Source organism: Pseudopipra pipra, chromosome 1 (assembly GCF_036250125.1).
Source record: "Pseudopipra pipra isolate bDixPip1 chromosome 1, bDixPip1.hap1, whole genome shotgun sequence".
Taxonomy (NCBI): domain Eukaryota; kingdom Metazoa; phylum Chordata; class Aves; order Passeriformes; family Pipridae; genus Pseudopipra; species Pseudopipra pipra.
In genome coordinates, this window is record NC_087549.1 from 27273128 (window position 1) to 27345216 (window position 72089).

Genomic DNA, 72089 nt, shown 5'->3' on the forward strand with positions numbered 1-72089 from the left:
TGACGTAACTTTATCCCATTTTCTTATTAAGATGGTTTATTCAAATCCGGTTTTAATTTTGTTCTGGTGGGGTTCAAGCGCAGAGGCCTAAATTCTGTTTTCAGTGAGGTCATTGTAAAGCTAGAACAACAACACCAGAATGACTCCATCATTTACATTGAGCATTGTAAAATGTGTGTCATTTGTTTGTATTTGTTAAGAGGAGAGAGAAAAGTCTATTTGTACAATGTGGGTACTGTTGCTAATAGCAAAAGGAACCAGCTGGGAAATTGCTTACAAAAATTAAAGGCATTTCTCAGACCCCTTCAAGTGTACGCAGAAAATATTTAAAGCTTATTACTGATTAACACAGTGTGTGTCCTTATGTTTGCGTGCTTCTACTCAAGATGGTTTAGCAACCACAAAATGGAAAGGTGGTGGCAAAACTGAATACACAGAAATTATTTAAAGGGGGCTGTGGTGTATGTGATGTAGAAGAGCAAATGGAAATGCACATTATACATTTATTAGGAATTCCTTGTTTGCTCATTATAGATACTTTCCATCAATCACTTCTAAATCTGGCAGTTGCGCTGTTCAGTATGTCAACAGCCTCATAAGTGCACACATATACAAATCCATATAGTTAAGAATCCTTGAAGAGCAAAGCAGAAAGCATCCCTTTATGTTATAGAAAGGAATAAGATTTCAGTACATTTCAGAGGGCTTTCTTCCATTCAATTTTACTATTAAAAAAATCCATTCAGCCTGATTCCTCTGCAATCTCACATGTCAAGTTTCCACTGACGTCAAAGGGAGCACCACATACAGGAAAAGTACAGGATTAAACACAACACAGTGTTTGGCATGGTAGAGTTCCTAAAAGATCTACGTAGGGTTCTTAGGGAAATGAAGTCAGTTACCAGCAGCACTGAGGGACTGGGATTTTAATCATATGAATCTTCTTTTTATTACGTTATTTTTGTCAGTAGGTATGTGGGACATGCTAAGCACATACAGACGTACATCCACATTAGAAGGTCCATTGTTCTTAAAATCAAATACCTGTTTTTCTTGATTATTCAGCAGTGCTTGCAGGCTTGAGCCCATGCCAAGGGACTGCTGTCGAGAGCCTGGCGTTGACTTGAGCTTGTTGATTCCAGCCTCCTTCTTTTCTGTTTCCTGCTTACAGCAGACTCATAATCTGAGACTGTGGTTTTATGGCAGAATGGAATGCCTCAAAACCATAAGCTAGCCCTGAGAGGAAGATGGATACTAGAAACAGTACAGTCAATAATATGGCACACTGGTGAAGCTGCAAGGCGTGTTAGCAACAGCAAAAGATACAATACACAAGAGCTTGGTACCTGCAGTAGCTCAGGCATCTCACCTAAATCCAAACTATGATCCGTGAACCAGTTCCTCTCTGCCATGGTTCTGCTGAAGTTGGTGGAATGATGAATACCAGTAAGGCCTACTTGCACATACAGAACATGTAGGAGCAGTTCCTCAAGCAAATGTTCACAAATCCTGTGGCGACAGAAGCATTATAAATACATTTCAAGCAATACAAACACAGGGAACAGATTAGATAATTACTGTAGCCATTTGATTACTCATGACTCTGACATTAATATTTTGGGTAGAAAAGATGCCAGTGTAATCTTGTCTCCCTTTCCTGTCACTACTAGTACCACATACTGTGAAGGTTTTTAGAAACTAATAAAACCAGATACCATTCTTCATCTGTCCTCAATTTCTTAACATCATGTCACATCTGAATGTAGTAAACAAATTGGTATTTCTAGATTTGATGGTTCTTTTGAGTCATATTAGTAAATACAAATAGAAGCAATAATAGTAGCCTTCATTAAGTGCAAACTGTTTACTCACTCAGATACTTTCATGCTGTTTATGGTTTGTTCCTGGGCAAAGGATAGTGCAAAGCATATATATCACTTAGGCCTCATTTAAATCCTGCTTTGAAACTTTAGGTGTCACAGCACATTTGTTCACCCTGTGCACAGGAAGGGCACATCCTGCTTGTGTATGTTTTATGAAGTTTCCTGAAATACATTTTTATGATCATTATTATTAGTTGTAAAGGACAGAAAATGTCAGTACAGATGGAAAAATGGCACAGATTGTTCCATATCGGTCTTTTTCCCCTTAGTAAATTACCAGCTTCGGGTAGTATTTTGGATGCAGGAGTGATGACACATCAAACATACTTTAACCTGCTAGACAGTTTCAGCAGAAGTGCATACAATGGTCACGTTATAAATCCACCTTCTCATGATAGGTTTTCAACTCTGAAAATCTGTTTGCAGTCATTTTTTGACATCTTTGTCCGTGTTACTGTTCAGTGCTGAGCAAGATCCAGAAGAACCCTGCATTATTCTGATTCATTCTAGCTATTCTGTGAAAGTTAAACGCAATTCTGAAAATAAAAATAATTGTTGGCCCTTCAGTGATGTCAGGTTATAGCCCTTCCTTCTATTACAAAAATGATGTCTTATTACTAATTTCTAAGGAGAGACTAATACAAGTACCAGCAAGGCAAGCTTTGTGACATGTCAATGCAGTGGAAAAAGCCTGCGTGCTTCTCTGCTGACTTCTGGCCATTGCTGATACCAGCTCTATGACATTCACATTTTGATACACTTTGAAATATACCATATTTAAGTAATCTCTATTCTAAAACTGAACAAGCTTGACTACACAGATAAACCTAGCTTCCAGAGAAAAGCTATTTGTCACGAATCAATGGAATTACATCCACGTGATAAAGCCCTGTGCAGTGTAAAACTAACATCAACGAGGGTGTTTTAGTTTAGTCCCGTAATTTAAGGGGAATCTTTGCATGCATGCCTAATGTATACATTCACATATACAGGCTAATGTATTCATTCACCACCTGTATTCCATGATGTTTTGAACTGTTTCACAACCTGGCCTTTACTTGTCTGGTCTTTACAGCTCCTGATGCCATTTTTCTGTTTATGTGCTGGTGCGCCTTCCTCTTCACACATGTCCGTGGTCATCATCCTGACTTCTCTCACCTGTGTACCTTTTTGCAAGTACCCTCTATTAGTCTTGAAAACTACCTTCCTGTGACTTCTGCAATTGGCATTGCACCATGTGGTAAATTTGCAGTCTATTACCAGACTTACAGTCACACTGGAAATCTATTACCACCATGCACATAAGAGTATGTGCTGGTCATGAGGTACATAACTTACTATTCCTCTGACAAGAACAAGCACCATTTGGAAGACAGAGGAGACAACCCAAATGGTAACTCCAGAATTCCTGCCCACCAAGGTCAGCAAGTTAGAGATTCCTCCTTTAAAATTTTACCAGCAGCCAAAAGGTTCTTGCTTCCGAGATCCTCAGTTCTGGAACAAAAAGTTACATTTGGTTAGAACATAAAACATTTTTATTGTACTGGTACACTGAGTAAGTGTCAGTCCTGATGAAAATGAAAGACTTTCCTGTAGTCAAAAATAGTTGATGTAGCACATACTCATAGATGGACTTAACAAATATTCCACGTTTAGGAATACTATAGTGAATGCCGCGTGAATGTGAAGGGAATTCTCAAAAGACAGAACAGAAAGTTCCCAAGCAAACTTTTGTTTCTTCCCAAAACAAAAGAAAAGGTGGTAAATCAGTTTTTGAAACTGAACTGCAGATGAGACAAATGGAAACAAAAAAAAAGGAGTATGTAAGAATAAATGCTAAGAGATAGCTATGGAAAAAGGATCTCACCTCTAAGTACAGCTGAAAGAAATAATGGAAAGTAGATTTTGTGAGAAAGTGTAGTATTTACTTTGGTGTCAACTATTACCATACAAATGTTCATATATATGAGTAGTTGTATATATGTGAGTAATTCCATTGGGTTCTCTGATGAGTTTATAATGCCATCTGCCCCACTAAATCTAGATTAGTTAAATCACCTGCATTTAAAAACCCCACCAAAACCAAACAACAGCCATATTGCTTTCATTTTCATTGCAGGTAAAAATGTAAAATTTAGGAAGAGATGAAATTTGAACTTCTGTGACTTCTTACTTTTATTTCATATTAAAAACAAACAAAAATCCACAGCACACCGTGAAGTATTCTATCTTGGTTGTGAGACACCATGGCATACTCTGCTTTTGTTTGCTAAATGTGTAAAAGTGAAGGCACTGAAAATAGTATTCAACTAGATACCTCTGTAATGGGCATTCTAAGATTTACCTTACATGAGATCCTATACAAAGCTCTTACTTAAAACACAGGAATGTTGTTTCTCAGGGTGAGAAAGAATGGTGAGAAGCTCCTCTTTTATCCTTTGAAAGAGCTTTCTACTCCACTTATAAAGTGTCATAAAAATGCTCACAGGTTGGGAAAAACAATGATGGGTACTCTGAGGGACTTTGACAGCTGTGTGCAGAGCAGTGACCAAGGAGAATTTCCACAGGAGTACTCTAAGTTGCCTGCAGGAAGAGGGTTAAGATGGAAAGTCCTAGCTTTCAGAAATGGCTTGTGCTTGCATGGAGATAGATGGTGGCTGAACACCAGTGGCTGCACCATGCAAAGCCGCCAACTGTCATGTCACAAATACTGATTTTGTTAGTTTCTCTTGCTAAAGTTTCACATCCAAATGAGCAGGAAATTGCAGATCAAACCATATTAATAGCAACAGACTTTCACCTAGATTTGTCCAAAAGCCCTTCAAGTGAATATGTGATTTTTGCCATCAATGAGTGTAAAGAAGAAAGATTGATATCAACCCTCACATTTGATCCAAAGCCTACACCCAAGGCCTCTGGTTCTAATGAAAAATTGCAAATTGAATTGGGCAATCTTAGCAGCTGTGTGAATCTGTCACTCATTCTTTTCTACCTGGGTAAAAAATTAACATTATTATCCTACTCTTGTCAGCATTAGATGCCTTACTCAGTGATAAGGAAACAACCTCGTGACTTCAGAAAGAATGCTTTGGAACTTTTCCCATTCTTATATGTATGTACCACTTTTGACTTTAAAAGCTACAGAAACCAACAGGAAGTGCACGCACTATTGTAGGCTGGTTTTCTTTACATTTCCTCTCATCCACTTCATCTTCCTTTCTTTTATTCCAGAGACATATGAGACATACACACACATACACAAAGATATAATTTTTCAGACTGTTACATGATTCCAATGTTGGGCTTTTTTAAACTTTGTTTTAGGGAGGAGAGAGCTGCACTGCATCACGGCATGATAAACAATGCCTTACTCATGAAAAATGTAAATAAACTCACCTGCTTTATTTTTAGTTCTTTTTTTGGTAAGATACTTCAGTATCTGGCAATGAAAAATTTGGTATTGAAAAATCTGGCAGTAAAGTATTGTTGATTTAAAAATAAATTCTATCCACTGAAATTGAAAAAGGAAAGCTCATTATGGCTACTATGTATGGTTAAGGCTTTGTATTTACTCAGCCAAGGTTTAAGCCCAAATTGTTGGGTTTAAATAGCTTAGTACAACAGCTGCTATCCATCTCACAAAGTTTAAATCAGTTTCAACCTTTTCACTGGCATGTGCAATCAAAGCAAACTGTGAAACCAGGCTTGTGGGACTAGCTAAACTAGCACAGATCAAACAAGTAAACAAAAGGTGCTTCCACATCAGTTTTCTGAATGTTGACCCATGGGGCTGCTGATGGCTTCCTCACCCCTTGACACAAAGTACCAGGATAACTGTTTCAGATATGGTATCTCAAACAATTTAAACTGGGGATAATACTTCATCTCCTACTCATCCCAGAGCTTGACCCCAGAACGTCCTTTGCAGATTAAGGCCTGAGATGGTGTGAAAAGGAAAAGCAGTTCAGAGCTGGCTGAACCAGTTTTCAGTCATTTCTCTAACAGCGGGCAGGATGTCATTGAAAAATTCAGTGAGTGGATAACATCACTGGTTAAATCAGCCACGTTTAAGGCTTTGTGTTGGAATAGATATTGTCTGCACTCCACTCTATTCCTTTCTGGGAAAATCTTCTACATGCTTTTCCACGCTAGAGACCAGTGATGTGCATTTCATGGGATCTCTCTTCTACTTGCTTAGGATGAAAATCACTGTGGAGCTACCTTGCAAACAGCCAGGCTAACTGAAGGTATTAGTGTCACCCTACAATACTCCCTACAAACTATTAAAACACACCAGTGACAGAAGCTAGCTTTGCTGTAGCTTTTATTTGGAAAAGATGGTTGTAGGTAAAACAAAGTTGGCTGCCTGCTGCTATTAGAGGAAAATGGTAATTATCTCCAGAAACAAGCAGTGGAGTTGAAATATTTTCAAACAGCACAGGAAAACATAGAAAAAATAATTGTTCATGGCTTTTTAAGTTTTTAGCATTTTAAGATGTTTACTTCGAGTATATGAGTTAGTACCCATTAAAAATGATGAAAATATTCTTGTTAGAAGCTCATCAGAGTTTCAGACACTCTACAAGGTCAGGGATTGTAAAATGCTCTACCAAGTTCCCTTTGTTTTTCATATCTGTCCAAGCCGTACATTTTCTGCTTCTTTTTCAGAAGCAGCAGAAAAATTTATCCCTTGTTTAGAGCCAGAGGAAGGCTCTACTTTGTAGGTGGAATGCAAGGGATGTGATGATCCTTGTGGGCCTCTTCCAGCTCAGAATATTCTGTGATTCTGATTCTGACTTTATCTTCTACAAGAATGAATACAGAGTAGATGTTCTGAATTTGGATTGATCTAAACTAATCAAAACTGAAAATTCTAATGTTACCTGAATATTTCTAACTTATCATATTCTGATTTATGACATATCTCACAAAGTCAACTGTTCAATTCAGAAAGCAAAGATCAGTAATGTAACTAGTATTTTCATATTTTATCATTTTTCATGGTGTTTCTTGCATGCAGTTCTGAAAATTTCTATTCAGTAAGCACTAGCATTAGCCAGCCTTCTTAAGGATTCTGGTTGGAGTAGTATTCTCCCAGGATTGATATACTACACAAAACTGGTTTGATTATGCAGCTCATTGTAAAAACTCTTTCAAAATGTACAAATAACTGTACATTGTGTACCAAATTGTCTGCTATTACAGATAACAACTGCAAATAATGATCAGCAGCTACCACCTATTTTATATCAAAATATTACAGAAATTATGTTTGCATTTAAATTCTAAGTGTCTTTCTATATCGGATTGGCAGCAGGATATAAACTCTTTGCCACCACTTGTTTTGACATGAATATCCTTCAAAGAATGGAACTCAGACTGAATTTAGACTCATTGGAGAGTTCAGAAGAGAAACAGTTGCTTACAAAACCCAATTTCTACATTTCATTCCATTACCAAGAACATGACTTTGGTAGTCATGATTTTGTCTGTCAGCAATTCCCTGGAAAACAGACTTGGCTGACCAGTTAAACTATGTATGTGGCTTTGTCAGAATGTGCAGCTGACATTTTTTGAATGTTTAATTTTACCATGCAAATTGTTGGTTACAAAAATGTTGAAAACCCCTATATAATAAGTTCACAGCAGTGGAGACACTTAGCACAGTGATGTACTGACCCAGAAAAAGATCCATGATGGTGCTGTATAAGTCTTTCAGTGGCAGTGATGTGTTGCAGTTGCCAGTGCTGGGAAGAAATCCTGTGGAAAGGGATGCAGGCAGAAGAGTAGTAAAACAAGCATAAAGCTGTGTACAGCTAGCCTAGAATACAGGGTGGTGTAAAAAAAAAATTAATAAAAAGACAAGAGCACTGCTCTGTGCTTTCACATAGAACTTTGAATTGGGAATTAGGACTACTGGCCAAACTTCTGCAATGGGAAAGAATTAAAAACAGTATGTTTTCTGAAAAGACATCACATGCTGTGTGTGCTGAATCCTTTTTAGCTGTGGTCAAAACCAAACATTATGGCAGTCGGTTACAGCTACCATCTGAAATTTCTATGCACAGACGAGAAAATTATGAAACCTCCTTCCAGAATGCAAAGTAACACTGAAGGGCAACTGGCATAGCTGCTGTACTGAATAAAAATAGCTAGTGAGGCTGACTTGCAAAGTCACATAGGCTATGCTTTATTTGAAGAAATAGCTCAGATGAGGCTTGTCATTTGGCGCAGGGATGGTTTGACAGTATGAAGTGGAAACATCCAAGCCGGTTTGCCAGCAGTAATACGGCCAGTCAGCTTCTGTTTAAAAAGGAAATAGGCACCACTTCGACTGTGTTATCTTGGTCAGACATACCTGCTGGCAGACTGGATTAAAGGCCATTTGTCACTGAATCCAGATCAAGCTGTATCGTATGAAAGACCTTTGTGGTAGAGCACCAGTTTACTGTATTTATATGCTGCCAATTCTTACTTTAAGAAAGCAAAAAGCAGTTTTCAGGCAAACAATGGAACAATTTCCATAGCATTTATCACCATATAAAGACAGGAAAAGGAAGAAGTAAAACTTACAACATTTACATCACTTCCATGAGCTTATTAAAACCTATGATGTAATCAGAAACCCAGACTCTGAAGATTCCTGGAAAGTCTCTCCTGTCCAAGAGCAGCTATTAATTTTGAAATAACTCCATGATGAGATGCAAGGTAGAATAAAGGTCAGTCAAGCCTTCTCAAGCACTTTGTTGTTATAAGAAACATTAAAAAAGGATGCATCTTGAAGCACATCCAACTTGTCCTGCTTAGGGCATGATGCATGACGATCTGTAATCTCCAAAATAAGTTCTCATACTCAATTCAGTCTGCAAAAGTTTGAGGTTTTTTTTTATACACCTTTGTAGAGGGATTAATAGGAACTGTTGATGCTAATGATTTACTTTCTGAACACCTTTGAAAAAATCAGCAAGACTGTTTACCAGAAAGTTCTGGAAAAGAGTGTAACTCTTGATTTTACAAGCAATTTGAATGATAATGTCATTGGGGACACAGAGGTGATTTCCTGAAAATGAACAATCATTTCTGCCAAACTTTCACAGTGACTATATGGTTAACATAGGATCAAGCTCTCTGCTAGACTAAAGCTGTACAAAGCTATTGTGCCTACCTCTCTGCCAGACAAGTACAAAACCTGGCTATTTAAGAGAAGGTAACTTCTCACAAGCAACATGGGCTAATTTGTAAGGTGATATAACAAGCTGCATATTGACTGCATTGTCATAAAGACATCACTGACAGGCACCATGCCACCATGACAGGCAGAACACATAACACAGTTTGAGGCTTGAAGGACTAAGCAGCTCTTGAAAAAGGAAAGTAAGAATGTGAAAAGAAGATCTGCAGCTGATAAGAACGAGCTCCAGGAATTGGTGAGCCACAACTCAAAGCTTCATTTGTCTGGTCATGAGACATGTACCAGACCTTTGAAAAGCTGAGGGAAGAAAGAACTCTGGGGGATAGTTCACATATGACAAGCAGGTTTTCACTGTGATCAGGGTCAGGCTGTGCTTGCTGCCTGAACACCAAGTGCTGATGTGACTAGTGGGATTCATCAGCTTGTACCAGCTCACTTCTTCCCACAGGTGGGGGCTACTCATGAGATCTGTGATAGCACAGACTCACTGTCAGGCAAATGGCAGAATCCTCTGGGAGCTGTGCTTGAATTACTTGCAAGTTACAAAAAACTTACATGTCACGTTACAGCCATCTCTATGCTGAAAGACACACTAGACTAGGTGCAGTTAACATCAATTCATATCAATTATTTGCTGTGCAGAATAATGGAGAATAGGATGAAGCAAAGTCCCTCAGAGCAGGAACAGCTTGCTGGACTGGAGAGCAAACAAGACAAAGGACTGATCAATAGCACTGGCAGAAAAAACAGGTGCAAATGGAAGAGCTTTGAACACCACTGCAAGTTGTGCAATACAGGGCATGTATTGCATATAAACCAGCACACTCATTTGTACACTCCCTGACCTTGTTAACTCACCCTCTTTGCCTCATGATTATTCTTTACAAGTCTGACATTTCCCCACAATAAGGGTTCTGGGGAAAAGGTTATTCATGATCCACCATGGAGCAAAACTCTTCCAGACTCAAGAAGCTACAAATAAACTGAAAGACACTCTGGATAGTAACTATATGGTGCTTCACTAGCAAATTACTATTTTTTACAATTCTGTGGTTAAATATGTCTGGTTACAATAATATTCCAGTGGCAGCCTGAGGTACACACTAAAAGTAAACTGTCTTTATCATTACTTGTAGAAGAATCTGCAGCTGTTCTTACCAAAGGATTGATATAGTGCTAAGTTCAAACTCCATGGATTTTTTTAATATGTCTATTACATGATGAAAACTCACTCTATACTGTATTAAGGGCAAAAATATACAGTGACATTTCGAAGTTTAAACAGTTTTATATACAAGATGTTTTAAAACTACCTCTGAACTTTCTGCTTGAATATATTTTTATGCATTATCTGTATATTTTTTGCCAATAAACTTCTCTAACTGATAACCAAACTGAACCTACTCTGAAAAAAATCACCCATCTCCTTTCCAGGTGAACAACCACCAGTGTCACCCTTAAATCCCTCCCACTTCCCTTATCTGACTTGACCTTACACAAGAATAAGGTAATGCGTGTGGATAGCTCATAATTACGTATATGGGATAAGCATATCTTGATCTTTGTTAAAATTCTAGGCACCGAATGATGACAGACTTGAAAAGCAGACATTATTCAATGGCTTGAGTGTAGGCATTTCATAACAATTTGTGTCCTCTTGCTTGGCAGATGTAGGAAAAGTGACCCTAACTTACCTGCCGGTCTTATGTTTGGTCAGAACTGAGACAGAACTCAGTAAAGGAATTTGTATTATCAAAGTCTATCGGCTCTACCTGTTCTATAGCTTGCATATTAATATATCCATGCCAGCATCAAACCTACTTAATTGCTATGTTGTATTTATTCATCATTACACACCAAGAAGGGTCTATATAATGGCAGCAGCACATGACAGCAATGGCTTAATTAAAGGAATTATTTTTCCTTGAGAAGACAGATAAGAGACAACAGGGTATCTTTTAGTGTTAATAAAACACTAAATAAAATCGACTGCATGGGATTTGACTCTGAAACAAACTAAATGATTTGTTTGATTACAAGGGCATAGAAAAGCTTGTGGATGTGGTATTGATCTGTAACATCTATTTTATGTTAATATTTATACAGGAGGTGAGCAGGGTTTTTAGCTTAAGTATTTTTAACATGGAAGTCAGGATGATTAAGGTAATAACATAGACACACATTATAATATTATTTACCTTTTCTCTTAACTGGCTGCTACTTTAGTTTCCAGGATTCATGAACTAAATGCTGGTATGTCATGTTTTCTATGAGTATTGTTCTTCAATCCAAGTTTCTTCTATTTATAAATTATGGTTACTCCAGTAAACACTATATTTCCCCCAAAATATTCACATTTCTTCTAAGCATCTCAGTCTCTGTCTTGGCCCACTCTTGATTCAATCTTTTTGAGCTCCTGATGTTTCTTATCTTCATTCTACCATCTAGAAGGGGCATTTTTGGACATTTTCCTTTCTCCAAATTCTCCACTACACTGTTATCTATCTCCCTTAAGAATGCCTCTCTTTCCCACTTTGACTCTACTTCTGTGGCTAATTCATGGAAACCATTCAGGCCTTTTCTCTCTCTTTTTTTCTGCAAATATTTAGCAATACATCTTGCTCTGTTTTCACTGTGATTTGATGAATTTCTGATAAAATCAGTTCATGCCTTATTTTTCAAGCATCTTAGCTTGGCTTTTCCTGGCTTGGTCTTGCTGGCTGTTTCTTAAAGAGCTCTGTTCAGACTAAATGTGCCATTTCCACCTCATTTCTCCCTTACATTTTCCATGGTGCACATGCAGCTTTTGAATCTTCTGGGGGGACATCTAAACTCTTCCAATAAAAGACTTGTCTACACTGCAAGCACTTTTCCTGTTAATTACATCTATATTCCAATCCCACAGCTAAGATTTCAAAGCCCTTATATGTCTGCAGTGATAGCATCATGAGTTAGCGGACATACCTTATGGGATAATAAAATCCCAATCAGCAAAGTAATCTTATGAGAATATAACTGAGTTAGAAAACTAAAGCCTGCTTCCCCCCCCCCCCCCCAATTTCTCAGGTTAAGGGTAGCAGACAGAAAAGTAACCAGGATCAGGCAGACTGTTGATATTTCTGTGTCTTCCAGGCTTTGTACAAACTGGCTTTTCATTTCCCCTGGCACTCCTCTGTTTTCTGAAAAGTGTATAGACATACCATACTGCTGGTTAATCTTCATTTTTTCCTCAAAGATTTTCATCATTAATATTAATTCTTGTCCTCTCAAATCAAGGAAGACTCGCAACCTAAAACTCATTGACGGTGGACACATACTAGATTTCTCATAGGCAGATGGAAGGAATGGCCCTGGAAGAATGACATTAGCAGAAGCTCCAAGCATCACTATGTCATGGTCTTGCAACAGCAGGTGCAGTTGAGGCTCTTCAGGTTGCTCTATCAATGACATTAGCAGATCAACATGCATCAGTGTGAGGCTAAGGACGTCACTGAAATGTTTGTCTCTTACACACACTGTGTGCCCTTCTACAACTTTTTGGTAAGGTCTTATCCAAAGTATGGAAGATAAAGCTCTATCACTATCATTCTCTGGAAAGTCTGATTTCAAGAAGATGATGTTTCTGAACAGCAGCCTACAATCATGTGAGATCATTATGCATCTAATCAGGAACAATATGCTTAATGAGTTTTTTCCAACATTCTGCTTCAAAATGGACATCTTAAAATTTTCAGAGGGGAGGAGTGAAATTAGAGATGATGTGGGAGAGGAAGAACCACAAGACTATGAAAGCTCCATAAGCTGTAGCGTTAATTAAGTTTTCTGCTTTCACAAAAGTTGTCTGTATTTCTGTACAAAAAGTTTTATGCCAAAGGGATGACAGTATATTTAATGGCTATTCTCATGAGGGCTATTGTTTCCCATATGGAACACTTAGTTTTAACTATGAGGCAAATACCTTACCATACCACTTTTCCTTTCCTAATCTTGCTGATTCCCCCCCCATCCTATATGCTGTCCTACCAGAAGGTGAAAAAAATTTCAGCAGCCATGCCCCTCCTGCATTATACTACCACTGCTTTATAAAAGCAATGTTGCAATTTTACATGAATAAGCCCTATTCGGTGAATGCAATAATTTTCTAAAACTGGTGTGAGACGGTGCAGAAAAACTTCAGACCATGACATGTAGGTCTGTTAAATGTGTCAATTTTCAGTCAATTTTCACAGTTCACAGTCTCGGGTTGCACGGGAAATGTCCACGAAAACAGGATGAGTAGAAGCAAGAGTCAATAAAGTGGTTCCAAACTAATAAATCACTATGGCTGAAATGCTCTCTGTGACCCACTCTTATGAAATGTGGGTACTGCAGTCTGCAGGTTTCACTCCTTGCTCTTTTTTGCAAGTTGAAGCACCATGACTTTTCAGCCCTAAAACCACTCCAGACCATACAGACATTACTGCATATTGCAAAGTGCAGATTTGGACGGCCCTGAGGTTGCTGGGGAACCAGAAATCCCAGGCATTTGGGGAAGGGAGGTACAAACAGTGAAACAATGAGCTCATGTGCTTAAGCCCCTGCTGCGCTGTACAAGGTGTGCTAAACATTTTATTGGGGGTAAAAAAAAAAGAAGGGCTCTACAGAAAGGCAACAAATTATTGCTATTATATAACTGCTACTAGGCAGGCTGCCTGCAAGCCTTTGTTCAACCTCAGTTTCATGAACTTAGGGTTAATTATTTCACTATGTCCTGCTGTATTTGTATTATTTTACTGGCTACTCTTGCTCTATTTATTTGCTTAATAGCTTTTGTTTTCTTGTATAGTTTTAAGTTTACAAGGAAATAAATACTGATAGTTAAGAGTTTCATGAAAATTCAAGGAAACATCAGTGCCTTGGAATATGAACCTATATATCCTTCTGCATCTTTACTGCAAAGTGCGTAAGAGAATTCAAGACATACCTAGTCACACTTACATCAGCTCCATTGTCTATACTTCCTACATAACTTGGAAACTAAGCAACACGGAGATAAAATAATGCAGCAGATGACCGCTGTCAATAAAAATGTACATGCCTTTGCATTCAGTCACTCACAGACTTCACCTTGTGGTGACTTTAAGAAGTATTAATTAGTACAGGCTATCTTGGGTGCACTCTCAGAAGAACAGATCAAATCAGGTAATCCAAAAATAACTAGCATACTTTCTATATTGATAAACAAAGAAAGGAGAAACAGTAATAATAAGCTCACTGAGGCACAAAATCACAGATTTAGGGGAGGTAGGGAAGGCATTGGATAGGGTAAAAAGTCATACAGAAGAAATCATGCCATATAAAAATTGGAATTAAATGCAAATTAAAGTTCTAGAAAGAGCTCCAACTCTTTAAGTTTTACGGCATGGTAATGTTTGCTCCTGATGATAGCTGAAAGCAGCAACTTGGCCAGCCCTAGGTGCAGCCTGTCTCTCTGTTTTTGTTCCTGCCCACCCTTGAGAGACCTGGCAATTGAAGGCAGCATGGAACACTTCTCCTGTGCCTTTGCCAACATCCCAACTTCTGTAATCACCTGCCACCACTGCTGGGATCTGCCAGGGAGCAACTGGAGGAAAATGCTTCCTACAGCTTTACTGGGGACACTACTCAGTTTAGATAAATTTTACATCAATCTATATTGTGCAAAGGAGATGTTGACTCAGAATTATTCCTGAAATTATAGAAAATATGACTTATCTAATAGAAATAGTTCCTCCATTATTTGAGGATTCATCTTGATTCCTTTTTCCTTTCTCAAATGAAATTATTTAAATAAGTGTGACAGATAAAACTGTCTCTTGTTTACTCCCTGAAACACAGCAGAATATGCTATACCTGATCTGGAAGCCTGACCCTGCTGAACCTACAGTGTGAGTTTTGGAACCACTACAAGTCTGTGACTTTTTGGCCCTTCAACCTGTAGCAGAAAAGAGCTCTTCATCTGATTCAGGCTTTACATTTTAAACCCTACCATCTAACACCGAGTCTTTCTTCTGCCTCTGACAGGATTTATAAGGTTTGTTTCTAGTTCATCATGGAAATTTAACTACTTGGACACAGTGTGCTTAGCACACAGCATACCAATGAGGAGAGAGCATCTGAAGGGCTACAAGGAAATGCACAATAGGGCTGACCCAAGAAGACTGCACAATCTAAGCCTCATTTGCCTGTGCCTGCCTGCGTTTCTACTGTTGTTCAGATGTGCATATAAACATGGTTTATGTCCATCTCTACTGCAGTGGGTCTTGTAACTGCATGGAGCTGTAACAGTGACGACACCTCTATAGTGATAAGAAATTCTTCTCAAAGGTGAAGGCAAAGGTCTACATTTGTGCTATTAAATCTGATGTGTATAAGCCAGGGAGGAAAGGTTATACCAAACATAAACACATTGCCAAAGCCTGTACACCGCCCCTCCAATTCCCTCTGTAGCCAGTTCAAATCCCCATTAATCTGCTCCCTGCTTTCAGCTCACAACCTGATTATATCTCCCCAAGCCCCACATCTCAACCCATACTCTCGGCTGGGCCATGGGGGATGCTCAGCCCAGTATGACCAGGGCTTCCCAGGCTGCTCCCCATATCCCAGGCTGCTCCCCGCATCTCAGGCTGGGCCGGAGGGAGCGGGCAGAGCCTGCGCTTCATCAGAGGCCAGGCTTACCCTCGTTCAGTGCCGCAGCTGAGGTGGCGCAGCTCGCACCGGGTAACCCGTGACCCGTAACGGGGGCTGACAGAGCGGGACACCGACCTGCCACTGCCCATTCTCGCATTCGCTTCTCCCTGTGGATAAACCACGCTGTCACAGCAGGCGGCCGGTGCTGTTCGCAGACAGCCGGGAGCGCAGCCCGGCGGGCTGGTATCGGGGTTCCCTGGAACTCCTAAGTTAAGGCTGCCCGTCCGCGGGGAGGAAGGTGGCGCCGGCCGCAAGAGCCGCCGCAGCAGGCGGCGAGGAGAGCGCAGCGCAGCCCAGAGCAGCCCAGCCGAGCCCGGTCCAGCCCAGCCGAGCCCGGTCCAGCCCAGCCGAGCCCGGTCCAGCCCAGTCGAGCCCAGTCCAGTCCAGTGAAGTCTAGTCCAGTCCAGCCGAGGCGAAGGGCGAAGCCGCCGAGGCCGCTGGGCCGCTGCTGCCGCTCGGCGGGCGGAGCGCGGCGCTGCCCGGCGGGACGCGGCGGGGCCGTGGCGGCTGTGACGGCCCGGGCTCGTCTTGGCTGGGCTCCGGTTCAGGCACTGGAACTGAGCATTGCAGCGCCAGCACAGAAATGGGACGCGGCAGGAAACGTCCCCCGATTTCATCTCGTTCTCCCATGCGTGAGTGACTCTGCTGTGGGCTCAGTCTGTAGCAAATTCTGCTTCTCGCCGATGCCCACATTAGTAATAGCGGAGCCTGTTCTTCAGAAACTAAATCGTCAGCACATGAAACAAGTAGAGAATTGTCATGAACAATTTCACGACTCAGAGGACAGCTCAAAGCTGTCCTATCTGCCTGTGTGGGACAAGCCGCCGTTCCAGAGAGAGGTGACACTTCACTGAAGAAAGACCAGGGTCTTCCACCCAATCCATGTACCCACACTCACCAGAATAATGCCCCTTCAAATTCACTCCATTGGTTAGGTCCAAGAGACTCCACCCTATCTTCTTTATCCTGAGAGTGGCAGAGCACTGGAACAGGCTCCCAAGTTTTGGAGTCTCCCTCTCTGGACACATTCAAAACCTACTTGGACAGGAGGGTAAGACTAGATGATCTCCAGAGGTCCCTTCCAACCCTAACAATTTCTGTGATTTTGTGATCTTGTTCAGAAAGAGATTGCAGATTGAATCATAGAACCACTAAGGTTGGAAAAGACCAAGATCACCAGGTCCAGCTGTCAACCTGGCAGCACTGTGTTCCCCACTAAACCATGTCCTCAAGTGCCATATCCACATGTTTTTTGAACACTTCCAGGGATAGTGACTCTAGCACTTCCCTGGGCAGCCTGCTCCAATGCTTGACAACCCTTGTAGGTGAAGAAATTTTTCCTACTATCTAATCTGAACTGCCCCTAACACAATATAAGTCTATTTCCTGTCATCCTGTCACTTGTTACCCAGAAGAATATCAAGGTGAGAAGAGGAATTTTGGGTATAAATCCAGCCCTTTGACACTGCAATGTGGTAGATACTCCTGGCAGTGCTGGAGGTTCACAGACGATGCAGGCAAATGTGCTCTTAACGAGCAGTTAGGTTAGTACAAGGCTCAGAGCAACACACACAATTTCACCACAAGAAACAGCCGCACGATGCAAATGCAGATTTCAGTATCTAATGGTAGAGGTTACACTCCGGTGAAGAATTCCTACCAAAGCCATGTATGAAAACACACTCAGGACAGTGTGGTTTAGGTCTTCCATGATGCTTATTTATAAACAGATGCCAATTTATGAGACTAAATTACCATGAATCATTTACCTAAGTCAAACCAACAACATAGACTTGAAAACAAAGAGCAGTTATTTTCAAGTTCTTTCAGGCCCTTTATTAATCCTTGACCAAGAATAATGGCATTTTCAAAATCGATGAAATTTTGTGATTAAAAGTAGCCCAGAGATCCTGGAGACACTCATTCTGCGTAGAGTGCAGGAGCTGCCATGAGCCATATGACACTCTTCTCCATGGCAGTTCATAGGGAGGATTTCTTCTTTTACTGCCCTGTGGAAGGCAAAGACTGTGCTCCTTAGCTGGACATTAAACTCAGAAAAATGCATACTCTTTGACACACTTCATAAGTATTTTCTTCTGAAAATTAGAGAGCAAAGTTTTCTTAAAATGTGACATTTCACACTAAGAGTGTGATATCAGTGAGCTGGAAATTCACTGACCATAGCCAAAAATGTTTCTCCACAATTGTTTGTATGTTGAATGCTGCTGCAGACATTCATGTTTTTTAGTTTAACCACCTCTAGTACACCCCTACTTTTATCTACCCTCTTCAGTTTCATCAGCTACAAGCAACTCTTCTACACATCCCTAAAACAGGGAGGGAATTGTTTTATTCTCTAAGGCAAAGTCCTGAGCACTTAAAACCTTGCCAGAATGTCTGCTGTTAAAAATCAGTCAGGGCCAGGTAGTAAGTCCTTTGAAGGCAAGGACCATATATTTATTTCACATGTTTGCAGTACCTACACACCAACTACAGCTGAGTAATGCCTCATGATTGAAGGTGTTGCCACCATACACACAGCTAAATGTATGAATGACAGATAACTATCTCTGAAACACCAAATCCCAATATATGGGGGAGGTAGTGTCAGCTCATCCATATTACATGGTAAAATACTAGAATAAAAGAAAAACTGCCAAAATGCAATGAACGATTGCTTATTTATATTTTTTCTGACAAGAATCAAATGAACAGTTTTTAATTCCATTTGGCTTAATACTGTTCTTGATGTTCCACATACCTATATGCTCTTTTTTTGCAGAAGACAGGGGGAGGGGAGATCAAACTTGGAAGATTATTTGTAACATGGGTTTTACACTTAATCAAATAGCATATACATTGGTTTTGAGTAAAAGAATAGTTCTGAAGAAGAAAATTATTCTTCTGAGTGGGTCAGAACTGGAACCTGAACTTGGCTTGCCCTCCTCTCAGTAAAGAAGCCTCATTAGCAGTTTAGACAATCAGGAGACAGGTTTCTCTTATTTTCTTCTTCTGAAACTCTTCCCCATGGATACACTCAGTTAAAAAATAATTATCCCCAGTGGAAAAAAAAAAAGGGAGACTGTGACTTCTACTGTGTGGAAATGGGAAAGTGTCTGCCCCAATGAGTACAGCAGCAACTACAGTATTGCTTGGTCTCTGTTAACCATGTGTAATAACCTCAAAGAGTAAATTTGCAGAGATTTTCAGGGCCCCTTTGATGTGCAGTAGGGCTCAACAGAGAGCCCCTTTGTTGCTACAGTGTAGTCCTTTCCAAAACCTGAGCAGCATAATCCCTCACTGTCTCTTGCTACCAATCCAGGTTTACAGGCCACAAACACTTTCTTAGGCAGAGCCATTGAGCTGGCCAAGACTATGATGTTTCCAGGATTTAGGTCCCTCTGTCTGCAAAACACCACAGACACTGAGCTGTCTGGTTTGATCAGTTTGCACTGAGCCATCCTGGACTGCCTTGCTCTCCAGCAGACAGAAAAAAAGACAAAAGGCACCAGACAAGATACGCATGGAGAGCAGTGGAGAGAAACTACTTGATGAGGAGGAGATTGGCTGAAGGCAACTTGTTGCCACCCTTATTGCCACCACAATGGAACATAATGTTAATAAAGTAGAAGTTGCTTACACAGGTCACCCATGACTGCCATGGGCACCTGGAAGCCAGTGGCTGTGCTGCATAGCTTTCCAGGTGCTCTCAGCCAGCTTTCAATACTACTCAGCATGTCACAGCAGTGACTACTGGTTTCTGTGGGCTGGGACTCTTAAGTCTAGGAGTGAGGCCTTCTTAACGCAACACTGGGCCACTGTTTGCAAGGCTTTGCCCTGGTAAAATGCTCCTCCCAAGGAAGATTGCCATGGTTGCCGCAGGAAAGCAAACTAGATATCCATCCGTGATCTGACTGCAGATGTGGCAAGCCTTCTGTCTGAAGAACAGGATGCATCTCAGCATCCTCAGCTTGGGAAGCAGCAGCAAGAAGGGCAGCATGTGGGCTCCTCTAAAAGGAGAGAAGCTATAACCTTTGCAGGAATGCTGTCCTCCATGACACTTTTTCATATGTCTGTGACTTTCCCCACGTGGTGTGGATTTAGAAGCCTGTGTCAGTCCTGTGGGTGATTAGTAATGAGGTATGAGGCTATTTTTCCTTTTCTTTGAGGTTCTGGGAGCACAAAAAACCTCTAGGTAAATGCAATTCTCAAGTGAGTCTTTCTGGGCAGTTAAACCTGTGGTGCCAATGCTGGAGCCCTGTGCTAATGCAGCTGGAAGATCCAGCAGCTGGGTCTGAGACAAGGCACATGCAGCTGATCCTCAGCTTTGTCCTTGTCACTGACACATTTTGCAGCATGAGCTGCTCTAGCAGGGTGACATCAGGAGAGGGGCTGACTTCCAGACTGGGCTGCTCTCTGCTCTCTGGATTGAAGGTTTCCTGGTTCGAACCTTTGCTGTGTCCTTGACTTCAATTAAGTACATACCATAAATGTAGAGTCAGTATTTACTGGCTCCCTCTGTTGCCAAATACTCCTAAGTGTTTGGATAAATAAAACTTTCTAACACCGTCTTTGTAGTGTTAGAAAGCGAGGCATTACTTTATTTCTGGCCAGAGGGGTGTGTGAAAGACTGACAGAATCCCAGTCCCCACACAGACATCAATAATATTTTTTTAACCTATTTATACATTTTAGAAAACAAAGACATTAATGTTCATTGGTTCTAAATTACATAATTCTGTTTCTTCAGTTACTATCTTCTATTTGTTATTAATTTCTCATTTTCTATAATAGTTAGTCCTTATCTTTAGTCTTTTTAATATCTTTTTCCCAACACAAAGGGAAATGCTAAGCCTTTGTTCATCTTTTTCTTTATTTTCTGTTTTTTGCAAAATGTCTTTCCATATGTCCAACTAAAAAATATATCTTTCTTTCCCAGGCTTTGTTCATTGAAGCATATCAAGGTTAGTTTAGCAAAACTTACATTTTTAATAGTTTTCCCAAGCTGTGTTCTCACAAAAGTAGTTTATGACAGCTTTTTGCTAAAAGCTGGCTAAGAGTAATTTAAGACCTACTACATCTTACGATTAATTAAAAGAAGTAATTAAAAGATTTAATTAAAACAGTTAAAATTAGAAAGGTTATACCCCTTCCAACACTTCCAGGTCTTAATGAGGAAAATATATTAGTACAAGATAGAGATAGCTACTTAACAGGGATTTTGGTTGTCAATTAGAAGCGAAGCCTAGGTCAGTGCCTAGAGCTTCCCTCCTGGGAGACTATACAAGTGTACCTGTGAAGATTTAAGTCATCAGGATGGATCTCTGGAATTGTTCTCACCAGCAAGGAGGGGCTGGTGGGGAGTGTGAAGCCTGGACTGCAGTGGCCATGAAATGGTGGAGTTTGAGACCCTTAGGGCAGGTCATACAGCAAGCTCACTACCATGGGCAGGGGAGCAGACTGTGGCCTCTTCAGTGATCCGCTTGATAGAGTAACAAGGGATAAAGCCCTAGGAGAAAGAGGGGCCCAAGAACGATGGTTGATATTCAAGAATCACCTCTTCCAATCTTAGGAGCAATGCATCCTGACAAAGAGAAAGTTGGGCAAAAACAGCAGGTGTCTTGCATGGGCAAACAATACAGAGAAATTGTCCGAGCAGCCAGGGATTAGGTCAGGAATGCTGAAACCTTGACAGAATTAAGCCTGGCCAGGGATGTCAAGGGCAACACGAAAAGCATCTGTAGGTACATCAGTGATAAAACGAAGACTAGGAAAAATGTGGGCCCTCTTCAGAAGGAAGTGGGAGACTTGCTTACTCAGGATAGGCTGAGGTTCTCAATGGCTTTTTAGCTTTGATCTTACGCTGGCAACTGCTGAAGCCACAACACCCAAGGTGCAGAAGGCAAAGGCTGCGACTGGGATAATGAAGAACCATCTGCTGCAGGAGTAGATATAGTTCGAGGCCATCTAAGGAACCTAAAGGTGCACAAGTCTGTGGGATCTGATGAGATGCATCTGGAGGTCCTGAGGGAACTGGCGAAAGAAGTGGCTAAGCCACTATCTATCGTAGTAGAAAACTTGCAGAAGTCCAGTGAAGTTGCCATAGACTGGAAAAGTGGAAACATGTCGTGGTTTGGGCCTTGTTTTCCCCAGAGGCTGAAAAGTGGTAGACCCCAAGGGGTGGAAACCTCTGGAAGTTTTGAAGTTCTGCCCAATGGACGCTCCTGCAGAAATGTCAACATCTCACAAACTCACCGGAAGAGAAGAGTAGTAGTTTTGGTTGTAGAAGTGGTGGCCATGTTGTGAGCCACGAGGTAGGGGCTCTGAGCCCCTTGGGGCCTCTGGCCCCCTCCCAGCCCCCAGCGGGGGGGCTGCAGGGACCTGGAACAGCATAAAGCTGGGCTAGGTGCCTGCAGTTAAGACGGGAGATGTTCTCTCCATGGGCGCAGAGCAGCAGCCGACACTGGCCGGAGAAGGTGGCAGAGAGCCAGGAGATAAGACCTGAACTGAAGAAGCAGCAGAAGCAACATGCAGCACCAGAGAAAAGACTCCTGGAAAGGGAGAGAGAGAGAACCAGCAGCTGAGAGACAGAGTTTGGGGTAAGACTGTACCAGATCCCCCAAAACTCCTTTGAGACCTCCTGGAAGGAGGAAGATGATGGACTCTTACTTGAAAGAGCCTTGGAGCGCTACAGCACAGAGAGAGAGGAGCTGAGAAGCTCAAAAGACGTCCTGGAGCTGGACCAGGATGGCCAGATGGAATGCGGGGGGAGTTGACCTTGGTTCTCCCCCCCCTTGCACTGCTGCCATGGTGGCAGCCTGAGAGGCAGAGCACAGAGGCCCTGCAAGCAAGGAGCTGAGTCTCCTAAAGATACCAGACAGTCACGAAGACCCCCCTGTGTCTTCGTGATATGACGTGGTGATACGACCTTGTCTGGGGTTACGAAGCCCACGGAAGACCCCCTCGGTTGAGGCGATGGGGCCGGGGGAGTTTGATACCTCCCTCGTTGAGTGCTGGCAGAAAGCCAGCTATCAGCTGCTGCATGTGGAGAAGAGAGACAGAACCTGCTGCATTAGAGGATCCTGCTGCTTAAGGACTGGAAGGGATCTGTCCTTCTTTCCCTCCTGGACTTTTATTTGGAGGGGAGAAGAGATCTGATCCTTGTAAATACTATATGTCATGGTAGAGATAGTTTGTGATCGTGTGTATAATGTGATATGGTATTTATTTGTACAGTCATTGTAATATATTCCCTTTCCCCCACTTTAAGTCTGGTGTGTTTTGTCTGGAAAAGCCCATCTCACATTAGGTTGAGATGTGGGAGGGGGGATGGAACTAGGGAATTGGATTTGGGGACTATCTCAAACCATGACAAAACATAACCCCCATTTTTAAAAAAAGAAGAAAAGAAGACCCAGGGAACTGCAGGCTGGTCAATCTTACCTCTGTGCCTGGCAAGATCCTGGAGGAAATCCTCCTGGAAACTATGCTAAGGCACATAGAAAATAAGGAGATGATTGGTGACAGCCAACATGGCTTCATTAAGGGCAAATGAGACCTGACAAATTTGGTAACCTTCTACAGTGGGGTTACAGCATCGGTGGATAAGGGAAGAGCAACTGATATCATATACCTGAACTTGGGCAAGGCATTTGACAGTCTCACACAACATCCTTGTCTTGAAAGACATGGATTTGATGATGGACCACTCAGTGGATAAGGGATTGGCTGGAAGGTTGCACTGAAAGCGTTGCAGTCAGTGATAAGTGAAGGAGGAGAACAGGAATCCAGCCATCCAGTTGCTGTCAAATGAGGTTAACTCTCCTGACTACCAAAATCCAAGTGTTTGAAGCATAACATTTTAGATTAATCCTAAGGGGCACTCCCTCTCTCTACAACCACTATAGAGGTAATAAAATTGTTGGCATTTTGTTAAATTTGACTTCTGGCAATTGTTTCTCTTATTCAGATAATTCTCATCCACTGAAATTTCACCTAAGTAAGTGCTTAAATTTAAATACTCTGTCTAATACAGTGGGAATGTGAGCTTCCATTTCTTTCAGTTAAAAGATACTTTCTGTGGTTTTGTACAATCATGTATAAAACTTCTCATGTCTCATGATAATTAATGGGTACTGTACAACTAAGCTAAGGTTGGTGGTTTTGCTCACATTAGTGTGCCATACAAATAGGCCTGCTCATTTTTTGTGAAAAATGGATGCTATCACTTGACTGCAAATACAATGTGAACTGAAGTCTTAGGGTAAAGTTAACATAAGCTTTTATACAGCTGTACTTAAATATTAGTATTGACCAACTCATTTGAATGCAGAGATGCCTGGGAGGTATTTCTCTATTTCTTATTTGTGGTACTAAAGTTATTTGATATTTGGAAACTTGTCCTTGCATGCTGGTGTGATCTCAGAAGCTTCTGGCTGCAAAATACAGATCTGTTCAGAGCCTTATTTCTGACTCATCTATCTATGTTGCATAGCATCAGCTACAGATTCATCTGTGGCTCAGATGAAAGAAGGGTCATTACTGAGTCACTGTTCCCTCAGGGACAAAAATGCCAACATCTGTTACTATGCCCACCTGAGTATATTCATTTTAGTATGAAATTAATTTGGAATACAATAGATAAGTGCTGACTCACTGGTCCAATTTTCTGCGCATATTTTAGATCTCAGCTGGAATTCAGGTAGTGCTCTTTTTTCAGTATTATCATTTTGGTAGGTTTGAAAGAGAAACAGAGCATTCGTCTGGTAGCTGGCCAGAGCTGTTCAGTGTTCAGAAGAACATTTGGCCTGATATGGAGAGGAAAATGACCACTTTGATAGATATTTAATAAATTTATCTGGCACCGTCACATTAGTTTGAAGTTTCATTATTTCAGAGATAATTATCTGTAATTCATAAACTCATGTGTATGGTGGCAACAACTTCATTCATGCGGCATTACCCATCTGTAGCTGGTACTTAGGTTCTGCAGACACATGAAGTAAATATATGGCCCTTGCCCTCAAAAGACTAATGCCAGACTCTGGCTGATTTTTAATAGCAGACATTCTAATAAGATTTTAAGTGCTCGGGACTTTGTCTTAGAGAATAAAACAATGCCCTCCCTATTGTAGGGAGAGACACTGGGGCAGATTTTCAGGTCTGTGCAACAGGTCCTCTGGGAATAATGTCTTTACACCAGCTGGAGTGGGCAGTCAAAAACTAAGCGATCCCAGGTGTGGGGTATAAACTGGAATACTTTATTGAACACTTGTCTCACAATATAAGGGTCTTGGGGGCAGGACATGTTAATGAGGAGGATGGGTTATGCTAACTAGGGGATGGATCATGCTAACTAGAGGATTACACAATTTTCTGCTACAGTTACACAAGTGATTAATATTTTCCCTTAGCCAGGACCACATGGGGGGAAAAGGACAAAGGGGTTTCTACATGGTCTGATAACATCATCACAAAGGCTTTCCATATCTTGCTGGAGGAGACAGGCCAATCAACATAGCTAAATATTAATAGGTCTTACGATGGAGTGTCCTCAGAGCAAGGAGCTTCTCCCAGCTCCTGCTGTCCATGGCCTGCTACATAATCTCATCAGCTCCTTCTCTGCTGATATTGTATTTTTGAGATCCAACAAGCTGGTCTGTCAATGCCACGTAGTAACAGAACCTTCAGGCTGGCTGTTGCAATTCCATCTCTGTATGTGGCACTGGTGGTGATGGCAGACGTAGGCACCCATGGATACAGAGAAGGGTAATAGTTAATGGGGTAACATCAGACTGGCGACCTGTCAATAGTGGGGTTCTGCAGGGCTCCATCTTAGGCCCTGTGTTTTTTAACACCGTCATAAGTTACTTGGATGCAGAACTGGAAGGGATACTAAGCAAGTTTGCAGATGACACAAAACTGGGAGAAGCAGTTGACTCCTGCGAAGGCAGGGAGGCCCCACAGAGAGACCTTGACAAATTAAAGGACTGGAAAATCACCAACCATATGAAGTTCAACAAGGGGAAGCTCTGGCTTCTGCATCTGGGGTGGAGCAATGCTGGATGTTTGTACAGACTGGGGAATGAGATGCTGGAAAACAGTGCTGCAGAAAGGGACCTGGGGGTCCTGGTTGATGTCAAGCTGAATATGAGTCAGCAGTGCCCTGGCAGCCAGGGGGGCCAACAGCAGCATCCCACTGGTCCTTCAGTGTCCTGGGCTTCTTGCTGGTGGGGTCCCATCCAGTTCAATCCCCAAGTTACCTTATACAGTCCCTCATTAGCTTGAGAGGGGAGGTCTTAAATTAGTCCTCATGTTGGGGTCTACTCTGGGGGTCACAATGGAATGTTGTGATGAAAAGCATCAGTTTTATTCCGTCCTAGGGAAGGCCAGAACTGAAAGTTTGTTCCTTTTGCAGCTTGTGCATAAGAACCCCTCATGTTTTCTGCAACAAGTTTCACACACGACACTTGTTTAAGGCATGTGCTGCAAATGTCATTAACCCTTTCCTTACAGTGGCCATCATATAGTGGTGCACAGGGTTGTTCCGCCCCAGGTGCGGGACTTTATAGTTCTCCCTGTTGAACCTCATGACATTCCTGTTGGCCCATTTCTCCATCTTGTCAAGGTCCCTCTGGATGGTGTTTCAGTCACTCCTCCGAGTTTTGTGTCATCAGCAAACTTGCTGTTCACTCTGCCCCATCATCCAGATCATTAATGAAGCTGTTAAACAGGACTGAATGCAGTACTGACTCCCAGGATACACCACTAGTTACTGGCTTCCAACTAGGGTCCATGCTTCTGAAGACCACCCTCTGGACCTGGGCATTCAGCCAGTTTTCTGTCCACGTCAGTGTCTGCTCACCCAGCCTGTATACCAACAGCTTTTCTATGAGGATCTTATGGGAGATATTGACAAAGGCCTCCCTGATGTCCAGGTAGACAGTATCTGCTGCACTTTCCTCATATACCAGGTCACTCATATCATTGTAGAACTTTATAAAGTTGGCCAGGCAAGACTTCCTCTTAGGGAGGCCATGCTGACTACCCCTGATTTTTTTCTTGTCCCTAATATGCCCAGAAATGGTTTTCAGAATTAGTTGCTTCAGAAGCTAATGAGATCACACCAGCATGAAAGGACAATGCAGGTTGTTTTCTGAGCATCTGGAAGAAGCACTTGAGGTAGCAGAAAATAATGTTTCCAAAAGGATTAACTAAGGTGAAACAACAAAGACAGGATTCCTTTGTGGTTTTCTGTACTGAATGTTTGGCAGTGGTAGAAGGATGTCAGGTGTAGACTTGAAAAACCATGTCTGTCCTTACAAGAAAGCATTAAAATTTCCACCAGACACCCGTTCTGCAGACTGAAGTGATAACTCACAATTTGAACTAAGCATCCTGATTATTCAACATGTAAAAAGTTGAATTTGTACTGCTCCTTTACAATACAAAAAAGAAGCTGCAGAGTTAAAGATAATTAGGTACAATTATTTCTAGAAATTAATGTCTCACCACAATCCAGTTGTAATTATGAACACCTAGGGGGCACTTTGTCTCACAAAAAAGTTATTATAAAAATTAGATGGTAAAGATAAAGTAACTAGAAAAGTCAAAGGAGCTACCAAATCCAATTCTTGTTCCCTTCGTTCAGTATGGCCTGGCTGCATTGTCATCATAAGTAACCAAAACACGAACAAATGGCCATAATACACTTTGTCATTGAAATGAACACATGACCTTGTGATAATGGGGTAATTTTCTGTCACTGATCACATGAAAGCAAACGATAGAAAGGACTAGTTAGATATAAATTTTACTGTTGATAAGAGGTGCAAATAATGATAGAAATGATTTATGTGGTTAGTCATTTTGCATATGTGTTTACTCACTCCTGATGAGCACCTGTTGTTTTCAGACAGAAGCAATAAAGGTTTACTGGGCACTTCGTAACCTGTTTTTAAGACTAATGCTTTTCTTTGCTGTAAACCACCAAAATTCCTTATTATAAACTTATTATTCTAACAAAAATTATTATAAAGTCAAGTTGTTGTATAGTAGCTTTATAATGATTTTTTTCTCAGGTTATTAACATTGCATACAGATTCCAAATAGTTCAAACTGATCTGCTCAGGAGACAACATTGGAAATTGTATGTGTCTTACCAAAACACTGGTGATTCAGCATATCTGTCATCATATCCCCAGATGTGCCCAATTTCAGACATATGAGGGGGGAAAAAGGCAAAATATCTATTTTATGACATCCCAATAGCCTGGCCTACAGGTTGTATCTGTCTGTTCTGGGGTTTTGTTTGGTTGGGGTTTTTTGGGGTTTTTTTTGGGGAAAAAAGAATGATTGATCACATCTATCTGAAAGGTGCTGCTCCTGCCTCAACATAGAGAGATGAGGCTGAAGAGTTACCTCCTTCTACAAAGCTTTCAACTGTAGCCCATGAGGAAGATACTGAAGTCACAGTTTGGTCCCAAGAGCTGTCAGTGATGAACCTCCTTTTAAATTATGCCCAGAATTTAAAAAACCCAACAACCACAACAGCAAACAACTAAAAAATAAAATAAAAAAACCCTGAACAAACAAAAAAACTCCAAAGCAAACCAAGACCAAACCAGGAAACAAACAAACAAACAAAAACCTCAAGCAAAAAAACCCAAAAAACACCACCAAAAACCCCAAAAAACCCCAAACAAACAACAACAAAAAAACCAAAACCCTCCTACCCAAATAAATTATTCTAGTTGCCAAAGCCAAAATGTTGAGTTTCTGGACTAAAATTCTTTATCTTAGTTCTGTTCTTAGTACAAAGCTCATGAGAAAACCGTGAAATAAATAAATAAATAAATTTTTAAAAAGAGGGAAGAACCCCAAAACACAACAAACAGACCTGAAAAGCTTCCTCAGACTTCATTAATCTAATGCTAAAAGAAGTGTCTCAAAGATATACATGCACGCACACCAAGTCAAAGGCACTGACACACATACAAATGCTGCTGATAGGATTTTTCAAATGGAATTATAGAAATTACTTTATTAGATGTTGGTAAATTAGGCAAAAAAATAGCAATAACAGAAACATTGAGGTTGGATGGGATTTCTTCAGATCATGTAGTCCAATCCCATTGCTCAAGCAGGACCAGTCAGTGCACGTTCCAGTACCACATCTACTCAGGTTTTTGAATGTCTTCAAGGATAGAGAACTACGCAACCTTCCTGGGCAACCTGTGCCGCAGTTTACATCATCCTTCAGGAGGGCCGTCTGCAGCTGTCTGGGTCAAAGCTCAGCTGTGGCAAATGTCTAAGGTTAGGGTTAGGGGAAACATGTTAACTCTGGAGTTGTAGCCTCCCTCTTCCATCGACAGCCCCATTCCACCCCCCCTCCGATGGCAGCTCTACCCTTTGTCCCTCTTTCAAGCCTAAACCCATCCCTAAGCCATGCTCCTCCAGCCAGCCTCCCAAATCTACGTTTTCTGCATCCAGGAACTCACCGTCCCCAGACACGGAGGTGAGAGTCCATAGCAGCTGGCAGTGTGCCCTGGGCTCTGCTGCGGGGCTTCTGAGTTTTCCAGCATCTTGTCCCTGCCCAGAGCCACGGCCAGTGTGGTTCAGCGGGACAGGGAGGCACAGGCAGCCGACACGGCCGGCACTAGAGGGCAGGGCAGGCTGCGGGAACAGGGGGCAGCGAGCGAGGGCAGCAGGGCTGGGCAGGCACCGTCACGGAAACACTCGTGACTGCGAGCCGGGCTCCCTCCACACACCACACAGGACATGTTGACTCTTTTTCAAAGTCTGGTCATATTTCTGAAGGGAGGCCCCTTCAGAAGGAGGGGAATGAGTGTCCGGTCGTGGCTGATGTTACAGGCAGTGAGGCAGAAACTGAGCATTTACAGTGATGGTGCTGAATGGTTCGAACTTGTGCCTCCAGAACAGAAATAAAACAGAAAAGTGTGAACTGGGAAATGAGTGTCATGTTACTAACACGGGTGAGAAACACCCTCTTCAGAGACGTTCCTCTACAATGTGTATGTTAAGGACAGACTTCATTCTTGCTGACCAAGCAAGGTTATCAGTCTGCAGCTCTGCAGAAGTTCAGAGTAAGGCTGATGGAGGTTTTCCTTTGCACTTTGTGCCATGGTCCCATTCGAGCTGTCCTGTTTGTAGCTGTCCACCTCAGAAACGTTGAGCTGAGATCCCACTGTATCAAAGCTTCATGAAGTGTATTCTGGGATAGGGGACTGTGCAAAATGACCATAATGCAACCCAATCCAAGTGATCTGCTTTTAAGAGCTAATGTAGGAATCTGGCAAGCAGAAGTGTACTACTCCAGAGAGGCCTTTGCCACCTGCTAACTTCTACATTTTCCTTTTAGGTCCCTGTAGCTTTGCCTCTGGTCACCGCAGAAACCATGGCAGGCTCCCTCATGTGTCTTGAACTGAATAGCTTATCAGCAGAAAGAGGGTAAAATGAGCTAGCTTTGATTAAAATAAGGATTAATTGAAGTTTACCATGGCTTTATGTATCTAATAATACTGCTAAAAGGTCTACAGGCTCTTTTCAGAAAGATGAAAACCAGAGAACCAGAAAGATAAAACAGATCTTTGAAGAAGGGAGTGAAAAGACTCCAGGGAAAAAAAAAGAGAAGACAGAGAGAAAAGGAGCTTTCAGGGATCAGCAATCAAAATTGAAAGGGCAAAAAGATCGTGCTTATTCCTTCCTTCCATCAGTGCTTTCTGACTCTTATCGCTGTACATGCCAATTTATTTTTATTGTCTTGATTTCCTACTGAGCTGTGACTCCTGGGATACCAGGGGCATGATGTGGACCTAACCTTTTTTGGCAGAGGTCAGGAAAGGTGAGGTGTCCATGCCTTGCTGCTCCTGCCAGCAGATTTCATTCACACAAGACTGAGATGGAATGATAAAGGGCACCATGGGGCATGTGCCCACTGGCCATAGCAGCTGAGCAGTTCTGCCGCTTTGGGGTAGCCCACACTGGCCTCAGATCCACCTATGTGCAAAAGAAGAAAATCTTGCTGTTTCATCTGAAATCTCTGAAGTTTTGTGTGTTTCAAATGCCAGGCACTAGGTAGGTTTACTGAAACCCCAGAAATGTCAGGTCTCCTCTTCATCATGTTTGCATAAGGTATTTTTCCCAGTTGATCTCCACTAGAGTTACTGGTTTCTTTCTGAGCTGAAATTACTCCTATGGAGTCTTTCTCTAGTTCTGTAGTATGTTAATGATTTGTTTAGGGTTTTTTCTTTTTTTTAAAAAAACAGATTTATTGAGGTATTACTATCCTCGCAACCTGAGGGTTTTTTTCCTGATTTCCCAGCACACTGCTGACATCCCAGGTAGCTCCTATGTGTTTGCCTCCTCCTGGCATCTTGTCCCCCTGTGCCAGACAGTCCTGCTTTCCTGGGGTGGGGGAGAGGCTGTCCCACTCTTCCACATGGTCGTGGGCGCCTTCTCCTCGCCACCAGACTCTCCAGCTCGCAGCAGCCTCATGCCTGGCTCTGCAGCAATGTGTCTGGGCAGATGTGTGCAAGTGAGAGGAGCTGGAGAAACTGGGAGTGAAGAAAATGGAAAATATTTGGACAAATTAACGAGCAGTTGCTACACGTGAGTCACTAAATTAGGCATGCTGTCACAAAGTGAGATCTGTATTCCACTGGGGAACAGACTATTCAAAGTGCAATGTCTAAGCTTTTCCAGTGCCATTCTTTAGGCAGCTTTATGTTGTCTGGCAGCAGCCTGCTTGTCTCCTCCAGACACTATTTGGGAGTCCCATGCCTTCCTGCAGGAGAGTGCCAGCCTCAGTATGGGGGTTTGCAGGAGCCAGCTGCACACTGTGAACCCACCTGCCGATCTGTGGGAGTACTGGAGCTACACTGAGCTCTGTGGAAAACTGTGATTATCAGGGAACTTGTGCACAGCCCTCAGGCTTCATCCAGAGTTTCCTGAAGTCAATGGGAGTCACTCCAGGGATCTGCCTGGTCACATACCCATGGGACAATATGGGTCCCAGTGGGCTACTCACATGATACTCATGGCAGGACCAACTGCTTTTCTTCTGCCACTACTGAGTTTTAGTGTCAAGGATTCAGAGAGAAACAGCCTATCTGGATCTCTCTCGGTCTGCAACAGTACATTTTGAATGTCAGTTCCCTTCCTGATCATGGACAAGAGAAACAGCAGAGACATTAGCTACCATTTAGTTTCCCATGCAGCCGATGGAATTTTCGGTTTTGAAATACAATGGTTTTCAGTCAGAGGAGTGAGAGATGGCATAAACACAACCAAAATACTAGAGGCAAGCACACATGAAAGTTGCCTCCTTTCAGTGTTGGAGACCTCTGACAGGCCCACCTGTTGCAGAAATAGGTAGTCAGGTAGTGTCAGGTAGTGTCATGGCCAGTCTTCGCGAATGAAGATTTGGGAAAGGTCATTACCCTTCGAGCCAGCGCAGTGGATTTTTTAGGTGAGACACAGTGTGCGCTGAACTGAGCCCACCCTTTAATCCTGAGGTTCATCTGCCGGGGACGAGCAAGCTTGGACGGTGGCAGCGAGGTCCTCAGGACGTAGGTTTGTTTAGAGTGACCTTCTCTTAGATGGATGGCCTTACAGGGCTGACGAGCTCCATCTGCCCGGGGAAGTCCCCTGACCGGGAATCGAACCCGGGCTGTGGCGGTGAGAGCGCCACATCCTAACCACTAGACCACCAGGGGTCCTCTGCAGAAATGGATGTGAGTAATTAATAACCAACTCAAGCTAGCTGCCCCATCCTAGGTAAGCCTAGTGGTTCCCTCTGTCTCTGTGTGCAGGAAAGGGACGTTGGATTCCATCTGCATGACTGTCCTTCCAGCCAGCTCAGAGAGCTGAACCTGCTCTACTTCTCTGCTGGCTTTTCCTTAGGAGTTTTGAATGTAACAGGAAAATAAAAACTTTTTTCCTTTATTTTTCCTACTTCATTTTCTGATACAGCTACACCAGGTCCCTGATGATCATCTAAGGGAATTCAGTCCTGTAGCTTACGTTATAATTATCTGAGTTTGCATCTCCCTGCTTCCCTTCATCTCTTCTTCTACCACAGGATTCAGGATCTATAAATTAGAAAGGAAGGCAGATGTAGCTGTTGTTCAATAGGTTGCTTTATATCTGTGACTTTAAATAAGTAAAAACAATTATTATAAAATAGTACAGACTTATCTTTAAAAAATTGAGAATTTCAGTGAGAATACCTATGTGCTCTAATATGCATGTTCATGTTTATATATGTGTGTATTAAGGTTTTTATTTGCAATTCATGTGACCCATATGAACTGAGATGATGAATGTTGCCATACCAATGTGGGAATTCTGCTAGCAATAACGTGATCTCTCATTGCTATCTTGATAAGTGTCTGAGAAGAAAATTTATGTCTGGAGTTTGTTATGCCATGCACTACATAAATCACTGTACATGTCAGTACCAGATAAACAACCCCCCCCAAATTATAGTTAAATATTTATTCAATCTCATTGTCTCTCCTGGGGATCAGTGACCCCCAACCTTTCTATAAAAACAGTGTTGCACTTCATTTGTAATTGCTTCCTTTAGAACAAAAGCATGCAGGGCTTGTGCACAGTGCATACTCTCTTTCCTTAGGTGATTATTGCCATGCTTTCATATGAACTCACTTGAATGGTGTGCTTGCTGAAACTCAAGGTTCCAGTCAAGAATGAAAATCTGATCTGAGCTTTCTGAACAAATGTGCTCTGGCACAGCCTGCTTGGAGTAATCCAGGAATAAAGGTTTGACCTAAGCTTATTTATCAACTCCAGTCTCACTGTGAAATTCCAGCAGATTGGTGACTCTCCCAAGGCAAAGCTTGACAGATGCTGACCTTCAGTTGTAGTCTGAAGGGAATACAGAGTCACACTGGAATAGCTCAAAGGAACAAAATAGAAAATGAGGAATGCAAAGACCTGGGATGAAACTTCAAGGCTAGGAGTGCAAGCAAGGCTATAACTCTTTCACTATCCTTAGCACCAACTGATTTGTCAAAACAGACTTAAGACTATGGTGGTTACTGAGACTAATAGAAGAATAACCTTTTCTAAACTTAAGAAATTATCACAAATTCTAATCTATTTCTATAATGTGCCAGTATCCATATTTTCTATCAGACGGAGTGTATCTGGTATTCTTCAGTACAACATCTGTTAACAGACACATAGAATTTATATGCAAACATAAAATTAACAATTTTCAGAATAGTACTCCAATTCTTGTGTTCTCCCTACCGTTCTGAATGCAGAAGGCTGTAATATGTCAGATCTGAGACAGTTCTAGCATAGCTGGTAACAACAAAGTGAATCCACACTCCCAACTTGCTGTGGAAAACCACTCAATGTAGCGCGCCCCTGAAGAGAGTAAGAACAGAAGAGCTAAATCCCAGTATTTCTACAGGTGAAACTGTCCACTGTTTCTCTGAGAACTGTCCCCTTAGGGGTTACAGCTAAACCATGGGGCATGATTCTAACTTCACAGAAAGAATCACAGAATATGCTGAGTTGGAAGGGACTGACGAGGATCATGGCGTCCAACTCTTAGCCCTGCACAGGACCACCCCCAAGAGTCACACCACGTTCCTGAGAATATTGTCCAGAGAAACCATTTTCAACAAGTGACCACAGGGTGGATATGCTTGAAATTCTTTGCACATTCAGATATCACCACTGGAGAGTGGAGGAGGAGAACACTCCTAGAAACCCTGAAGTAGCTTTTCTGCTTAAAGACTTTCAGTGGGACTATGCTCAGGACACAGGGGTTATAGTCCACCAAGCAATTGAGTGCTCATATCTTTATTCATGATGCAAACAATTATAAATGCACACCTAATCTAGACATATAGTACATAAAATCCATTAACTAAAAGCTTGTAATACCTTGAAAAAAAAGCAATTGCTATTTTAGTATGTGAGGAGAGATTATTTGTGATCAGATCAAAGATAAATTTTCTTCTCATCTATTTGTTTATACCAAAACACTAAACTAATCTTAGCTACATATAGCTGCACAAGTACAAAATTTAAATAAAAATAATTCTGCAGAGAACACAGAAAGGCCTTCATATCTGGAATGACAGGTACCCTGGCAAACTAAAGTTTCAGCAGTGTACAAATTAATAAACATACCCTAGGCTCAGAATTTTGCCATATTTCTTGCTAGACCTAAGAAGAAGCCAAATGATAAGCATTTTCTTTTCAGCAAAACTAATACAAAGTGCAGAACAAAATCTTCTCCAAAGCAGTTTTTGCCGCCGTTCTTTAAAAAGGATTGCTGGGACAATGCATACATGAGCCCTTGCAGCTGTCCAGCCAAAGGGAGTTCCGACATAAGATTTTTGCCAGACAAGGTTAATATGCTAATAACTAGATCTTAAAGATTCTTTGTCCTCCAAGAATTGAAGCTGCTGAGTTCCTGAAGAAAAAATTGAAGCATTCAGGAGTCTAGAGAGAGAGGGAAAAAAAGGATCCTGAACTACCTTAGCAGGACAGTTGGGATTTCCACAAGGATATGAGGAGACCCATGTCTCATGTGATGTGTTCCTCATCACAGAGATGCTGTGTTCATTATGCTCAGTGACTGCTTACCAAAAGTCATTCCTTGGGCCAAGCATTGGCATGACTCTCCTAGGACATGTTTTTGCGTTCCACCTTCAAGATGAAAAGAAGAATCTGCCAAAGGCCATGAAGTACCTTAGTGGCTTGAGCTATTGAGCTTCACTCATTGACTGAATAATTTTATAATGCAAGAACTAATATCAGTATTACTCTGAGGGCTATGTTACACTCTGTAAAGACACTGTGGGAAACCTATCCTGGCCTGGCTGAACAGAGCAAGACCCTGGGGAGACAAGTATCTGAGGTGAAACCCATCTGTATCTCCTTATAGGTCTGCCAGAATAAACACAGGAATATATGTCAGTTATGTGACTTGTATGTAGGGCAAATATACACTTAATCTTCTAGTAAATCACCTTTTTTCACACAAAGATCATCAGTGATCCCTAGCAGAACAGCTGCTCAGATACATTGGGCTCTGGCCTCAGAAACCTCCCACACCAATGTCATGAGTAAAAAGCTATAAAAGAGCTGGTCTGCCAGAGTGGAGGGTCAAATAGCAGCCTGTAAGTGCTTGTAATAGGGGAGAGTATGGCTACTGATATAAATTCCTCTTTCTTAATGGCCTTATGCAGATGCAAATAATAGAAAATTTTTAATGAAAAAGTAAAAAATAGGTGACCTTCACAAGAAATTAATCATTTTAATCACACATTCTCTTTCATATTGAAGTATGTGCTTTAGCCAAGAATTTGTCCTGATTTTAATATTTTTTATTATGAAAAAAAATAGATTGGAAAGTGTCATCTCCTGCAACACTGATCTATAAAGATCTATCTATTACCAGGGTCTCTTCTAAAGAATATCATTATTTTTATTTCCTTAGGAGAGAACCAGGCAGTGGAGAAATCAGAGTGATTTTAAAATCTCAATAACAAAGAACAGGAATTTACCAGTTTCAGACAAGAATTACTAACCAAAACAAACTCATTCTTTATTATATGCCATCAATTAAATGCATTATCCCATTCTTTGTCTTCAGCTCATATCTACAGAAGGTATATTATTACAGTTTGAATTCATAAATTTTAGCAAAACAGTAAGCCCACAGAAAGAGTGTATTTATCACTTTATAAGAACCATTTTTGTGATCATGAAATTTCATGTGGACAGGCTCATATTTTTCTGTTCTTTATAAAGGCCATTTTGATTTTTAAAGCCTGACAAGTAGTTTTGCTCACCGAAACAAAATGTTCTTGTGCATATCCGTATGTGCATGTGTCTGGTAGTTGGCCCCTCCATGTTTTAATCTATTGGCCAAATTTGATAGAGTAATCAAAGTTTTTGTTTCCTGCAGGCTCCATGGAGCAGTTGAGAAGGTGGGAGGAGACCCATGTATGCTCCCTCTGGGGAAGGGCTACAACCTTTTTTGGGTTTTCTGTGCTGTCATTTGTTTCAAAGACAGGAGAGACCAGTCATTCCCACTGACAATTCTCAGAAGTCACAGAAGTTTCTGTATTTGTGTGTAGTGGATTTTACCTGGATTCACTGTAAAATGAATTACCTATGAATAGCCCAGCAGTGTTATCTTTCACCTGAGATGTACAAAAAGCCAATCAGTACCAAAGCAGTAAGTAAGTGTATAAGAGTTGGTTGGTCACCATGGGACAGCACTGACAGAGTGTTTATCAGTTTGTCTGTCTCTGGTTTTGCCTTTATCATTAAATGGACAAAATAAAGGCATTACACTTTAAACTGTATATACAGGTGCCTGTAATATTTCTTCTGGAGCACCTGTGCATGTATCTCTTCAGTTACTCTTTCTGAAGCTTATTATAAGTTACTTTTGAACTGCAACTTACTTTACCCACTTTTAATGAAGTCTATTAGGAATATCATCATGCATGTCAACTTACTGCAGGAGTTACCATTAGCTGAATGAACCAAACTAGTCAATTTAAATAGAAAGTTCAGTTACTTGAAGCACTTTGCTTGTTTCATTAAATTCATCAAGGATTTAAAGCAGCAAGTTATCTAATAAAGAACATTCCAGAAGAAACATGATAGCAAAGGTCAGAGCATTTCAATCAGGAACTGGACCACTGTTGAAAGGTTTATGAACTTTCAACTGACTCACCTCCCAGTATTTCAGGTCCAGACACATCAGTCAGTAAGGAAATTAGCCCTTTCTCAACAGTATTTCTATGTCTTTCTCAGCATTTGAATGGGAAAGAAGAAACAATTGGCTAAATGAACTCATGATTTTGAATGTCCCTCCTAGATGTCATTTACATGGGGATACGGAAGAAAGCAATGGAACAGGAAATAAAAGAACAGTAACAATTTCTGCCTTGAATGGAAGATGATGTCTAAGAACATGATCCTGTACAGTAATGCCAAGTGGTAACACCCCAAGAAGTGCAGTTTGAAGGTGTGATAAGATTTAGTTTGAGAGAATAATAAAATCTAATCAAAGGACAGGTTGGAACTCCTAGAAGAGAAGCTACAATTGAAAAAAAAAACAAAAAACGATCAAGTCAGAAGGGAAGTTCTGGAATGTAATGGAGCAAAGAAGCAAACATTTTTCAGCAGCAGTATTGATGTTTAGAAAATATTGGAAATTGTTATATTCCTTTTCTGCTTTCATTTTTAAAATTAAATCCCAGCATTTTTTCAATTGGTCACAACCAAGTAAAGATTAAATATGGCATTTTACTTCCCATAAACTGTATCTGCATAATTTTTATTAAGATGTTGATGATTTAACATAAAACAGAATTTGAGAAGTCAATTTTTTTTTTGGCCTCCAGATTTACGTCAAAGTATTACACATACAAGTGACATGAAAAATTAGCTGATTTATGGCTAATGTGATATCTTGTCTTTGAAGACATTTTATTTGGAGATTTTCACCTCCTCTCCGCACATGCCAGATAACAAAGAGGCTGTAAATGTCAGGTGCTTGAAATAGCTTTTGTGCTTTTCTGCATCACAAAGTAGTCATCCATATGTAGGATAACAATCTACACCATTTCTATAGCTTTGAAAATGAAATTGTTTAGTCAGTGTTGAGAGTTGCTCATATACTCTACTTCTGTGAATATTCCTGCCTGAAATTAGCTTACAGAGGAGCAATTCAGAATTCAGAAGTGTTTCAAGGGTTGTCTTGAGCAAACACATTCAGGTGTTTAGCTGGCTGATCTCTCAAAGCCTTATGCTGATCTGGATGGTGCTTCTCTGTGTATCTCTTCAAATGTAACAACATAATGTTGTACTGCCTCATCCAATCTGTTTATCTCTAAAGGTCAGGTAATATTCTAGTGCAATATACAAATATACAAATTTGTTCTAATACAGATACAGGCAAAATCACACACATTATTTTAAGTATTACTGGGACACAGCACCTTCCCTTATCACTGTATTCAAATGCCATTAGTCCCACTGAAGGTAATGGGGTTTCTCATGTGAGACAGACTATTTTAAACTGAAAGAGAGTAGGTTTAGATTAGATATTAGGAAGAAATTCTTTACTAGACCAGGTTGCTCAGAGCCCAATCCAACCTGGCCTTGAATGTGGTTCTCATCTCTCCCATATCCAGATCAAAAGTTTGGTCAAACTGACATGTTCTGAATAAATGGTAGGACATGCAGGCTAGGTATTAGAAAATAAAATCTCCCTTGATCCTCAGGGAAGGTATCATTAAATATTTGCCTATTTATCCAAGTATACACAGAAGACCATAGTTCCAAAGTGCCATTCTCTGGTGGTAAAAAGATTATTAGGAATTAATAAGCATAAATCAACAGCATATACAGCCATCAGACACACATAATGTACCGTGAATTACTATTGGAAAAGACAGTTAACATATAAGATAATAAAATTTTTATTATTTTTGAGAATTGTATACTGGATATACATAACTGGATAATTTTGGACATCCAAAAAGAAGAAAAATTAGTTAAAGGTCTCTAATAATTTCTGGGCAACATGACTAAACTAAGAATTTTTAAGAATTAGATTTTTTCATTCTGTAGCTACAGTGAGTGTAAAAGGGATATATGCAGTTCTAAAAGGTTTTCTACAAATATCGTGGCTGTTTTTCATATTTATATTGAACATATTTTCTTTATTTCCTACGTAGCATTTCTTGGACATGTCATTGGGAAGTACTGTTGGATACTCAGAAAATATATGGCTATAGATTTTTGAAGTAAAAAACATATGAAGTTCCCAAATGAGCTGTTCAGATGAAGAAACAGAGTGATGTGTCTTTTTCATTGCAAAACTGCCAAATAAATAAATAAAAAATAGCCCAACACAGAAAACAACAGAATTTAACTTGTGTTTATTCATCCCCAGTAAGTGATTTCCTATAATTTGTTCCTTGGAAAGTGCTCTTTATCTCCTGCAGCTTCTGTAAGGGCTTTTTGAAACTCTCATCTTTTTCCCTTTCCTTCTGCCTTGCACATCTCTCATATATGGAAACCGAACATTATCTCTAAATATCCATTCAGATGGATAATCTTCACAGAGATATGTCTTCTGCCCAAATAAAAATCTTGGGCTGTTACCAGATTTCTGATTATTAATTTTAAGGACACTATAGGAAAAATGGTCTTTTATAATACCAGTTACAAGTAATAATTTGAGCCTATGATCTAGGCCTCATCCAAACAACATGTCAATCTTTCCAGTTCCTTCTGTCAAGATGCTGGGTGCAGAGCCTATTTTTCCAACCAGATAAAAATTATCTGAGGCTCTCAGTGTCTCACACCCTCACTGCTGCAGTGTCCTTTCCTCCAACACTGTCAAACACAACCTTTCCGCTGTTTGCAAAGATCATTTTCTTGTTCTGTCCTTTGGATTGTGTCACCACCTCTTTGAATCCTGTGTCTTTTTTGTCACATTAAACACATAAAACTTGCTGTGAGTTTCATGGTCTGTCAGAGACTTCTCTCTCTTGACTGGTTAGCTGAAACTAGGAAACAAAGTGCCATCTCTAGTCTCTGATTAGCAAGGGTCCATTTATGTTTTCAAGAATTTTCAAGCAAGAAAAGGTCATTAATGGCCCCAGTGATCTCAGAAATAATCAAACTTGCTCCAAGCTGAGGTGTTTCTTTTTTTCTTGGAAAAGGGGGGGGAAGGGAGCTATTTGCTCAGCTACTTTAATCTGGAAGACAGCCAGATGTGGCAGGCAGCCAACCAGAGACAGGTTTGGTAAAAGCAAAACTAACTTCTCTCTAGAAGGATGCTTTTTCCCTATGAGTCTGAAATTAGTTCTAGTTTCAGTCAAAATGCTATCCCACATTAAAAAAAAAAAAACAGTAACAGACTGTATATTTACATAGCACATATATTTTGAGTATATATTGATATACATACATATATATACATACACACATATATGCATATATATATATACAGACAGTAAGCTACAAAAACACTGAGGCCTAGATCTGTTCAGGGGGGAAAAGACTTGGAGGCAAGGGACAAAACAAGCCAAACTTCAGCATGTTCTGTTAGAGGTGCGTCCCCTGATGACCACGGTTAGGGATTCACTGTGTGTCCTTCTGGAGAGAGGGCTTTCCCCAGCTGACAGACTGGAGTTCAGCTCCAGTGAGCTGTCACTGCTGCCACAGGGTCTGTGCTAATCATCTCTTGTGATCCCAAATATTCTCCACATGGTGCTTTATTACAGGAAAATGCATGGCAGCCTGATTCTATCCATAAAGACTGTGTTTTTGACGAAACAGTGTAATAGAAAACCTCCCTTTATTCTTTTACAGAATAACACAAAATAAGCAAGTCATCTTTTGCAGTATTGTTTCAGACATTACTATATTTGTTTAAATTTTTAAGATGCCTTCACCATGAGGTGAAATTTTAACTTTTTTATTTTTTCTATTAAATCTGTAACTTGAGCAAAATAGTTCAGAATTCTTCCCACGGTCTTAACAGCCATGCATATAGTTTGCAAAATACCATCTTATTTATCATAAAAGAAGGGGTATAAAGATGTGTCCAGTTTTGTAAAGATGACTCTAATGAAATCTCTAAGGCATAAATTAGGATATAGAATAAAACAGATTTAATTGTCATCTTGACTGGTGCTCAAACACAAAGCTATGCTTTGAAATATCCTGGAACAAACCAGCTGGGAAGAAGTTAAATTTAATTATGTACTTAAAAAACATATTTTCAAACATAGGGACCTGCATAGGCTTTATTAGTGTAAGCCATCCATCTGAGTAAGTGGAATGATAAATATGTAAGACAGGTCAGCAATATGTACATGCAATGTAAACAGATGTTAACTCATCTGAATCATTTCCCAACAAGGCTACAAATGAAAAAGTGCAAACATGAACAGCACAATGCAAGCCACTGGGAAATTAGTTGGGAAACACTAACAATAACTAAATGAAATTTTCAAGCCAAAACACTACCTATTTGAGAGAAGAAAGCAAAGTGAGGACATAGTCCAGAAACCTTCACAGAGGGGAACCTGTAGATGAGGAATATAACCCATGTCCCATCACCAAGCTCAGCAACATCCTCCTGCTCTAGAACATGGCAGCCAAGTCCAGCCACTGCCAGAGCAGTATCTGCTTTGTATTTTCAGAGCTCAATATAAATTACCATTCGCCTTAATGGTTTTAGATACAGACTGAACTTTTCCACTGTGCAATCAACTTGTGAAGTTGATTCATATGATGTTGCAAAAAAGCCACTGTCAGAATAGAGGTGATCTCACTAAAAGAATACATATGGATGCATCAGTGAATAGTTATTTAAGATGCTATTTCCTTGCTTGCAGTCATGTGAAGTCAGCACTCTTGTAGTTCAAACAAACATCTGAAAAAGATGCTATCCATCATCAGTTTCCATAAAGGTATATTACAGAGGACACTGATAAGTCTTTCTTTAAAATTCTGTTCTTTTTACGTGTTTCTAAATAGTAAAAAACACAGAACAAAAAAAACCTTAAGTAAACATCTTTATTATTGTTGGATTTTTTAATGCAGAAATAGTGTTATTTCAGGTATAGGCTTACAATCCTGTTTCATTGTTGTTTATGCCAAAACAAGAGAAGAGAACACCCTGGTCAACTGCATTTTGATCAGGAGCCAAAATGTGGTTTCAGATATTTATGCACAAATTTCACTGACAGCTGCGAAGTGAGAATCTGTCTCAAAAAGATCCACAAAAAAGATTAAGGACTCTTCTTATTTTAACACCCTTTTTACACAGAAAAGCCAGTTGCATACATGAAGAAAACATATATTCAAGATATGAGGACCAACTTCACAAAATTCATGTCACTTTGACTGCTACAACATTAAAATGGAAAATTAGTCTTCTAATAGAGGCAACCAGTTGTGACACAAACAGAAACAGCTCTTTCCCCTTTCCATTGTTTTAACTACATATAACTCAGTGAATACAGTTTTCAGAACAGACTTCTGTTTCATCTGTCCATTGCTGTAAGAAATTAAAAGCTTAGTTCTTTATCAATGATTATAATACAATTTCCTATCCTTTCATATTTTATGTAAGTATCAAATACCAAAAGAGTGCTTTCACTTATTTCCAAGAATGCCTTGTACATTAACTGGTGCAGCTGAGAGCTGGATATGGATAATGCTGAAAACAACTATTGAAAAATAAGTTTTTAATGGTGAAAACAATTCTCTTAACTGCAACCTCTTTGGCATGCAATAAGGCAAGCATCAAGGGACATGTGGGCAATAGGAAACTGTTTTGTAATTTTTAGTAGAATCTTCTTTCCTCCTTTTTACTATTAACAAAAGCTAATGTTAAAGCAGTTATGAAGAACCAAACAGATTCTCTACTTCCATTTTAACAACAGGATTTGCCTAAATAAATGTTATCCTCTGAAAGTGAAATTCACATTTCACAATTCAAGTTTCAGCCTCCAGATGTACATCTAGAGGTCTGTCTAAATGCAACAAAGGACACAAAACAAAAACATCTCTTAGTTCTAGAGGTCGTCTCACTCGGAGCCACCCAACATGAGCCAGGTCCTAGAGGAATGATGCGCTCACCATCCTGAAATACCGAGGCTGAGTCGGGCGCCAGTTATCAACCAAGGGGTGATCAGGTTCATTCTCGGCATTCTTGGATAGGCTGCGGAGCTTTGCCATCTGCAGAAGAGCAAAAATTGAAATGTCCTGATGGGAATCCTTTGGGATCAAATCCACAGCCCAGCAATTAAACCAAGGAGGCTAGTCCAGCCCCAGAAGCTGTGGAGAAAATCTCCTTCAAAGTTGTGAAGATGTCCTTCACCTCCCCCCCACCACAAGGACTATACTCATGTTCTTTTCCTCACAGTGATCTTCTTAGAAATAGTCGAGATGGAAAAATGGGTCCTATCTGAACAGGATTGTGAAAAGTAGTGTCATTTAGGTACTGTCTACAGGACTGTGTAAAGCCACAGAAACTATGGCAAGTACTCAGAAAATGCAAATAGAGCAGAACGTGCTCTAATAAACCTCTCCTACTCTAACCCTGCCTTAGTGCCTCTAGAACTGCAAGGTGTTAAGGCTAAATTATAAACCAGTTGTTCATTTTCATGGTAGGTCTGTAGCAGAGGATATATTCTGCTGCAGTGACACAAAGTTCATTATTAACAACAGCCATATAAATCTGGATAATGACTTGGTCAAGGTTTCAAATTGTTTGTAAACAAGGTCTGCAGCTTGACTCTCCCTGGCCATTTATTTTTAACCAAGGTATAGGTTTTTTTGAGGGATGCCATAACAGGAGTTCTGCCCATACTCTTCAAAACTGTATAATGCTCTTCCTCTACTCCCTTCTGATTTTCAGAGGGCACAACACATATGCCCACTTACAGAGACATTATGTTCATTTGTTGTCCCTACTATGCACAACATTGGACCCAAAGTACATCAGCTCTGACTCAGACACTTGACACTTCCCTGTTTAAATCACTTACCACAAAAGGCATGCACACATTTTCCATGTGTAAACTTGAAAATGTAGCCCCATGCACGGCACACATCACCTTTGTTCACAAGGAGCTTCAATATGCTGATGTATCTACCTTTTCCAGTACAGACTTCAAGTCCAATAGAAGCAGAACTTTGTTTTGGGTTGTAAAACCTGGGTTCACTGTGATTATACTAGTTCCAGTTTATGGACTGAGCTAGCTCAGGCATCTCAACATTGTTCTTCACTACACAGTTCAGAAAAGCCAGCTATCTCAGTCTGCCTGAAAATGATGAGGTCACATTTATAACCAGTATAATATGCCTCAGATGGATTATTAATCTGAAATGAAATTTCAGATTTCAGATGAAAAATAATTTGTATGAGAAGAGATGAAAATAGTTCATCAGTTTTCTTAATACTGACAAAGCACTATTGGAGAAGGGTGCTGAAGTTTATTATTATTTGTGGAAGATCTGCTCTACTCAGTAAAAAAATATGTATTCAGGTTACAACTACATAAAGATGAAAAAATTAAGTCTGCAATTGGACAGACTTATTCCACAGTTAAATTTCTATTCTTTCATTAAAAGTAATTTGAGCAGCTAGGCCACCCACTCTACATCTCACAGGGATTTCTGGTGAATTGACTTTTCCTGCAGAGTACTGATTCACAGCCACTGCACTTACCCTTGTGGCTAATATACAGTTACCATCTGGCTGCAAAAGCATCCAAGCAATCCACTGCAAATGCACATGCACTTAAAATAATCACTATTAATGAGGCTGCCATGGTAGTACATTTCCTAGGATTAGAAATAATTGGCAACACAATCCTCTTATGAATACGCTGTTTAGACTGCAGGACCTCTGGAGTAAGGGAAGGCTTTCTATTGTATTTGTATACAGTAATTCACACACACTGCCAATTCTGCCTGAAAAGCAGTTACCTCAGGATAAGAGCCAGTGTCCTGTCTGTATGTAATAATTTCACCTTTACCTTAAATGCTTCATTTTTTCTACAGGAGGGCTAGTTAAAGAACAGTCTGTATGTTTCCCAAAACTCACTCACTTTAGAACAGCAGAAAAAAAGACCATGACCCAAACACAGCAGTGTTCAAAAAGTCTTTTCATGAAGCTGGATCAATGATGTGATTAGTTATTCCTTTAAAAATGGATTTTAAATCAGAGATGCTCAGTAAGGACTACACTTTTCCCAGCAAAATCTGGAGTTGACCTTCTGTAATATAAACATCAAAGCAGATTCATTTTGTGGAAACCAGTCAGACCATATTTGTAGTTTTCACACAAGTACCTACTTCAAAACTGCCCCCATATTTTAATTTTTGGATGGGCAAGGAAACAGGAGGCAGATTAATTCAATAAACTAAAAAATTAAGCTGTAGGTTATATGAATATATTACCATATTTCCCCTCTTGCCAGCTAAGGTTCTCATCATACCTGAGTTGTATTATTTAAAAGAAAGAGCCACATAAATACAAAGTACTAGAAAATGGAAATTATTTTTGGTGATACATACACATCAATCAATGCACTGAAACACATTATCACCTTGAGAACCTCAAATGAAAAGTTATGTGTTTACCTATATCTACATAATATGTCACTCCCTTGATTAATATTCATGTGCTTACTATCCTGGAGTCTTGGAATTTGTGCTATCGTATCATTGTAGTCTGCTGGCTAGAGGAGTAACCTCAGATGAGAAAACTGACTCGTGTGGTATGAGAAGAATCATAGGCTGAAATGTGATGAAAGAGGGCATTCAAATTCCTACAAATGGGATTGAGGGGAAATGAGGATTAGCAAGAAATACTTCTTTACAGCAGATGACCAAAGAAGTTTTTCACACTAACAATAAATTATAGTTGTCTGATGCTGCTCTAGTTTGTGAAAATTTAGTTCGTATGCCTTCCAGAAACACAGGTGTCAAGCACCCGATTCAATAACTTACTTGGTTACGTGATGCCATCTAGAATATGGGGCAGACAGAATCACCAATCCCATTACATTTGTATTCTGACAGACAATGGTTTTGAAAGCAGCATGCTTTAAGAGACACATTTGCAAAGTAGAATATTCAAAAAGTTGTAAATGCTCAGCTGCATTATGTAAGATCACTGGACTCCTGCTTCATTCAGTGTGCAATGTAATTAGGGTACCTGACTGCCCCAATGCATTTAATTGCAGATGGTCACTTTTTCAAGGGACTTTATTACAGAATTTATCTGGTCATTCCCCTCAAACATTCATCATGGTCAGCAATGAAGACTTTACAGGAGGAAGTTTGAAACAATATAAACGTTTGAAAAAATCCTACATAATCAAAGTTTTTGGTGCAAACCTAAAATATACTTTAGCTAAATGTGTCAATGTTCTGATTTAAATGGTTGCAGAGGAATACAAGTTAATGGCTGGAGCTCTTGGTGGAATGCAGTGTTTTGAGCTCTATGTAAAATACAAGGTATGAGACATATCCAGCTGCATCCTTTCCTACTAGCAAGAGTTAATGCTGTAAGAATACAAGGCTCTCAAACCATTACAGAACCAAAGAGAGAACTACTCTTTTTTTTAGTTGATGTTGCAAGAGTGGGCTTGCCCATGGAGGCAAGAAATTTCATCTATAGTAGCTAGAGCTTGCTGTCAGTCACACTCCAAACTGCTGTAATCTCTTACCATCTCCACTGTGTTATGTTTTGACTGATTAATAAAGCCTTCTGATGTCTGTGGACTTGACCTTCCATGGTGTCTGATGTGGGCTAGTATTTCAGTGTCCTTTTAATCATGTAATTTTTCACAAACCCAATGAGCATTTTCCTTGTCAAAGGAATAAGATCAGGCTGTGACATACAAGTAAAAAGCGGGTAAAATATTATCAATTTGAAGTTTACCTGGTCTGAACTGACTATGATAGGCTCTCTAAGAATAATCCAGGTGACACACTCTTCACAAGGTGGAGTAGTGAAAGACCCATGGTATGTCCAGTAGTCATGAGATTTCGGGAAAAGAATTGAAGGATCGAAGTTTGGAAAAGGAGCTTCTTTCCCCTTTAAAAAAAAAAACCAAAACAACATAACAAAACCAAACAGAAAGCTCATCAACAGATCTAGTCTATTTGCTCTATTTTAAGAAACACATACTTCAAAGGTAAGCACAGATCTACACAAGACATAATGATGCAGTGTGAAGATAAGTGGACTGAACAACCCTCACAGATGGGCCCAGAGAAGCAGGACACAACGTAAAACTCCGTGATGCTACTTGTTGTACCTGAGCTAACTCATGTGAAGCGGCGTCCAGTACCAATGTGTTTCACTCACTTCTGTGCAGAAATACTCTTCCTTCTGGCCTCCTTTCTTATGGAAATTCTGCCTATCTATTGAATATTGGATTAGGTTACCATAAAACGAAGTGGGACAGGTACTACTTTTATAATATTTGTGCTGATAACGAACATGACAGCCTATGAAATGTGAGATTTATCACATAATGTTATCTGAGACACAAATGTCTAGTCAGTGACATTTCCAGAGGACCATTAGGCAGCCTATATTAAGACTGAATGGACCAATTTCCTAAGGTGCCTTTTATTTGCCACTCACCACTGAGGGAATAAGACTCCATGCCTAGTTTTTAGGTGAGTGAAGTTTAGCGAAATGTCTCATTTTCCCAAATTTAAAAGGCCCACTAAAGCCAGAGAAGGCTCATATGTAAATGGAAGAAAGGACTCTTCATGTTAAGGAAGAGCTGTCCATGGTTTTATTTACAAATATATTCTGGCAATGTTGCAGAGCAGAATTTGAAAGCTAGAAAGTCAGGCATCTCGATTTTTTTTTTTTTTTTTTGTCTTGAGACTTTGCAGCAATCTTCCTATAATGAAAAGCCCAACATCATTACCTTTGTTTTGATAGCATTTATTTCTTCAAGAATTCTCTTCATCTCTGGTTTAGGAGTTTCCCCTACCTGTTAAAAAGAATGAACTAAGCAAAGAGTTCTTCTTAATCAGCTTTCTTATTTCTCCTATATTTCTACATGTGCATCTAAACATACATCAACCATAAAGTTACAATACATTAATCCGACCCATCGCCCATACCACCTTATTAAGCTAATGTCTTCTCTTTGTACCCTTTGCCTGTACCCCAACAAATACTATGATACAAAGGGAGACATTTTATCAGTACAGAAATAGAGCATAACAGGTAATTTCACAATATAGTTATTCCTGTTGACATTAAATTTTAGCCTAACAAAGATAAACAGCTCTTTGGACTCAAGTACAGAATGTGGAAAAAAGTTTTATTCTAGTTTAAAAACAGATTTCATGGTCAGATCTATTGTTTGCAATTGTTGATCTCAAAAAAGACATCTGGCTTTCTATCTCTAATGAATATTAATTAAACAAGAGAGAGGAATGGCCAATATTTCAGGCTAAGGCTGCATGCTCCCAAAAGGATTTAAAAAAAGGATGACTTACATGTATTGTCTGTGATAGAGTTTTGTTTGGGAGATAGTTCATGAAAAGCCTAGAAGAGGTATCTGTCCTTGAAATCTGTCCACAATTAGCACAGAAGACAGCTGACTGCTGTTGGGCAAAGGGCCACTTCTGACAAATGTCCCCATTCCACCAGCCACATAGTCACACAATAGCTGCAGGGACACATGTGTGTACTATTGGGTGCCCTTTGAGATAACATGACTCATGCTCTATAACTTGAAAAGGATACATTATCAAAAGTCAAGTCCTTCAGTGTGGTAGAATAGCTAGAATATATATTTAGAGGTTTTTGCTTTTTCTAACTCTCTAAGAATAGAAAACTCTACAGTAGCAGTAACAATGAAGGGTTACATGCTTCTACTTACTTGCAAAAATATGGCCAAAACAGCTACCCCATCAGTTCTTCTCCTAGCATCAAGGTAATTACTGTATTTGGGATTCCAGTGTAACATGTGTAGCTTGAAACAAAGAAAAACATGTATTGAACAGCATTATTGAACAGCAAGCCATCAGAACCTGAATTTACAGTTCATCATATAAAGGAGCAAGTTTGAGGCAATAAAGAATGATGATTAGGCATTCCAAAAATGGAAAAAGAAAAAAGGGACAGCAAGTCATATATTAGTAATATCCGTCATATATTACCATTTCTACTACTATTTGCTTTGAAATAAACTATAAACTTCTTAATACAGAAATTGAAAAACTATAACTGAAATCTCATCTTAAAACTGAGTAAGATGCTAATGTAATCAGGTAAAACACATAGTTCAGATGTCATCTACTGATATGTGATTCATTTCCATTCAAATTATAGCCAATTCCAGCAAAGAATCCATGTGAATGTAAACTCTGTACATTGTTAGTCCACAATTCTCATCTTCACTTACAATCCTACAGTGGCAGAGAATCAAAGTAACATTCTTCCTCCTTGCTGCTCCAGCAAGTTTATACTTCTGCTATAATACTATACTTTCAGAATACTGTTTTAGTAAGTTTGCCCTGTTGAATAATTCAGTCTTGCTGTATAGTGTTTCAAATCATATTGTTTTGAGAACATGGAAACTTTTGTTTCACACAGTATTTTTCTTATGCTGTGGGAATTACTTCAGCCTAATTCAAATTTATAAGAATTGATGGGAGTAAGAATAAAATGGTGCAGATAAATAAGTAGAAAGAACTACCCGAAAAGCAGATAAATGGTAAATTTTGTCTCACTTGAACAATAATGACAAATTTTACTTTATACCCTGTTTTAAAGTAAAAAGTGGTGAGTCTTACCTCTCCTGCATACCTCACTCCATTCACAACATGCTCAGAGCCATGGTCATCAGACGAGCCCCAGTGGAAGTGCAGCTGACGTAGCCTGAAGACTCCTGGAAGTGGCCCACCTCTCAGCACTGCAATGGATAATCTGCAACAGCATCAGACTCAAGTATCTTCCAATTCTTTTAAATGAAATTTTAAATATATTTACTGTACAGATGCATCTACAGATGCTGACAGAACTGAGTGCCGCTTGAAAATCTGCACTGATTTTAGCAGCAGCTCAGGCAACCATCTTCAGCTATATGCACTTACAGGCAGATGAAAATTTCTTGTGTCTAGGCTTCCATTATAGTCATTAGAGATCATTGGTTTAATTCAGCTGCATAAATGAGCATCTAGTACTTTCTGGGATATTCCAGAAACACCTGGACAGGACTGAAAGATGTGATCTGGGATCTGTAGAAGAACTGTACATTTCTAAAGCAGTATCTGGAGGCATGGTGAAATAGATTAGGTTATCAAAGATATTGCAAGATGCCTGTGTTTGGGTAACTGAAGTAATCAGAATAGTCAAGTCTCCAGAGTAATTCTGCTTGCCTTAAGGTAGACATCCAACAGATGGTGACCTGACTTGCTCTCTGGACTCCATTGATTAAAGGTAACTCCAACTCTGTTGACTAGAATGGCAGTTTAGAGATATAACCCACCAACTTTTAAAATCCCAAAATAAGACACCTAAATTTAGACGTCTTAATCTCTCCTTGAATTCAGTCTAGTATCTACCCATACAAAAGCACACAAATTGAGATCAACTACTGAAGTGCTAGATGATAAACAAATTCCCACAAAACACTACAAAATTGTGTATCTTACTGCAGGCTACAACTTATTTCTTTAAAAAGCTATGAAATTACTGATGTTGCTTCTGCTATAATGGCTACTCTCTCTGGCTATAGAAGAGAAAGAAAACAGTAAATGAGCCAGAGAAGCAATCACTGAGAATGCAGTTTATTGTCCTAAAGAAAAGTTCAGCCTGTGATGAATTCAGTGATGAATGATACCCACTATTCCAAATAATCTTACCATTTTTAAATAATATTGTAAATGAAGGTGGTGTATTTGAAAGGATCAATAAAAATGGAAGAAATTCTTTACATACATCAAAAACTAAAAGATATTCAATTCTCAATCACTTTTTCTGAGGATGGACGTCACAGCATTCCTATAAAGCACTCAGCAGTACTCAAGAACAGGTCTTTATATGACAGAGAAAAATATCCTTCAATCTGAAAAGGAATTAAATCCATTATCATGTCAAGAAATAAAGTACTAAGAGCACAGCAAGCTGTTATTCTCAACAAATTCCTTTTACTTCTTCCCACAGACATTCAGAACTGTGGCCGACGCAGACGCGGTAACAGCAGTAGCTGACAAGACCATCAATTCTCCATTAGAATAGATCTGTAAAACCAAATAATCCTCTTTAAGGTAAAAACATGTCATTATTTCCACTGACAGGCCATCAGCAGACATTTTTGATTGGGCATTAGGTGAAGCTCTGCATCACCTTGTGCCAACATATTCCAGCTTCACTCATCTATAAATAGACAGTAACTTTTACCTAGCACAATTTCAGCAGACAGAATGATGCAACCAACATCTCCAGAAGGACAAAAAGGTGCTTCCTTTCTTTTAATTGCAAGTGTGTAGTATTAAACATATAAATATATGAAATGACAATGCACATAAATGAAATTTCACTACATTTTAAAAAAAAAGAAAAGTAAACACAGCAATTACAAGAATCAAGTTCTCCAATATCTAAAATATAAAAAAATCTCAAACTATGTCTACATAGCTCAAAATTAGTAAAAGAAATCTTTATTTTTTTAAACATGTCTTGGAACCTAAGTCCTAAAGGTATTTTTATCCTCCTGGGCTTTTGTTTTTAATACCACACAAATAAATACACAACCATATAACAGACAAAGAATATGAAATAAAAGTTTATAAAAGAAGCGGTGGTATCTTCACATTGTTTTTCAGTAGTATTAATATATAATATTTATATGTAAGAGGGAATTATTCTAACAATTATTACACAGGAAATGTTCACCTTAAATATCTGAGACTCACAGTTTTAAGGCTGTAATAGCTGTTTTCCTATCACAAAACACAACAGGATGCTGTTCCAGAAGGCCCCATGACTCACTCTGAGCTTCTACCTATGCCACTGTATGAAATAAAAAGCAAAAGCTTGAAAAAAGGAGCCTGCAGACTCAATATAGGCTGATACACAGGCAGCCAGCTCTTCTCTTTCTTAAGTCTTCTGAAATACTGTGTAATCCTTTTCATATGGCTAGCTGAATGGCTGGACTTACTTCTGAATACTGGAAATGTGGCATTTCTGTTCCTTGTTCTGCTGTACAGGAAGTAACAGGATGGTCACAGCAGAGTTACCAAAATGTAACTTTCTTAAACTTGCTGTCATTAAAGTAACATGGGCCAGGTGCAGGAATACACAAACCAGCCCAGGAAGACAACGTAGAAAAGTATTCACTCCTTTTGATGCCTTATTGTTGCAAACTCTCATCCCATTGCTCAGTACCGACTATATGAGTTTCCACATCACCCTCCATCAGCATCCGATACCAGACGTAGAAATGTCATGTCAGTTTTGCTCAAATTCTGTTCCCCGCCCCATCCACATAGAAGAATGGTCTATCACAGAGCAATCCTACATGAACACACACATGAATATCTATTCCAGAAAAAAGTTCACCTTTTATTTGATCTACCTCAAGCTGAGCAGCATGAGACAGAACTGGCTAATAAAAAAATGGGGATTTTTCACTCTCAATGTAATCACTAGGCAAGTGTTGCACAGAAGGATGTAACTAAGGCAATAAAAACCTTGTCTCTCACTCTGTGTACAGACAGCAAAATTAAGGTGTGGTGCAGTTCAAGTGGAGATGGCCACTCAGTCACTTTACCTTAGCTAGCTCAGTGTCATTGACAATAGAAATGTGACAAGAGGGGTTTGAAATAAGTGCATCCACTTGCTGAGCAGCTTCTGTAGGGGTCTGGTTGTTAATCTGTGCTCATGTCAATTGTCAAGTGTCCTCTCACTATAAAACTGGCAAATTTTGGCCTACAGAAATGCCTTCCCTGTTTGCTATGAAGGCATACTGTGAAAGTCAGGTGGGAAAATGCAAGGAGAACAAAACACTCATGAGTTGTGTTTATAAACATGACAAGAAGTAACTGTTCTTACAAGAGTTATGATCTTGCATCCTGCCAAATCCATAAAATGAATTGGTAAACCACAGTGAAATTAAATTAGTAATGTATTACTGTATGACAATTGAAAAGACACATTACCTTTGTTATGCTGCTTTATAACAGAATCTAACAGTGCAGTACAGAAACCACAGCTTTTTCAGGTCAGTGCCATATTTTAAATGTCTAAAAAAAGCCTCTGCTCATAAGAGGATTTCTGTACTGAAACAGTCTGGCTAACTGCAGGATAAAGGGTACTTACTAAAAGCTTTTGGAACTGAAATTTCAGTTCTCACTGATTTTTTTTTTTTTTTAAGCAAGCACTGAGTAGGTATGCAGAAGAATTACTTTTGTTTCTATTTGAACTATTTACTCTTACAGGGAAAGACTGGGAAAGAGAAGTGTCAGACAGAAGTCTGTCAGCCTACCTCCCACTCTTACCTACCTTGTAACATATGCTTTCCAGTTTTGGAAATTTGCTGGTTGATGAACTTCCATAAAAAATGCCAACAAAAACAACAAATTGAGAAGGTAAAGAAAGGCATCCATTTGATATAGCCTTAGTGTAGCCCTCCCCAGCTGCTCTGTCTGGGTTCCATTACCAGAATTATGTATCTTTACTGTTTCTCAAATGATCAAACACCATGATATAACCACCTAACCAAGGCATTACAAGGAAAGCCAAAGAGTAATTAATTGTAAGGTAGTTACAAGCTATATATCTCACTCAGCACCATGACAGTGGTCCCACGAGGTAGATTCTCTCAGGACACTTCTCTGACATGAATACTTTTGGAATTTTAGAAAAAAATGGACTCTGCTAGTGGAAATAAGATTGCAGCCCTAATTCAAACCAAAACTAGGTCACTGCTGGATCTAAAAAAGTATCTGAGTTGCCATTCAGGCCAAAAAAACATACCAGTGGTAGGATGCCAAAGTACCCAAGTTCTGGTATGTGTTTTACCGGGCCCAGCCACGTAGGAGGTTTGATTTCAGCTCACAGTTCTTTCCTGGTTTTTGAGACTCCAGCCTCCACCTGCAATGATTTTACAGTGTATAAGGCCCTTCTTCTATGTAGGTCTGGTAAGACAGGAAACTGAGTCCCTAACAATCCATTAACTTGTACAGGCAGGCAGCAGACGCGTGACACCACTCCTAAAGCAACTATTTGTCAGCTAGGCCTTCAATTGTATAGCAGATTCTCAAACAGGCTTTATAAATAGCTGGAAATAAATTCTCAAATTCCTTCCACTAGACTAACTCCAAAGATAACAGTAATAAGGCCTTATTTAACCTAATACCTGAATTACATTGGATGGCACTCTCTCTAACAATTTAAGGAACTGTTCCAACTGTGAATATTCCAGGTGTTCTTGGCAGAAAAGACACAATGGATGTAAAACTTGGAGACATCCAAGGTAATTAATTTTATCACCCTTTTGACCCTTGTAATTTTTTCAGCCATCTATTTTATCTACAATAATGGAAATCTAAACAGAAGTGCTGATGTAAACATGATCACTCTAACTGAAAAAATAAACGAAGCCCTTAGTTTTCTGGTTAACTCAGACATAATTCAGATAGACAAAGTGGTAGATACATATATAGACATACTCAGAACGCATGTCTTTGTTCCAAAGGAATAAAAGTTTTATTCCTCTATGATTGCTATTGCGTATGTATGTATTATGCAGCTGGTGGTTCTTTTACATAAAAAATAAGCCACTGTACATATTCTAAAAAGCTTAAAACATGCTCAAGTCAGTAGGAGTATGCACAGTGGAATTTGTCCTGCAATTAGCATTATATTAGAGAAGGAACACCACCCCCAGTCTCCAAAGGCAATGGTATAACAAAGGAGACGTAACAGCAAACACTGAATGTTTCTTGACTTCAAAGAGTTGAGAAATACACCTACTTTTTTTGCAGTGAGTCACTTTTTACTTCTGAGATCAAAACACAACAGTTACTGAGCAGTTCATCTGAAAAAATATTCAGAACATGGCAAAACTTTCTGCTCTTTCTGGTGAGTGTTGCAACCATGCTGTAGACTGTTGCGCCTGGATACTCCCTCCCTTTCAAAATCCTTTGGCATTTATGCAGATGATATATCTGATGCTGTTCTAACAAATACAACAGATGGTAAAAAATGGTAAGTAATAGTCATGGAGGTCTTCTATGCCACAGCTACATCTCTTTACGTATCATTTTATCTGACATGAATAATATTTTTCTTTAAATAACATTAAAAATTCCCACTTTGCTAGAAAAGTAATCAATCTCTTGACTGCATAGTAATTTGTGACTTTTGGTAGTATATTAACTAGTTTACATACATTTTGATCCTCAGTTTTCATGAAACCCAAGTCATTAGTTAAAATTCATTAAATTAAATTCATGTCCACATATACTTAACATGAAACAATCTATTAGTAAAATTCCTCCTAGTAATTATGGCTGTCAATTCTAGTTATATTGTAATAGAAAGTGGAACTTTTAATGCAGTTAAGAAATAAGTCTGTACACTGCATGTTGTCATAGATACAAGTGGATAAAAGATTTTGAACATTAGACCTGGAACACTGAAATTTCTCTGCCCTATAATCTTCATTAAGACAAAATCTCATGAATGCCAAAGAGTTTTAACAGATTAAATACCATGACTTTGTGGCAACATCTGGTTCATTACTTCATTGATCAGAAATTACATGAATAGAGTTTTTAAATATTGTAACTTAAGATGTTCTGTTGGGCATCTCAAACAGCTTAAATGGAATTCAGCTCTCACACATAAAGCCTGGACTCCTAGCTCCTGGAAAGCAACACAACTGCAATGGCTTTTTGCAAACTCAGAAAACTTTACCTTGCACCGTAATTCATCCTGCACCATGTTTCTTTGCAGCTCTCTACATTCCCTAGGATTTTACCTATAGACTTTAAAAGTAGTCCCAGGCCTTTCCCAGCAGCAGTGCAGGGCACTGGAGTCACAGAAACGTGCACATCACACATAGGCAGTACACAGAGACCTTCTGACAGCCTGAGCATTCAGAGCAGGCTCTTCCATACAAATTGAGAAATATCACTGATATATAATGACAGTCAGAGATGCAAACAAAACTGACCTGATCTATCAAATGAATCATCAAACACAACTCTGCAGGTCTTCCCATTATTGAGGATGGTCTTAGCTGCACCAGGATCATAACTAGCAAACCATGGCAGTAGGGAACTATCATAATGCACCTCTTTATTATTGATTTCAATTGGTGACTGATGACGTCCTTTTGCAGTTGGGTAATTTTTGTGCCACTGATCTGGTCCTAGAAAAAAGTACAGAGAAATATCATGAAAACCTTTTCCAACTAGGTATAAATTATACTTTTGTAACAATAAACGCAAGCTTGGCTTTGCTTTGGTACAGAACATCAATTCAGTGCATTAATAAGTAGGTTACTAATTGCCTGGTTATTATTATTCATGCCCTGTCAAGAGTTTGACTGTACAAAATGCAATCCAATTATTCTAGCTGGAATACCGGATACTGCAAGTCATTCAACTGAACCTAAAAATCTCATAGCAATCTCAAGACTTATTAGGAGACTGATTATTAGGAGATTGACAACACACCAAGGAAGGAAACTAGAGGTGTATACTCCGAGTCCAGCAGTGGCTAGAAATTTGATGGGGTATACACAAAATTATTCAAATGTGGCACTGTGTATTCATCTGGAGTGAGAAAAGACCACCAATCCCTGAACAAGCCAGGAATTTGAAACATGGATTTAATTATCATCATGGTTTCACCAGTAAATTCATGTGGACTGTGCCTGCCCGAGGTTCAGCTGTTAGTTCCTGTAGCAAAGCGCAGGAACAAGAGGCCACGCCTGTCCCCAGCCTCTGCAGGCAGGAGGGACCGTGGCTGCACTGCACTCCCAACTTAAGGCTAGCTTAAATTTGACATTTGCTATGTCAATTTTTAAGTTACATTAACAGTAGGAAAACTGACTTTATTTAACTTAGAGACACCCTGCCATCGACCTCTCCTGCCATTGACCTCTCCTGCCACCAGCATCGCCTCTTCCACACCTGCGAGCGACAACCAGCCGGCCACGGCCACGCCACCTGCACAGCCCCGGGCCCGCCTGGAGCCCGTATTCTCCCGTCATGCTCCCTCGGGACGCGGAGCCCCCGTTTTTCCTGGGTTGTGCTCCCCGACCCGCGGCGGGGCCGGGCCGGGCGGGCCCCCCGCTCACCGTTGTCGCTGTCGTAGCCCCACGGGTAGGAGCTGGGGTTGATCATGGTGCCGGGGCGGCGCCGCGCCCCCGCCTCTCCCGGCGGCTCCGGCAGGACGGCGGCCTCGTCTCACGGCGGCTTTTTATAGACTCCCGCCAACTCCATGCCCGTCCCCGCCGCCGGCGGGCCGGCAGAGCCGGCAGGACCCCGCTGCCCGGGGGCGGGGAGAGCTGCAGGGCCTCGCACCGCCCGCCCGCCGCCCCCAGCCCGGCCCGGCTCCTCAGGTGTCCCGGCGGGTCGGGACAGTGCTGGGAATGCCCGGTGCGGGGAAAGGGGCTGACACCGCCTGCTGCGGCGCCGAGGAAATGGGAATATAGAAAAGCATGAGTGTCCAGCACTACGCACAGGCAGTACAGGAATAGTTTTCAAGTTCTAGTAAGATATGTGCGCATCATGCACATAAACCAGGAAGCTTAGCCTGGCTGGCTGCTGAAATTATATGCGCAGGTCACAGGAAGGCTGCCCGGGCTTTTTATGGCTGTATAAAGCCTATTTGCCCTAAGACCTTGTCAGGTTCGGAAAGGCTGGGTCCCTCCACAGGAGATTGTGTTGGGGACGTGGTACTGGAACAGGCTCCATAGGGAAGTGGGCACAGCACGAAGCCTGACAGAGTTCAAGAAGCGTTTGGATGATACTCTCAGGCACCTGGTGTGACTCTTGGGGATGGTCCTATGCAGGGCTAAGGTTTGGATTTGATGATCCTTGTGGGTCCCTTCCAACTAGGCATATTCTGTGTTTCCCACTACATGTGGGGTGAAGGGATGAGTCCAACAGCTTCTGCGTGCAAACGGCTATCACAGGTTCACACCCTTCCCTATGAAATTCCCATGTATACACATGGGTTCCAGCACTGCTCCCTGCTGTGCAGTCTCCCGTTGCCTTCATAAACAGCTTCCCTGCAAAAATTCCGTGGCATTAATTGCCCCAGCCTTTAAAAAGGCGCTGCTTCCTCTACTGCAAGGATTCTGGGAAACTGGAAATCATTAAACTAGCTGAAGATCCAGTTCCTGTCAGCTCCAGATAAAATCTTTATTATCAAATTAAGCGTAGGATTTGTTTGTTTTGCTTCAGCTCTAATTCTCTTTTCATTTAGCACGGTGTTATGCATCAGATTGCACTTAAAATTGTAAACATACTTGTTAGTGTGCATGTGTTCCTTAGTTCCTTATGTGACGCACAGAAATCAAATGACTTCTAAAAATATTTGTTATTCTGACACACAGGGAATTACCAGGCGAGTAGAGAAGACAGAGATTAGCACCAGTGGTGTAAAATGGATGAGGGACTGACTAAGCAGAAGACAAGACACTGGACTGAAGGGTGAATTATTGTGATTTAAATTTTAGTAGACTTTCTGAATAAGAAGAAGTGAGATTATTTTATTTGCCAGGAGTGAAGTGAGGACGAAATTACAGGTTGGATAAAGAAAAATGCAAATAGCACAGGTTGAAAGTGTGGAGTTATTATACAGATAAGTTCAGCATCCCTGAACATTGTATAAGCTACAGTGGGTGAAATTTAGTACTAGAAACTGCAGCACGGTGGTCTTGAATCATTTTCCTGGCTGATACGTTTTTTGTCATATGAAGAGGAAGTGAAAGAGAAGAAGGAAGACTGGGGTTTGTTGGTGATAACATGTCAGTAAGCATCACCAGGCAGGAACTGCTCACAAAAAAATCCAGGAACAAACTGAGGACATGTCGCTGGAGCTGGAGAGATCATGGTATGACCTCCTCTGAGACAACTCTGTTGGCCTCATAAAGCTGAATTAGGATGAATTGGAACAGGTGCAGGGGAGACAAGGGAATTAAAGAGCCTCTTTTATAAGAGGAGACTATAAAAGCTTAGTGTGCTTTGCATAGTGAACAAATGGTAAGATGGGAAGTGACAGGTGTCTGTATACACACATCATCGGAGAGGTAAACACCAACAAATGATAAGAGTTATTGAAGCTAAAGAACAGTGTTAGCCAAGGAACAATTACTATACCTGTGCCATGAACAATTTGAGGCAAGATAACAGATGAAGGTTTGGAACCACCCAAGGTATTCCAGTGACTTTGCCATATTAAAAGTGGAGACACGAACAAGGTACACAGGAGCTATGTATTTAATCCAAACAGAGCACATACTATTTCCCACCTCTTCCTCAGTTTTCATTTCCATTTTCTGACATCTTCTCGTTGTCATGACTCACAGCCAAATCTCCAGATCCAGAGCAGGTAATAGATAAAGCACTGTATCTTTTGTACCTACTTAAGTGGACAAATTTGAGGTTGTACTTTACTGCCTGGGTAGGAAGACTCAGTAAATACTGAAATTTCTGTCCTGAGCCTCAGGCACATAGCAATTTTCCAGAGTTAATGTTTGTTCTGAGCTCCTTGGCATTTAGATAACCTAAAAGGGGCTGTGAAAGAAAGGAAGAAGCAATCTAAGAAGAAGTTATAACCTTAGGCACTCTTAACTTAAAACCTTTAATTCAAACAAGTTCCTTCTGAGGGAAAAAAATATGTCCTTTTTATATCTGCTTTCACTGGGCCCTTTTTCTGTGGGTCATTAAGAGTACCAAATGAGACTGTAGGCTTCTTTCTGACTTCTTCCATTCTGGTCGTCTTCCTTTTTCTGACAGTGTGCTTAACTCTTCCCTCTGGATTTCCCTCCTTTCCTCAAGCCTGAATATACTGTGTCCATCAACACCTCTCTCCAGATGAAACACTCAATCGCTTCATTCTTAAAAAGCCCTGTGTAGAATCCCTTAAAAACACTGGTCTCCTCCTCCAGTAAAAGAAAGCCTTTAGAAGTCTTTGCTGGACTTTTCATTACTGAATGTGGTTTAAGTTTCATGTACAAGAGAAATGTTTTAAGAAAATATGCAGATGGCATAGAAGACAACAGCTGAAATTGAATTAGGTCTAAAGTACAGGGGATCTGAAAAGAGAAGGGAAGCAGATAGTTAGTCAGGAGCACTGGGAGTAGCTCATAATTACAAAGCAGAAAAATGAGACAGAAATAGGATTCCAGGATTCTTTATGATTCATTACATATACCAAAATCACTAGAACCTTGACTTCCAACAAGTTTTGGTGTCCTAATTTCTTGATGAGATACAGAAATCTATTTCAGAGGAAACCACAGGTCACAATTTGATCCCATGTCTGTGTTGTAACTAATAAGTCTACTGCTGAAAATGGTAAAGTCAGATTTATCAAAATAAAAATGTAAGACAGGCTTTGTCTCTAATTTAAAATTGATTTAAAGAAAATAATTGAGTTCAGAGATGAAAAGCATTCAAGAAATGAGGTTAATATTCACCAGACAGCAGCTATCCATGGAATAATAAACAGGCAAATTCAACACACAGAATCCTATAAACTTGCTAGTTAGATAACCATTACAGTGTTACTTCTAAGTATTGCCCAGATGGCATATATGCTGAAATGTAGGTCTCTGTTCAAGAGTGGAGCAATCTGCTCATGTGTGCTCGGGCACTGAGGCTTGGAAAAGTAAGAATTTGACTTCATCACTTCATAAAAGCCTAAATGTTTATATTTGCATCAACCTTAAACTGTAAGTCTGAAGTGAAAAGGACTAGTCAAATGTTTAACAGGTGATTATATTTACCAGGATAATTTTCTAAATCTTATGCATACCATATGTTCTTAATCTTTTGCATTAAGTGATCTTATAAAGTTCTCAATCTTAAGATCCAAACACACATAAGGATGGTCTGGAAGACAAACCCACACTCTTCATAAACTTAAATAGTAGTCCCATTTCTCAGTCTAAAATGCCGCAGCTCTCACTCTTTCTCTGACCATGTTTGCTGTAGCATGTCTATCATAAGACTTTTATGGTTCATATGCCTTTAAATATTCCATGAAATGGTTTAGATGTAAGAAGAATCTGAACACTTTAAGAATTATGGTCCAGATCCTGCACCTCACCTACCTTTTTAGGAGGACAGAAGTATTTCAGAACTTACATAGTTCTGCAGTATAACTAGTGAGAGGTAAAATTCTAGGACAGAAAATGCAGAAGGAATTGATATTCCTTACATCATGGAGAAATGCCCAACAAAAGCATCACCTGGATCAGTAAACTAAAACTCTGAGGAACACAGTGGGAGGGTAGACCTGCAATTGTGATGATCCATGAGCCAAAGCCTTGATGCTACTGGTGGTGATGGGGACAAAGATACAAAAATTACTTCCAGAAATAGATAAGAGGTTGTGTTTGCTCATGTTTCATAACTCACTTCCAGAGAGTGGAGGAGGTTGCTATTTCTAGCAATCCTGACATAACGATTACCTCCAAGTGACTTTATTTAGGCTTTGCTCAAGGGACCAGGAATTAGTGCAAGGTCCTTGACTGATTAGCAAACTATCACCTTTCTATATTGTTTCTATCCCTCATGATTATTCATTTCTCCTAACAGATGTGTAAGACAAAAGATCATTAACCCAAGAGCATGTAGTCTGATTTTGAACAAGTACAAGAATAATTTTCATTCAAAAAGGAAAAGGCACATAGTTGACCAAGAGATTTATGCTGGGCAGTTGCATATGCTTGGACTTTACACTTCAGATAGATATTTTTCCACATAATAGTAATCACTGTTAAAACTAGGGCTTTGTCGGCAGGAATGGAGGAATGTTTTGAATCTCCTTCTCAATTAAGGTAGAAGGCATGGACAAATATGCTTTAATAAAAAGCTGTTCATTCAAATCAGATTGATACGTTCATCAGTCTAAGAATGACTACATTTCTCTGCGTGTAGTTGTGCCATCATTCCTGGATTTAGACGTGCATTTCCAAAACTCATCAAATCAGAATGTATAAATTTTGCTTTGCTTATAAATATAAAGTTAAATGTATTCTTTCAAGTTATTTGTGTATTTCTCTGAAATCTCAGCATCTATGATTCATTTCTAGCTGCAGAAATTCCACATACTGATGTTTTGCTGAAAAAATGAGAAAGAAGCTACGAAGCTCTGGCAGTAGCCAGCCACACAGAGGGTCAAATTTTAGAGCCAGTGACAAGACTTTTAATGTGTAACCATAATTATATAGAATGCAATTGCCAGCCACCTTATTTCATAACAAAAGAGTAAAGTTTAGGAAAGTTCTATGGTACTTCTGTAGTTTCTGTTGTGAGGTCTAGGAAGAATCGGCTCCTGCTGCATTAGGTATTACAGGATTCTCATCCAAAGAATCTTGTTCCTTGTATGTTTGGTTTTTTTACAACTAAGTGAAGAAAGAAACATAGCGATTAAGTCCACTATTAAAATAGCAAAATTCCTTCTTCCATTATGAGGCAGATAAATAGCAATTGCTAGTCAGATCAGACTTATTTTTCATCACATACTGTCATTTAAACAGCATGCCTCAGCCCCAGCTTTGGCTTATTCCCACAGACACTGATACAAACTGTGTCACTAATTCATTTTTTCCCAGACAATAGGTTTTTTCCTTTTCTCTTTGCCTCTTCCTCCTCATCCTACATTGTTTTTACAAGGGAGAACTATGCAATGGAAAAGCACTGCTCTCAGGAGCTGAGCCTGAACTATTATGACTCATAATAGTGGTGTATTCATGATAAAATATAGATTAAAATGATACCTTAAGAATTTAATATTTTCTATTCAAAACTAATAAAAAATACTGCTTCCGATACTGACACGATCTTTTAAGGGAGTGAATGAAACACTACTTTTCAAAAGTATGCAATCAGAAAGTGACATCCTAGTCTTGTATCTGTACATGAAAAGCACCCAAAGGGGATAAAATCCCAGTATTGTTAGCTGCTACTGAACTAGTGGTCAGCTGCAGTGCTACAGTAGGGAAGTTATTCAGTAAATCTGAAAAATGTGCATATGCAATAGAATAAAATACAACCAGTGCAGAGGGGAATGTTGTGCTGACAAATGGGAGGCATTTTTGTAGATGCTGCTTGATATAGATAAGATTGCCCAAAACTAACCTAGAAAGATCCAGCCTCAGAACTGCAACATATTTCAAAAATGTGTTGGGATTAGCATCACATAAGTCAGTTGGCTAAGTGTTATGACATCATTTCAATGACATTTGTCTGCTTGGAAGTAATGTGATAACAATGGAATGGGCAGCACCGTCGCACTCCAGTAGCTTAAATACCTCTACAGTTTTCTGCAGATCAAATAAACATCCAGTTGGCCACACCAGTTAGTATTGTTCTGCCCAGTTATAAACTGAATGTCTTCCCTATTAACTTCCCAGTTAGACATATTTACTGATAAATCACTGAATGGTTTATTGGCTGAATAGGAAGAAAGAAGAAATAAATGAAGGGAAGAAGAGGGATATGAACCTCTGTTGTTTCACAAGGAGAATGGCTTAGACAAGGGACATATGGAAACTTTGCTGTAAGGAGAATGGGAGCTGAGCATGGTAAAGGGATTACTGAGACTGATATAAATTCCTGGAGCAGGCAGAAAAAAGAAAGGGGTCTGAATGGGAAGAAACAGCACAGAAGAAAAAGATGGGAAAAGATTTGTGGCACAAGAATTATTTGCATGATAGAAGATAGACTGGCTGCCATGAGTCCATAAAACAGAAAGGAGAAAAAGTCTTACAATGTCTCTGAGTGAAGAAGCAACAAGAACCAATGGCAAGGTCAATAAATATGTCCCCAAAAAAGCAGTGAGGCATTGGTACAATCCTCCAGTGTACACAGCATCCCCATCCTTGAAATTTTGTATATCTATGATCAAAAAGAAAGAGACAAGTCAAAAAGATAATGATAATTTAGATTAAATTTATTCAGATACTACAAACAAGATTTGGTCCACTAGAGTATCCATTATTGTTCTGAAGTGAAATTTCATTTGTCTTATTACTAGCAGAACTTTAATGACCTGTGGCACAAAATATACCTTCAGCAAGTTCAAGGATGAAATCACGAGCTGCTATCCAGATGAGCCCAGACAGGCTGAAGAAATGGACTGACAGGACCATGAAGCAGTTCAACAAATACAGTGCAAAGTCCTGCACTTTGGGAGGAACAACCCCATGCACCAGGATAGGCTGGGACTGACTGGTCCGCAGGCACCTTTGCTCAAAAGGACATGGAGATCCTAGTGGACAACAAATGGAGCATGAGTCAGTGGTGCACCCAGTGGTGCACACTGAGCTGCACTAAAAAGAGCATAGCCATCAGGGTGACAGGAGTGCTGATTTCCATCTTCAACACTCATGCAAGTGCTTCTGGAGTCCAATTTTGAACCTGGTATTGCAAGAAAAACATTGAATAAGCATTACAAGTGCAATGAGCGGCCACCAAGACAGTTAGTGGTCTGGAGCATCACAGTCAAGGAGAAGCAGAGTGCTCTGGATTTGTTCAGTCAGTAGAACAGGCTAAGATGTGCCTGCTTTAACTCTGTTTCACTACAGTGCCAGAGTGCCATTGCACCATATTACAGAACTGTTTTGGAATGATCGTTTTGTGCTTAGTGCAAATATTAATATAATATACCTTCTATTTTAAAAAGGAATTTGTGGAAAATAATACAACTAAAAAGAAGCTGCAGAAAGCACTGTGTTGTTTTGCAGCTGACTGTGCATAGCATGCCTGGCAGTGTGCAAAAGACATTCACACAGTGCTTTTCATTGAGCATGCCATAGTTGGTGTGACATGTCAGCCAAAAAGCCAGTTTGTCATATGCCTTCCACTTCACTGAAATTTGTGCCAGGCTATGGAAAACATGGTAGGCATGAATGGAAACCTATCAACAACCAGATCTTTGTCTGCAAAATAAGAAAAATGATACAGTGAGTTAAATTATGTTGCTATTATGTCACCATCTCCACTTTTTCCACAGTTTCTCTTGTCAAGAAGCTGATACTTACAGACTAAGAGCAGATAGTTCTATAAAATATTGTTCTGCCAGGATTTACTCTATTTTTATTGCTACTCATCTATAAAAGCCCGGAGCTGCTATGGCATACTCTGCTCCACCACTTAAATTATTTGTAAGTCCACATGGACAAAAGTCTATACTGAAACAAGAAAAAGTGCAAATTTTGTTAGTATCAGTAATTTTGTCACATTTTTAGGTAAAGATTTTTATGTGTTGATAAATAAAAAAAAGAAAACCCCAAGTAAACATATCTAGGTGAATGTTAAAAATATGTTGGCACTCTTGACTGGAATGTGGGTTAAACACTTGCCATATTTCAGCATGTGTTCCCATCTACCCACTTTGCAATGCAGTGCAGCTACAACACATAATTGTGAGCTCATTTGGATACTTTCTAAATGCCATCCAGGCATTTCTGTCAACTGCATTGTTTTGCCTGCTACCTTTCAATTCTTTTCAAAGCCCTGGAAAAGAGTTGCTTCAGCATGCAAACACACGCATTCATCACCCGTGTTTAATTGTCAGAGCCAACAGATTTACTTCACTGCATATACAGCAGTTTAGGTTATACAACTGAAACGTGATCAAGGAGTATATTATTAGATGGGCAGGGAGTCATATTAGGTTCAGGATAACAGCTTGTACCGTTGGTACAGTGGAGAAGGTAATGCAAGATAAACCAGAAATATGCATTTCTGTAGAAGGATCTCATCTGCAAAAGTCTACCTGCTGCTCATGAGATGGGTCAACCAGGTGGCTGCCTAGTGCAGGGACCTCATAAAGAACTCCAGGAGGAGTCCATTAGGCAGCTCTGTCATCAGGTACATATAGATGGAGAAGCATGAGGAGAAACCATGTCAACAGCAAGACCTAAATGCTGTGGATACATAACACTGAGCCATAGATTATTTTGGAAACATGATCAAGAGGGGTTTCTGAGCTGTGTCCAGTGTAATTATGTATATGGAATTGGATTTAGCTTCTGTTATTGTGAACACTGTGCCATTTCCTTCCCCAGATGCAACCAGGAGTGTTTTTCAAACAAAGCGTAAATAAGTTATTTGCATGCTTTAATTAAGTGTCCATACAGTGATGGAAAAAAATACAACTATATTGTAAATTCCAGCAAGCACTAACAATATAGATGGATTATACAGAGATTCCCAGTGACAAGGCACAGACTGGAAAGCTTTATGCAGGTAATACTGCCTTGTGCCCTCTCCATCTGGGCTGTTCGGCAAAACTCCACATCTTACTTTAAGATGTGAATGTTCTCACAGATTCCCTCCACCAGTTCCAACCAGGGAAGCTTGACATTTTTTGTGCATCAGACAGACTAGACAGTGAGTCAGAAGGTGGGGAAAAGAGATATTCAACAGCTTGTCTTCTTCTGATTGGTTATAACCATGCATTGCTATGATGCTTATTTTTCTGGTCACAAATTATTCCCTATGCATGCATAAATGGAATTAATCTACTCCATGAGTTCCCTTGCTGACATGAAAATATGTGCACCTACATTCATGAAGTCTATCCAGGCAACAAATTTTAGAGCATGTCTTTTATTCAACAGCTCAGTTGCAGTAAATATTGCCAAGTGAAGAGGCCATTCACTTGAACAGGTGCATCTGGAACTGGACCTTACATCCTGTGATATGAAGATACAAACACAAATAGTGGATCCACTGTATAACTTGAAGTTTGATGGTTCTGCACATAGTGTTGCACAGATGCTATTGTAAAGATGTTCCAGGCAGATCCTTTCTGAATTACGGGACTTCATTTTCTGATTTAAGACATTTCAATAGAGTAGGGGGGGGAGAAAATAGAGAGCTCTAATCTAGTGTTGCTTTTTGTTCAGCATTTAGAGCAAGCAAATACCAGAATCTGATATAAAAATGGCAAGCCCTTCAGTCAGATCCTGTAATATGGGAACACTGTGCTTCCACCATCGATGACAGAGAGTAACTAGGACAGCCAAGCTCAGCAAAGTAGCATAAGCAACAGATTTTGTCAGGTTTCCAAAAATGAATACTGAATGGCAATGCTTACTTTGACTGTATTTAATACATTTTTGTTTTATACTATTAAATATTAACCATTAAAAGATCAAATTGATTGCAGTATAAAACAGAAAGCAAACCTCACTGTAACCCAGATCATATCCCTGGGTAAAAGGTCACAATCAGAGTCCAGCAAGATGTTGCTTTTGTAGAGGACTGCCAGGCAAGATTCTCTGCATTAGACCTTTACTCCCCATCACCTCTAAGACAAGGAGGAGATACCTGGATACACAGCAAACATTATAGGCTATGGGAAGAACATATAGGGACTCTGGTTGGGAATGTTCAAAATATTTTACGAGACTTCTTACAGTGGCATCTATATAAGAACACAATTATTTTCACTGTTCCCAGAATCACAGAACCACAGAATATGACAAGTTGGAAGAGACTCACAAGGATCATTGAGTCCAACTCTTAGCCCTGCACAGGATCATCCACCAGAGTCACATCATGTGTCTGAGAGTGTTGTCCAAAAGCTTCTTGAACTCCTTCAGGCTTGGTGCTGTTACCACTTCCCTGGGGAACCTGTTCCAGTGCCCAGGCACACTCTGGTTGAAGAACCCTTTTCTGATATCCAAACAAAACCTCCCCGACACAACTTCAGGCCCTTCCCTCAGATCCTGTCACTGGTCACCACAGAGAAGAGATCAGTGTCTACCTCTCCTCTTCCCCTCACCAGGAAGTTGTAGACTGCAATGAGATCTCCCTTTAATCTGCTTTTCTCCAGGCTGAACAGACCAGTGACCTCAGCTGCTCCTCATATGGCTTCCCCTCAAGGCCCTTCACCATCTTCATTGTCTTCCTTTGGACACTCTCTAATGGCTTAGTATCTTTCTTATGTTGCAGTGACCAAAGCTGCACACAATATTCATGGTGAGGCCAGACCACTGCAGAGCAGAGCGGGACGATCTCCTCCCTTGACCTGCTGGAGATGCTTTGCCTGATGCCCCCCAGGACACGATTGGCTCTTCTTGCTGCCAGGGCACTGCTAATCATATTCAACCCTTTTCCACAGCATTGTTTTCCAGCATCTCATTCCCCAGTCTGTACGTACATCCAGGGTTGCCCCATTCCAGGTGCAGAATCCGGCACTTCCCCTTGTTGACTTCACACGAGTGGTGATTGCCCAGTCTTCTAATTTGTTGAGGTCTCTCTGCAGGGCCTCCCTCCTTCAAGGGAGTCAACAGCTCCTCCGAGTTTTGTATCATCTGCAAACTTGCTTAGTAGCCCTTCCAGTCCTGCATCCAAGTCATTTGTGAAATTATTGAAGACCACAGGGCCCAAGATGTTAATTAATACTATGCCATATTGTCTTTAATGTAAACCCTGTGAGAATAGAATACCTTTTTTATCTGGAAGATTTTGTTATGAGGAGCCAGAGTTTTTGCTTAGGAAGACTTTCTGCCTAAAAGATAACTCTTTCTAAAAGGTAACTCTTTCTCTCCCCCACTGCATATGAAGGAAAGTTCTCAGCCTCTCTGATATGTGAGAGGAGAGAGAGAATGCTTGCAGAAATGCTACAGGACTGCTGCAGCCCAGGGAGAGTCAGGGGGCCCCAGTGATGATAAAGCCCGGAAGCGTAGAGGAGGTTTGCCTTTCATCTGAGACCTGGTGCTGTCTTGTAGCGTCATGAAGTTTGTAAGTTTTAATGTCTTTGCCTCTGAAATAAACCCTTTTGAATCCTTTCCACCACCTTGGCATTTTGGAAAGATACCTGGAAGATACCTTACATCCTGACACAATTACTACTTTAAAGGCAGAACAAATACCCTCAACTGTATTTAGATTGCACTGACTCTATGCCTTTGCAGAATTTTTCAGTGGTGGAAGTTATAACAAAGTGCTAAACTAAGACATTAGGCACGGAAAGTGTTGTTTCTAAACTTTCATCCCCTACCTTTCCCGACAGAGGCTATGAAATCAGTGTTTCAATTATAGGTCTTACACACTGTTGGGCAACAAATCAACTTTCATCTGTTTATTCAAGGGTCAGTAGCATTTGTTTAGCTGTAAATTTAGATAGGCTGCTGACACTGTTGCCATTTGTTGCTCAATGATGTTTGACAGGAACAAATATTTCATGATTAAACTCTTTCTCCAACAGAGATTTATTACACAGACAATGCACAACACTGCGGGAGCTCTTAAATTAAGGCTTAATGGCTGGCAGCTTGCAGGGTTAAGAAAAGAAAAATCACTGTTCTCTGAAAGAAGCAAACTTTAATGGAAATGTCTTTGGTTTTTTATTCAGTGTAGAAATTATCATAACCATGGAGGATGATTGAGACATATGCAGAGAGAAAAGGGCTATGTAGACTGAAATTGCTATTCAGGTGGGATATTGCTAGTATGCAGGGTAACTAGTATGCAGGGTAACTAGTATGCAGGGTGTCCTGCAGTCTTAGTCTCATAATTACTCAAATCAGCAACTAATTCAGTATATACCAGTGGCAGATTTTCATCTGTAACTCCTCTTACCTTGTGATAGGATTCTTTTGAATTTAGGAATGGAATTAGCTGGACTTTTCTCAGCCTATAGAGGCACTTATATACCTACACTTTGCATGAATAGACACGCAGAAAAATATAAAAGATTTTTAGATAGAAATGAATACCAGTCTGTTACTATCAACATTTATTTAAACATCAGATCTTATAGTTTAAGAATAACTTGGATAAACTGCATTTGTTTCAGTGCTTAGTTACTTGTTCAGGGCAAGAGGAATCTGCATAGTGTGGCAGCTCAGGCCTCCTGTGAGCAGAAACTGGTGTCAGGAATATGACTGCTGAGAAACTGGCTCCACCATGTGGGCTCTGGAAAATGACCATTACAGGCCAAGAAGGAAGCAGCATCCTTCACTTTAGTTTTCAGCAAAGATGTTTGTGTTGTCTATGGGATAAAGGTAGGGTGAATAGTGGAAATGTCAGTAAAAAAAAAAAATTACTGGGAGGAATCAGAAGAATTAATAATCTTAATCTAGTAAAGCTTTATTATCTCCACCATAAAGGTCTGAAAGAACTGGCCCATGGTCTCACTGGTCTAGCACAGCAAGGAAGCTCTTCTAGCTCCAGGAAGGAGTTGAGAGTTCTTCAACAGTTCTCTGACAGATCTTCTCCAAGATATTAGTAACAGTAAAAGAGTGACAGTGTGCTACTAAAATTCACCAAAGGCATATTTTTTCCTAACACCTACTACATATTCTGCTTACTGATGGCATGACAGAACAGCAAAGGCATGAGTTAATGTAAACCTCTGGCTTAGAGAATTAGTGGCACAATTACCGAGACTTACTTTTAGAATTCCCATAAGATAACATTCTGTGCAATTGCTCCTGCTTGTGCGAAGTCCAAGTATGATCCAGTAGTGACTGAACCACTTTTTCTGCATACCCAATGGCGTCATCACTTCCAACCTTCCTGTTGGATTTTCTCCTAGAGAGACAGAATGCTATCTCTAGGGAGATCTTGTTAAATAGAGTTCTCAACGTAAGTGTTTTGTTCATTGAAGTGCATGGTCGTTCTTGCAAGTATTTTGCTATCCAGTCCAAACATAGAAAGTTAATTTTTCTATAATAATAATACTCTGTTGGTGTTTATTTTCCTGGTAATGCCACAGGTTCTCCATGTGTGTTCAAATCTGTTTCTATGTTTTAATGAACACAAAACTTTACAGGTTTTCTGTCTCTCCCTCACAAGTAACCCTGAACTGGTTAATTTCATTTCATTGCACATTTCTGAAAATCAATATGTACAGCAGCCCTAACTGAAAAGAAGATACTTTAAAAATATGTTCTTAAAGAAAAGGTGAGTCCAATTTGATCTCTAATTCATCATTGGTTGTACATTACCTTTTGGGGGACAGGGCAATGTTATAAAATGTTGTAATCAATTCTTGGGTTTGGAAATTATTCTTGAATACATTCTATTTACTCCAGTATTGACAATGATAAATGCCAGAATTCATTGAGATGAAAAGCAGATAGATGAGGTGGAACACACGCTGTACAGCTACTCCCTTTGATGAAGAATGGGAGAAAATGCCTCAGGAAGAAGTAGATATTGTCTTACTTTGTTCAACTCACTGACAGTATGAACATTCTTCAACTCTGATTACTCAACAGATGAACACCAGCAAGGAGATTCAGAAGTGTCTTTCTTTGAGATTGTGCAAGTTTCGAGCTGGCTTCCTGCCAAGTCCCCGAAACCCGACAACAAGGACCTGCTTCCCAGAGAGGGAAGAAAAAAAACCGACCTAAGCAGCCAAAGCTTTAGCAAAAAAAATATATATATTTTTCATATGAGACAGATATATACAATGAGAATACTATACACCACAACTCCAGAAATCCCAAACAGCTCCCCAAAAGGGAAGAGGGGGAGGGAGAAGGGAA

The 72089-nt window shown here is 40.1% G+C and overlaps 1 protein-coding gene and 1 non-coding gene across 5 annotated transcripts; both read right to left on the reverse strand.

The window, feature by feature from the left end:
• Positions 1-32447: 32447 nt before the first annotated feature.
• TRNAE-CUC (transfer RNA glutamic acid (anticodon CUC)) lies at positions 32448-32519 on the reverse strand. Its single transcript has one exon. It is a non-coding gene; the product is annotated as a tRNA-Glu (tRNA).
• A 9872-nt stretch (positions 32520-42391) lies between these two features.
• Positions 42392-57989, reverse strand: LOC135411672 (carbonic anhydrase 3-like). Of its 4 annotated transcripts, none has more exons than XM_064649593.1 (8): positions 57699-57989; positions 56568-56765; positions 55364-55568; positions 50179-50311; positions 49263-49355; positions 48297-48362; positions 47291-47446; positions 42392-43572 (listed from the first exon to the last, which is right to left on the reverse strand). In XM_064649593.1, exons 1-8 carry the CDS (start codon positions 57742-57744, stop codon positions 43453-43455), a joined length of 1017 nt encoding a protein of 338 aa, XP_064505663.1. In that variant the 5' UTR covers positions 57745-57989; the 3' UTR covers positions 42392-43452. The 4 variants fall into 4 exon arrangements, with proteins under 4 accessions (XP_064505663.1, XP_064505652.1, XP_064505679.1 ...); XM_064649582.1 differs by lacking the exon at positions 57699-57989 and adding an exon at positions 57452-57542 and having other exon boundaries at positions 55364-55563; XM_064649609.1 differs by lacking the exon at positions 55364-55568 and having other exon boundaries at positions 50179-50297; positions 57699-57983.
• Positions 57990-72089: the final 14100 nt, after the last annotated feature.

Coding starts and splice junctions, on each gene's coding strand:
- LOC135411672 (XM_064649582.1), bottom strand. CDS start 57,517: ATGCTGGTGGCAGGAGAGGTCAATGGCAGGAGAGGTCGATGGCAGGGT. Junction 49,356..50,178: donor GAGTGAGGTATGCAGGAGAG/GTAAGACTCACC, acceptor CTTTGTTTCAAG/CTACACATGTTACACTGGAA. Junction 43,573..47,290: donor TCATAGTCAGTTCAGACCAG/GTAAACTTCAAA, acceptor GCTCTTCTGCAG/ATGGCAAAGCTCCGCAGCCT.